Source organism: Carya illinoinensis, chromosome 2 (genome assembly GCF_018687715.1).
Source record: "Carya illinoinensis cultivar Pawnee chromosome 2, C.illinoinensisPawnee_v1, whole genome shotgun sequence".
NCBI classification, from domain to species: domain Eukaryota; kingdom Viridiplantae; phylum Streptophyta; class Magnoliopsida; order Fagales; family Juglandaceae; genus Carya; species Carya illinoinensis.
Genome location: NC_056753.1, coordinates 51264 through 123352, shown reverse-complemented (window position 1 = coordinate 123352; position 72089 = coordinate 51264). Strand labels below are relative to the sequence as shown.

General features: G+C 36.5%; 1 protein-coding gene and 1 pseudogene across 3 annotated transcripts; both read left to right on the top strand.

Moving 5' to 3' along the window:
• Positions 1–29133: 29133 nt before the first annotated feature.
• On the top strand, positions 29134–49187 carry LOC122295752 (transmembrane protein 184B). Of its 3 annotated transcripts, none has more exons than XM_043104935.1 (8): positions 29134–29348; positions 29473–29615; positions 29718–29904; positions 35737–35810; positions 46918–47067; positions 47485–47770; positions 48029–48262; positions 48538–49187. In XM_043104935.1, the coding sequence occupies exons 3-8, from the start codon at positions 29749–29751 to the stop codon at positions 48898–48900; spliced, it is 1263 nt and encodes a 420-aa protein (XP_042960869.1). In that variant the 5' UTR covers positions 29134–29348; positions 29473–29615; positions 29718–29748; the 3' UTR covers positions 48901–49187. The 3 variants fall into 3 exon arrangements, with proteins under 3 accessions (XP_042960869.1, XP_042960858.1, XP_042960848.1); XM_043104924.1 differs by having other exon boundaries at positions 29470–29615; XM_043104914.1 differs by having other exon boundaries at positions 29464–29615.
• Positions 49188–52260: 3073 nt separating this feature from the next.
• Positions 52261–61193, top strand: LOC122301576 (annotated as a pseudogene).
• The last annotated feature ends 10896 nt before the right edge of the window (positions 61194–72089 follow it).

Genomic DNA, 72089 nt, shown 5'->3' with positions numbered 1-72089 from the left:
TAGTGGTTCACTCACTATCTTCCTTTTGAATAGGTTGAGTTGAGTAGGGAGGGAGTCTTGACATGCTCTCCACAAAAACATCTTCTCACTTGGTGCAGTATGAAGCTGCCATATCTTTTTCCACACACCTTTGAAGCATTTATTGGTTGATGCTTGACCTTTGTCTGCCATTTCTTTTTCCTTCTCCATGTGGTATGCACTCCTCACTGAGAAAGATCCTCCCTTTGTACCATGCCAAATGAGTCTGTCTCTCGAGTTCATAGAGCTGATAGGTGTTTGAAGAATCACTTCAACTTCCCCTTCTTCAAAGATTTCTTTTACAAGTTCTGTTTTCCAACTCCTTGTTGTAGGGTCAATGAGTTCTGCCACTGTTGCCTTGCCATCGAGCACCTTAACTGGACTTATTACCTTTGTTGGTTTAGTTTTAGCTAACCATTTGTCTGTCCAAATGTGGATTTTGTCTCCTGAACCCACCCTCCAAAAGGACCCTGCCTCTATTGTGTTCCTTGCAGCCAATAGACTTATCCATACAAAAGAAGGCTTAGATCCCACCTTTGCTGATTGGAAGTTTGATTGAGGGAAATACTTGGCTTTTAGGACTTTGGCTGCGAGGGAGGAGGAATCTTGAATTATTCTCCAACATTGCTTGGACAACAAAGCTTTGTTGAAGATTTCAAGGTCCCTAAAACCCAAACCCCCATCAGCTTTTGATTGCCCCAGCCTTTTCCATGAAAGCCAATGTATTTTTTGCTCTTTTTCTTGCTGTCCCCACCAGTACTTTTGAATGACACTGTTTATAGCTTGTATGAGGGTTAGAGGGAGCTTGAACACACTCATTGTGAAAGTTGGAAGAGCTTGAATCACTGCCTTTAGATAAATTTCTTTTCCTGCCTGAGAGAGGGTCTTGATTCTTTGACTATTAAGCTTTAGATTGATATTGTCTAGCAGAGTCTTGAAAGTTTTGAATCTGTCCTTTCCAACCACTGGGGGTAATCCCAGGTATCTCTCATATGGCATGGTGGTCCTCATTCCTGCTATTGACAAGATGAAACTTTGAGTAATTCTGCTGGTATTTTTGCTGAAAACTACAGAAGTTTTCTCCACATTTAATCTTTGGCCCAAGTCCTTTTCATAATCTCTTAGTAGACTTACCATCCTGCCCCATTCTCTTAGTAATTGACTGTTTCAACACAGTGCATCACCAAGTCCACCCATTTTTTGCCAAAACCCAGCTTGATAAGAACAGCTCTCAGAAAACACCACTCCACTCGATCGTAGGCTTTACTCATGTCTAGTTTCAAAGCCATATAGCCTTCTCTACCTGCCATTCTACATTTCATAGTATGCAATGCCTCAAAGGCAACAATAATATTATCTGAAATAAGTCTGTTAGGTACAAAGGCTGATTAAGAAGCAGAAATTACACTAGGGAGCACTTTTTTCAATCTATTTGCTATAACTTTTGAGATAAGTTTATAGAGGACATTACATAGGGATATAGGTCTGAATTCTGTCACCTTTGTTGGTGCCCTCTTCTTTGGTATCAAAGCAATAAGAGTGTTGTTGATGCTCCCCATGCTCTCCTTCCCATTCAGCACATTCAGTACAGCTTCACACACTTTAGGACCCACTATGGACCAGTGTTTCTGGTAGAAAAAAGCTGGAAAACCATCTGGTCCTAGTGAGCTTAGCCCATTCATGCTGAATAGGGCTTCTTCCACTTCCTGAGTGCAGTAGGGTCTGTTAAGAGACTCATTTTGGGGCTCAGTCACTCGGGCCTCTAATGAAGAGATGCAATTGAAGGGTTGGGTAGGGTTTGAGGAAGTGAAAAGGTCAGTGAAGTAGCTTTGGAACATTTCAGAAATTCCCTTTTTCGAGGTTACAGTCTGGTCATTGCTATCCACCAGCTTCTTGATCATGTTTGATTTTCTTCTCTGTGATGCAGCTTGGTGGAAGAACTTAGTATTCCTATCTCCCTCCTTCAACCACCTCTGTTTGGCCCTTTGCTTCCACTTTATGTTATCAGACTCTAAGATTACACCCACCTCTCTTTGTACTTTCTTAATTTCATCAGTGAGATGGCCTGAGTTTCTGTCCTAAAGATAGGATAGATGTGCCAACTGATCTTGGATTCTTTTCTTAGAATTACCAAATTTTTGTTTGCTCCACTGAGTAAATTTTTGTTGGCAGTGTTGCAGGTTTTTTGAGGTGAGGTTTACTATGTTACCAGCCACGGGTAGGTCCTTCCATGCCTCTTCCACTATTTTGTAATAGTCTTCACTAAAGGTCCAGCTAGCTTCAAACCTGAAAGGCCTCCTACTTCTGTTGGGTGCAGCACTTAGTTGATCCATAGTGACCCAAATTGGGTTGTGATCTGAGCTTAATGAGGGGAGGGTAAGAACCTTAGGGTCTGTGTACAGCTCAAGCCACTTCCCATTGCAGAAAGCCCTATCTAATCTCTCTTTTGTGAAAGCCATCCCTTGCCTTCCATTTGTCCAGGTGAACTTATTTCCTGAATACCCCATATCAAGCAGGCCAGATTTTTCTATGGCCTCTCTAAATAGCTTCATTTGTTTAAAAGGTCTCAGGGGACCTCCACACTTCTCTCCATAGTGTAGGATTTCATTGAAATCTCCTACACATAGCCATCCAGAATTTGTGGTTGGCTTAAGGGCTTCAAGTAGTGACCAACTCTCGTGTCTTTTTTCTGTTTTTGGGTGGCCATAGAAGCTAGTGAGAGTCCAGGTTGTTCCCTCTATCATGCCAGTGATTGACAGAGAGATGTGGGACTGAGTATAGGACAAAACCTCAGCCTCAATTTCCTCCTTCCAGAAAAAAGCTAGACCTCCTCTAGTTCCAACTGGATTGACTATAAAGCCATGATCATAATTTAGCAACCTCTTTACTGATTCCACCTTGGTTCTCTTACTCTTTGTTTCCATTAAGAAAACAAAGGATGAGGACTTATTTTGCACCATAAGGAGCAAATTATTAACTGACCGAGGGTTCCCAAGCCCTCGGCAGTTCCAGCTTAAGCAACTCATCTCAAATGGTGGGGCTGGAAACCAGCCACCACCATGTCATCCTTGTTTAAAGACAAGGCATGTCTTTGCTCACTCTTTGCCTTCTTAAGGGACCTTGTTGTAACTGCACTGGTAATGTGAATCCCGTCTCTCTTAGAGCCACTGTGCCTATTCTCCTTGTCTTGTTCTATCTCTGTAAGCTGCCCATCACTACTCCTGTCTCTTGCTTTCCTCTTCCAGGTTGCTTGGCTCTTCATCTTCTGCAGGACTTGGACTTGGTTTGCAACAAAATGGGCCAGAGATGTGGTCTGGGCCTTCAGGTCACTGCTGATCTTGTGGCCTAATTTTGTGTTGTGGGCCTTTTCTTGGTTTGTGTTATTTGGTTTGCAACTAAGAGGTTCAGATACCTCAACACCTTGCATCAGACAATTTGCTGCAACCAGAAAAGGCTTCTCTGGTGTTTCCCAGAATAGATGTCCATCTGTTTCCTTAATTGGTGTTTGTTTACACTGTACTTTCTGGACATTAGAAAGTTCTGGTTTAGTTACCATTTTGGCAGCTGAGAGGTCCCCATCCTGCAGGCTAGCTTTCTGACCACCTGAGCTGGTCCCATCTTTCTTGAATGGAGAGTCATCCCTGACCTCTCTCTCCTCCTCCCACGACTGCTTCTCTGGTTCTTCAGGTGAGCCTTCTGAACCATACTTCTTTGTTAAGAAGTCACTCTCTCTAGCTGCTGGGGCTCGGAGCCAAGTCCCATATTGCAGCTTGTGACTGTCTGAGAGTATAGCAGAACAGCCCTTCTGTGCATGCTTAATCACTCCACATTTAAAGCAAAAGGAAGGCAAACGTTCATACTTGAGGGGGATCCAAGTTCTTTTACCTTCAACAGACAGAAAAAGGCCTCTTTGGAGAGCTTTGGAAATATCCAACTCAACCTTTATCCTCAAGAATTTGCCCCATCCAATACCCCTCTCATCTGCTTGGACCAATAAAACCTTTCCAATGGCATTACCAATCCTGGTTCCAACTTCCTCAGTCATGCTTGCTAATGGCATATTAAAAGCCTGCACCCAGAACTCCTCTGTGGAAAAAGGGACTTCATTAATGGAGCTATTCCCTTCATATAGATTCAGACATAGTAGCCACCTATCAAAGGACCATGGTCTTCCACGTATGACTTGTTGGAGATCCCTCTCAAGGTGGAACTCTACTAAGTATTTGTTTGTTCCCACTTCTGTAAACTGGATCCAGCTCTTGCATCTCCACACCTTTGACATTGTAGTTTTGAAAGCTTCTCTGTTCACTGGTCTTTCAGCAATGATCATAACCAGGACACAAAATTGGCTTTGTTTCTTGACTTTGTCTGCCAAGTTAGAAGACAGAACCACCTCTCCTTTTTCCTTCTCAGTTAGACTGAGACCTTCCCATTGTCTAGCTAAATCTTCCTCCATGTTTCCTCTTCAAACCAGCTGAAAACTAGTTTAAGAGACTAGGCTCTCCTAGAGAGAAAAACCTCCACCTTCAAGGAGAGGACCCTTTGCTTGACTGACTTCCTTTTGCGAGATTTGAATTCAGAAGGGAGGAGTTACCATACTTGGGCAAATATCTCGCTCTTTTCCTTACCTGGAGAAGTTTCCAACTACTCATGATGATGGTTACCATATTAATCTTACTGAGATGTGTGATTCCTTCGCAGCAGGTGCATACCATGCCCTTTGTCTTTCGACTTACTGGGCTTCTCATACGGGCCTTAACTGATAGACCTGTCTAGTAGGGATAGAAAAGCCTCTCCAAGGGATTTGATGGCTGCAGCGAACATGATGAGACAAAGAGGAGTTTGAAATGGTGAGAGAAATAATCACGCATCAGACAAATTTCTGGTTTGAAGAGGGATTTGGTGGATTGAGAGATGAGGGCGAGAAGCTCAATTGAGAGAGAGAGAGAGAGAGAGAGAGAGAGAGAGAGAGAGAGAGAGAGAGAGAGAGAGAGAGAGAGAGATTTTTTAGGGAAAGACCCAATGGCTACCCCCACTCCTGATTTTCATGCTAAACTATATATATATATATATAAAAAGAATTGTAACACGAATTAAGCATCTAACCACAAGCAAAAATCAAAATAAAGCAAGTGAAAAAAATCTTGATAGTTATCAAAATGTTTGTTGATGGATATGTACTTCCCATATATTCACACCTCGATCATACAGGTCCAACTTCCAACCCCAAATACATAGTTCAGCGTTCCCAACTACATCACATGTGGAATAATATAATTGGCTACTTCCTCAAACACACCTCTACCCCTTTAATTCCACCATAAGTGTTCAACCATAATATCATTACCAGTATCAAACAATAATAACCACTCGGACTGCTCCTTATTGTTCAGCTAAGTGACCTATAGATATGTTGCCCTTATTATTTAATGCAAATAATTTATGCAGGTCAAAAGTGTGTGAAATTTACGTAAGTCGTTTGATGATGGATATATACTTCCTATGTATTCACACCTCGATCATACAGGTCAAACTCCCAACCCCAAATACACAGTTCAGCGTTCCCAACTACATCACATGTGGAATAATATAATTGGCTGCTTCCTCAACACACCTCTACCCCTTGAATTCCACCATAAATGTTCAACCATAATATCATTACCAGTATCAAACAATAATAGCCACTCGGACTGCTCCTTATTGTTCAGCTAAATGACCTTTATATATGTTGCCCTTATTATTTAATGCAAATAATTTATGCAGGTCAAGAATTTAAATATAGGACCCATATAAAAATATAATGGAGATCTTTTTCAAAGAATTTAATAGTCTTGCATGTATATAGCACTACTCTTGTTGAAAAAATGAAACTGATAAATGATAATGAATTTTAATAAATGGGCATGAAATGTTCAATTAACTATTAAAAAAAAGCATCATATATATCACCAACTAATGTGCTTTCCAACCCACCCAACAAAACCCAGCTTGCTCCTCATTTCCTCACCCATTCATTCTTACTTCTATGGCAAAACCCACATGATCATTATTAAAAATAATAACATTAATAATATAAATAAATAGATTCATATATAAAATAAATTAAAGGATTGTTGGATAGTAACTCAAACCTCAATCTATCAATCATTTTCATGAAGTAAGCTCGCCGCACTGGTAGTTAATTCTACATTAAGATGTTAAAGTATAGGATATTAGTATCACAAAACATCAAAATCAATATATATATAACAACTAAACAAAATCTCTAAATACATTACTTGAGTCTAACTTATAATTTTTTCATCATCAATTGTATTTGAATAATTTTAGCTCATGCATATAGAAGTGGATTTCAACAAGTTTTGTGTGCACACAAGAGCCTCTATAGCTCTTGGAGCCAAAGAACTCCTAAATGGATCCAAGACACGGCCACTTGTACTAAATGTCGACTCAAATGCTACGGTGGTGATCAAAATGGCCAAGATTGCCATTAGAGCAAGAACCAGATATTTGGTGGAGTTGACCTTCCACCAAATTAAAATGTCAGAAACTCTCCATAGGAATCTAAATATTCTCCAACAAATACCGTTTTAGCTCCAACTTACTATCGATCAAGGATGCTGATTTTTGCTCTTTATGGAAATTTTTCAAAAAGTCCATGGGATCAATTGTACAGGTACTACTACTCTTTATTGATGCACTACCTTCACTACAAGGAGTTGACTTAGACCCAGTTACGCACCCACTACCAAACATAACATATTGTTCATACAAATATCCCATATCCCTCTTGAGGAGTGCAACAAATTCCTTACTTCTCTGATCGCCTAATGTTTTGTTGAATCGATATGCTTGAGTAACCAATTTGTATTGTGGATCAAGAATGGCACCAGTAAACAACAACCAGTTTATCTTTTGAAGATTACCCCAATATTTAGCATACTTATATCTTCATTCTAAAATCCATTGAACTCAAGCGTTGATTATTATCGTCACAAAAAGTATTCAAGTTTGCATGAATATTAATAACCTCTTGAAAATACAGATTTGATATGACATGTAGTGTACCAAAAATATGCAATGTGACATTATAAAATACATTAAGAAACTTCAGAAAGTTTCTTATGGTCTCCTAACTATTAGCTCCAGGAGCTTCTAGACCATTTTTCCCAGGCCCATCCTCAGACAAACAAACTCTTGAGTAAGGATCCTCATCAAGTAGAAGTTGGAAGGTTTTTTGATACTTCTCAATCACGTCCAACATAAGATAAGTCAAGTTCCATCTAGTAGGCACGTCAAGACCCAAGAAACTAGAAGATAAAACTTTTGACTTATCAATGCAAGACTTGAAAGTGGCAAGTCTTTGGGGAGAAGATTTCACATACTTGATCAAATTTCACACTCTTATGATTGAGTCATTAACATCTTTCAAACCTTCACTCAAAACAAGGTTTAAAATGTGTGTCGTACACATTCCCCACTTCCTATTTCCCTTGTTCTCAACTAATCAATAGCAGAATCGTTAGAGGTAGCATTGTCCACCACAATTGTGAGGATCTCGTCAATACCCGAGTCAACCATACACTCCTCCAACTCCCTCCCAATTGTTGCCCCCTTTTGGTCGTTAATCTAAAAAAATGAAATTATCCACTTATGCAACTTCCAACAACTATCAATAAAGTGAGCGATGACACATATATAATTAATATCTTGGATAAAAGTCTAAATGTCGATGGTCAGGCACACTATTTTTTTGGTGCTCAAAAATATTTTCTTCAAGCTATCATTCTCTCTCAAGGATAGTCTCATACAATCCCTCATTACGGTAAATCGAGAAGGAATAAGAAATCTAGAATCAAAGGATTTAGTGTATTCCCGAAACCCTTGGCCCTCAACAACCCTAAAGGGTAACTCATCTACTATCACCATCCTAGTAAGGGCAGCCCTAATTTTTTTCGCATTATACTTGGTCATCCCTAAACATTTCTACCCTTCCCCTTCTTCGCTTATTGCTTCCAGGACCAATAATTGTTTACACTTATCCAATTTACTCTTACGATTTTTTTAGCAAAGTTAGATGTGTGCTCTCAAGGCCGAAGTGCCTTGCCTTTTGGGATGACATTTCCATTGCCTCCTACAATGGTTACAAGTAGCTATAGGTTATTCAGGAACACAATCAAACACTCTTATGAAGTGGTCCCAACCTCAGACCTAATCTTGGGGTTTCTACTTCCAGGTGGAGGGTGAGGGTTAGAACGAAAGGTACTAAGAGTGACTATCGAAGAGTCTATTAGTCCTCTAGACTCTTCGACTATGGGAGTATTGATAGGCTATTTTAGGATTGCGATGCCAGGATAAGATGCAAATGTGGATGTAGGAGTACTTTGATTGTTTCAAGGAAGGGGGTGGCTGGGGAGAAGAGAGAGAGAGAGGACGTCACTGGACATTGGGATGGCAGCTTGTGAGGGTGGCTGGGAAGCCATGCGGTGGGCCACTATCCCTAGAGAGAAGTTTCGCAGTTGCAGAGTTGAAGGTTGAGATAGAGGACTCGGGGGGATGGAGGTTAAAAGTGACTTCAAAAACTGTATACTAATGTATACATTACTATTACATATTATTATAAATTTATACATTACTGTTTAGATAGACACTAGTGTATTACATGTTATTCTAAATTTAAATATTAGTGTTATTACACATTAGTATTACATGTTAAAATGCACTAGTGTTTATACATTAGTATTAAATGTTATTAATTATTATAAACTATAAACAAATAGTTAAGTATATTTTTTATTTTTACATATACTAAATTATTATTAGTATTGATTATAATTTTTTCCTAATTATTAGTATTGATTAATAACAATTATTATTTAAATCAACTTGTACTATATTATTTAATTACATGTTATTATATTAGTATCTAACTTATTTCTAACTTAACAATATACTAAACTTTAGTATTATATGTTATGACGCTAGTGTTATCATACATTAATATACATGTTAATATATTATTATACATTACTTATTATACATTATTATTACTGCTACAATTTGTCTATATATATTAGTACACTCAATACTATATTACAAGTTATTAACTTATTATATTAGTTTATTATAAATTAGTATGATATTTACATATGTCATATACCAAACTATTATTAGTCAATTTATTCTATTTGTAGTATAGTTTAAGTAGATTATTTTATAATAATTAGCTTATACTATTATTGAATTTAACTAATTATATAAATTAAGAAGAGAAGGGGAAAAATTAAAGTCTCATCTGACTTTTCTCTCTAAGGAAAGAAATGTAAGGTGGAGTGAAAGTCTCTTGCTCATGTGGGTAAGTAAAGGAAGGGATCATTACAGGACTTAGTGAAGTGATAGAGGAATTGGAGGAACAATGGGAACAATTATGGCTTTTGAAAGAAGAGAATCTGGAAATCAATCTGGTAACAGAACATATGGGTGAGGTGAAAAGAAAAGGGATAAAAGTGTTGTTGAAAGTTGTTGATCACATGATTGGGAAGGATAGGGAAATTTTGGAAAGTGGAAAAAACTTTCTTTTTCAAAGACATCAGTCCTAACCTGTTTATTATTATGTTTGAGAATCAATAGAAGCAGGGTGTTGTAGGGCAAATCATAGTTATTTGATAATTGCTTGTTTTTATTGAAACCATTTGATGGATTAACACCCTCAAAGAAGATGTGCTTAGACTATAAGACTTTCTAGATTCAACTATATAATTTGTTGTTGATGTGTATGAACCGTGCAACTGGGAACCGGATCACTGCATCTATTGGCTCTATTAAGAATATTGATGTTAGAGAAGATGGAATTGGCTAGGGAAATGTCCTCAGAGCTAAAGTAGAAATTGATATCAGAAAGCCACTAGCAAGAGGAAAAACTGTTAATTTGATGGAGAAAAGGATGTGGATTCTGATACAATATGAGAAACTGCCTAGAGTGTGTTTTACTCGTGGCAAGCTAGTCATGGGCCATCTAGGTGCAATGGAAAAGGCGAGCGACAATTACAAGATAGTAATGAGAAAAACCAATTTGGAGTTTGGCTCCAGACAAGCTCGAATTTAAAAAGAATGAATGTCGATAATCACCGTGAAGTAGACCATGGCAAATCAAGAGACATTGATCAAGGTAAACGTTATGAGAGTTGGAGATTGGAGAATGCCAAGGAGACTCCAATGCAGGTCGACGGCACAGCAAGCAGGGAGGAATTTGATGGAGGGGAGATGGAATCCAAAAATCAAGGAATTACAATTTTTGAAATTGATCATCTAAGATGTTAAGGGAAACTGGAAGAACAAAAGATCTTGATAAAGGAAATTTTAAAAGTTTGAAAGTGTTGAAAGATAAGGTTGTGGGTGCGGGAAACTTGGCGGTGGTAGTTGAAAGTGGGAATATGGATTCATGCCAGAAAAAGTATTATAATAACAAATAAGGTGGGCTTAAAGGATGGTGATGTGGATCTGTGGCCTAGAATGGGACAAATAGATATAGATGAAGCCCCTAACAGAAATAACGGTAATGAAAACTTGGATGTTATGCATGCTCACAATAACAAAAGGAACTCGGAAAAGGGAAAGTCTGATCAAAGAAGATGGAAGAGAAAAGCCTGTGTTGTAGGTAATACTTCTGTAAATAGTATGAATATTGGACGTAAAAAAATATTATTAGATGAAGAGGAAGAACATGTAGAGGTCGATGTATAAAAAAAAAGAAGATTTGATGAATTGGTAGAAGGCAACTCAACAACTCAATCAATGGTGATGGCTGTGAATTAGCCTCGCCAAGAATTATGAAAAAGGGCTTGGACCCCTAGACAGTTTCTGAACTTTGCCTTTTGGTGAAGGAAAAGAAGCCCCAAGTAGTTTTTTTGATCGAAACAAAACTACTTACTTATAAGTTGGAAAGTATCATAAATAAATTAAACTTTGATGGATGTTTTGTGGTAGAGCCAGTGGGAAGAAGAGGGGGGTTGGCAATTCTATGGTGTGTTGATGTGGATATTGAAATTATTAATTATTCCCAGTATCACATTCATTCCAAAGTAGCTTGCTTAGAGAAGAATACATTCTAGTTTTGTGCGGGTTTTTATGGTCATCCTAAGTTGAGTAAAAGGAAGGAAACTTGGGTGTTACTGTCACTGTTAAAACCACTTGAAAATAAGCCTTAGTATCTAATAAGAGATTTTAATGAGATACTTGCACAGTTTGAAAAGTCAGGAGGGAGGGAGAGACCATAAAAATAAATGGATTATTTTAGAAATGCCCTTGAAATTAATAATCTTTCTAACTTGGGATGGGTTGGTGACAAATTTACCTTGAGTAATAAAGATGTTGATGATTTCTTCACAAAGAAAAGATTTGATAGAGTAGTAGTTGATATTAAATGGTCAAACTTATTCAGTAATGGGTTGGTCAAGATTTTACCTGCTATTAGATCTGATCATAGACCAATTATGTTGGAACTGAATGGGAAAAATTTTGATGGGAGAAGGTGGAGAAGAATATTCAGATTTGAAGCTAAATGGGTATTGGAGGAGGAAAGTGCTACTATTATTCAAGAGGCTTGGATGAGTAGTGCAGATGATCAAGATCCTTTGCAAATAGTACAGAAGAAGTTAAAGTCATGTGAAGGGGCTCTGTTAAGATGGAGTTCTTTGAAAGGGCAAGAAGAAGGAAAGTGCATTAAGCAAAAAAGTGAATTGTCGAATAAGGAACAATCACATGAAGGACTTCATAGTGCAGCAACTATTAAGAATTTACAGGATAAGATTAGCAAGCTCTTGGAAAAAGAAAATGTGAAGTGGAGGCTAAAAGCAAAAATCAATTGGTATCAACTGGGTGATAAGAATATGAGTTATTTTCATGTGTGTGCTAGTCAAAGAAGAAGGAAAAACTGGATTAAACAAATCAAAGATGACTAGGGCAGACAGTTGAATGTTGTAGAAGATAATAAGGGTGGTTTTTATCATTATTTTCAGACTATTTTTTCTTCCTCAAATCCTTCTATGGAGACAGTATATGATTGTATCAGCAATATGGAACCAAGAGTAACTATTGTTATGAATGAAGATTTGCAAAAGAAGTTCACAAGGGAAGAAATTGAAGAGGCGTTGAAGCAGATGGGACCCCTCAAATCTCTAGGTTCAAATGGATTTGGAGCTCATTTTTATCAATCCTATTGGGATACCGGGGTGAGGAGGTATGTAAGGCTCTTTTAAACTTTCTAAATGGAGGGTCATTGGAGCACAATGTCAATTGTACAAATATTGCATTTATTCCTAAAGTGAAAAATCCCTAAATTGTTAGTGAATTTAGGCCCATTAGCCTATGTAATGTATTATATAAAATAGCATCCAAGGTGTTAGCCAACATGTTGAAGAAGGTGTTGGGATCAATCATCTCCAGCAATTAAAGTGCTTTCATTTTAGGGAAGCTTATTGCAGACAACATCATGATTGCTTATGAAACATTGCACACTATGAAGACAAGACAAAAAGGTGGTTTTGCAAGCATGACACTCAAGCTAGACATGGCAAAAGCATGTGATAGAATTGAGTGGAGGTACTTGGAAGCTATCATGAGAAAATTGGATTTGGAGCATGATGAATAGCCTTAATTATGGAATGTGTCACTTAAGTTACATATTTATTGATTGTAAATGGCCTACTAGAGAAAAGAATCATCCCACGAGAGGGTTAAGGCAAGGTGATCCATTAACTCCTTATATCTTTATCCTTTGTGCAGAAGGGCTGAGTTCCTTAATAAATTCAGCTAAGAATAATGGTGAAACAAGGGGAGTTGCAATATCAAGGGGTACTCTTGTGAATCATTTGTTGTTTGCTGATGTTTGTATCAGTTTTGGGAGGGCAAATCTTGTTGAATGGGCAAAGATATAGATGTTACTAAGCAGATATGAGAATGCCTCAAGTCAGTTTTTGAATAAGCAAAAGACAACAATATACTTCAGCTCAAATACTCTAGAAAGTGTGAGAAGACACATTATTCAGGCAGCATGACTAAAAGAATGTGGCAATTATAAAAAATAATTGGGTCTACCATCCATGGTAGGTAGATCCAAGTATAGCACTTTTCAACATTTGAAAGAAAAGGTATGGGGTAAGATCAATAGCTGGAAAAATAAGTTCTTGTCCCAAGCAGGAAAAAAAGTGTTGGTCAAAGTAGTACTACAGTCTATCCCTACATTTCCAATGAGTCTATTTAAGTTGCCAAAGAAGCAATGCAAGGAACTTACTTCACCCATGTTAAGTTTCTGGTGGGGTCACAAATGAGAATAGAGTACACTAGAAGAGTTGGGAAAAAAATGGGGGGAAGGAAAGAAAGAGGTGGATTAGGTTTCAAAAATATTAAAGATTTCAATTTAGTTATGCTAGCAAAGCAATGCTGGAGAATGCTAAAGCAACCTCAATCCCTAGTTGCAAAGGTTATAAAGAACAAGTATTTCAAAAATGGTGGTCTGCCATCGGCAAAGTTGGGAAATGAACTTTCACTAATATGTAGGAGTCTACTTTCCTCTATAGAATTAGTGAAGGCATGTTTGATATGGAAGGTGGGAAAGGGTGATCAGATCAAAATTTGGCAAGACAAGTGGTTGCCTATGCCAACTTTATACAAGGTACAATCCCTTCTCAAAATCTTAGATAAAGAGGCAATAGTCAGCGAACTAATCAAGCATGGGTTTGGTAAATGGAAGGAAGATCTTATTCATGAGACTTTTACAAGAGATGAGGCTGAAATGATAATCAGCATTCCATTAAGTAAGGTGGATACTGAAGATATTGTCACCTGGATTCATACTATAAATGGGAGGTTTTCTGTCAAAAGTGCATACCATTTAGACTATACTAGAAGCATGCAAATGACAGGTGATGAGACAAGTTGATAAAGGTGAAGGATGGAAGAAAATGTGGGATCTAAATGTGGAAGGGAAAATTAAGTAGTTCTTATAAAAGGGTGGATAAGAAATTCTACCAACAAGATTGAATCTCTCCAACAAAAGGACCATTGAAAATAGCCCATGTCCAATCTATGAAAGGGAGGGTGAGATAGTTGTACATGCTTTGTGGAGCTATCGTGTAGCTTTAGATGTATGGCCTGAGATGGTAGTCTAGTGCATAAGTGGTCATGTGACGACCACCAATTTAGCTAATCCTTGTAGTTATTTTAGTCCATTATTTTGGGCCAAGCAAGGAGGAGTAATCAGTTAGAGACTAGAACAGAATATAAGGCATCTAAGGTCTTGAGGAAGGCCCACACCCATGAGTGATTCGGCCCTTATAGTGGAATTAGGATTTTGAAGCCCATTAAAATTAGGGCACACGACTATCCTAGGGGATGAACTCCTTCTTGCCATGTGTCATACATGCAAGAAGACATGCTTGTAAGGTGGAAGTATTATGACACTTGTTACTATGGGAGAGAGATTCTAGAAGGAAGATGAATAGTTTATGGAAATTGGAGCCTAGGGGAAGCCAAAAAGGCATGCATAGCAACTATAAACAGGGAGGATTCGGTTTGACCAAGTGTCATGCACGCAAATGGAAGGTGAAGAGTTTTGTCTTGGGAAAGGGCAAAATCTTGCTTGGGAAGAGGACCTATATGCCTATGAGAATTCTAGAAGAAAGTTGTGAAGGGCACACTTAAGGTGGATAGCTAAGGCAAAGGGGATTTGTGCATTTTGCCTCTCACAATAACCAATCACACAATGTCCAAGACATTGATAGAAGAAAGATTTTCTTGGGAAGGAAATGAGCTTTTCGGCCACCACACTCTTCACACGCCACATGGCACAAATACACACTTGTAGAGGATTGAGAAAGATCCTAGTTAGAAGACGAACCATTTTGCCACAAGATTCAAAGAACAAAGACACAAAATGAAGGGTAAAAGGGGAAGTGGAGTTTCAATTTTGAGAGGGAGGTGCCACTTGTCCAAAAAGTTTCATTGTGTTTCCAACTGGTTCTCCAATTTTATTACCTCCCAAGTGCAAGAGGTGTTATGTTGATGTGTAGTGGATTTCCCAAGGTTGATTTCACAAGGATTAAGGTAACCTAAGTTTAGAATTTTGCCAATAGATGGGAGGTGATGTTTCTCTTTAAGGACACCTCTTTAGCCACTGAGTTGACTAAGATTCTATCTTCCCCTTTGTTTTTAAATAACAAAGGTTCAATCAATAGAGAGATGGATTGAGCCTTTCTTTCTTCCTCTGATTCTAAAATTTAATTAGAGTTTGGCAAATCAACACAAATTGCTAAGGGAAAAAAAAAAAAAAACTTATACTAGAAAAGACCAACACAGATTCAATGCTAATTAACAGAGTGAATAGCTGAACAAATGTAAATAAACCTAAGTCTTGGGCAACCTTCTTGCAGTGAGCAGTCTACGAATTCCCCTATCTTAGAATTTGCTTCAAATGTCATACCAGTCTAGGTTAGAACATTCGGATGATAATCTCATATACGTCCAACCAAGAAATTGAAAAAAAAAATAGATTCAGTAAGTTTTCTATCAACCCAGCTTTAACTAATAAATTCAGAGTACTAAAATTTTCCACACTTCAAGTATCTAATGTGCTGTTAATCTACAATAGATAAAAAAGAGTGAAACAAATCCAATAACTTCATTGAATACGGGGATGAAGAAAGTCAAAGAACAATGCAATTAAACATAGTCAGAAAATCAAAACCCTTGAAGAATAAACACTGCTCGACGGTTTCCTTCCACTTAGGGTTCAGAAAAACTACTCCCCCTTCATCTCAGGATTCCTCAATAAAAATAAAACAGAACAAAAAAAAACTTCACTACTGTAAAACAAAAGGAATAACTAGAAACAGCAAAAACCCTAGAATTTCTTTTTGCATTCTGTCCAAACCACCTCTTCTCGTGCCTTCTCTCCCTTTTATCCTTTCCCTTTCCATCCTTTGCTCTGCATCTAACCAACTCATCTCCAATTCCATCCGGTTCCTTCTAGAGGATAGGATCTGTAAACACAGAGTGAGGGGTCAGATTTCGAGTGTTAGAGGAAGTCGAAATGCCCTAAGTGTTAGTGTGGAGGTGTAGTGGGTGCATTAAGAGTAAAAAGTCTGATTTGCCCCCTTATTCTTTTCCTTGACCATAGAGTGTCCCTTGTACAAAAAATAATGATTAAATGAGTATTTGTAGAGAAACTTAGATAAAAAAAAAAAAAAAAAAAAAAAAAAAAAAAAAAAAAAAAAATCTTTAATTTAAATATTCATTGTCCACATTATTTTCACTTAATCACACACCCCCCAACTTAGCTAGCCTCTAGCAACAAAAATGATCATGAGAGTAAAATATATCTTCACCACACAATGTAATCCAAAAATTTATGCCCTCAATCAGATTCAAAGGTCTTTAGAGTCCTAGGGTTTATGCAAAATAGATATTGATTCTCCACAGAAGTTTATACATCAGTCAGTCAAACTTCCAAACGGAAACTAAAAGAACTGCATCCCCCTGAGTGTGCATTGTGATAAAATTTTCAAAGTTATCCACTAAAATCCATTTATTTAAGGTTCATCAGCAGCAGCTAATAAAGAAAAATCTCTAATCTTACTCTAACTCAAAGCCATCACAATGGTGGTTTTCACACTATTACGCTTTAAAAGGCCCCATTTTTTTTTTGGTGGCCCCGATAATAGTCAGCCTTTTCCACTGCACTTTACTTTTCTTGATCCCTAACTTGTCCCTTTTCTCATACCCTTTCTTTTTTTTAGAAATGAATGTCTAGAGGGAATCAAACTTATGGATGTGCGCCTATCCACACTTCCAAAAGTTTGCCCTTACCACTAGATTATTTCTTCCTAAGCCATTAGGATATGGTTCCTTAGAGTTCTTTTACAGCTGTAGTGATGAACACCCACTTATGGTACAAAAGTATTGCTAGGACAATCAAGTATATGTGACCCAGTGTTTAGCAGATTTCCCAAAGTTCACTACTGACTGAGACAACCCACCAATGGATAAACTTCTATTTTGAATTAACATCTCCAACTTCAAATGCCACTGTAGCTCATATTTCCAAGAAATATTTCCTTAGGCATGAGGTTTTGAACATATCAGAAACAAAATTTGATGAGTGAAGAGGAAAACATTTTGCTTTCAAATCTCAAAAGAAAATGTCATGCAGTGACTCATAATTGTGTCCTAAAAGTTCTGCTCCCACCCCCCAACTAAAATTAAACATTGTCCTCAATGTATAACAACTTGCAAGTGCAGGATAAAGACAGAAGCAGAAAGAGTACCTAGTCGTGCTGTATGTAAAAGGGAAAAGAAAAAACAACTGATAAAGAGAGAAAATATGAAAAACAACAAGATTAAATTGACATAAAACAAAATGAAAAATACTACTAAGCAATTGGGTAGATGGGTCCTGCAACTCAGTTGTTGCAATCTCAGGTGAAAAATTGGTCAGGAATGGTTTAAGCCTCTGACCATTTACTTTGAAAATGTTTCCATTTTGAGGGTTCATAATCGCAACAGCAACATGTGGCCAAATTTCCTTAACTATATAAGGTCCACTCTATCGAGATCTAAGTTTACCAGGGAACAAATGAAGTCTAGAATTATAAAGCAAAACTTGCTGATTGGGTTCAAAAGATTTTCTGAGAGTGTTTCTATCATGCGAAATTTTCATGCGCTCCTTAGTAAGCCTAGAATTCTCATAAGCATCTCCTCTTAATTCCTCTAGTTCAGAAAGTTGTAACTTCCTCTCAGATCCAGCCTTATCTATATCAAAATTTAATTTTTTTCACAGCCAAGTATACTTTGTGTTATGGCTCAACAGGAAGGTGGCATGCTCTACCGTATACTAATCTATAGGGAGACATGCCAAGAATTGTCTTATAAGCAATTCTATAAGCCCACAAAATATCAATTAACCTTAATGACCAATCTTTCCTGCTAGGATTCACTGTTTTTGCAAGGATCTATTTGATTTCCCTATTGGCTAACTCAACCTGACCATTTGTTTGTGGATGATAAGGTGTAGATACCTTATGATGAATTCTATATTTTTTTAGAAGGGCCTCCATGGGTCTGTTACAAAAGTGTGACCCATTGTCACTGATAACAGCTTTTGGCATACCAAACCTTGACACAATGTTATCTTTAAGAAACATGAGAATTACCTGATGATCATTCTTTTTGCAAGCAACAGCCTCTATCCACTTAGAGACATAGTCTACTACAACTAGAATGTAGATATTTCCAAAAGATAGGGGGAATGGTCCCATGAAATCCAAACCCCAACAGTCAAAAATTTCTAAGACTAAAACTGGCTGCAAGGGCATCATATTCCTTCTAGTGATTCCTCCCAATTTTTGACAGTTTGTGCACCTTTTACAAAATTCAAATGCATCCCTAAACATATGTGGCCAGTACAACCCAGATTGAAGTATTTTGGCAACTATTTTTTTAGCAGAAAAATGTTCACCACAGGGTTCAGTGTGATAGGAAGTGAGGACTGAGTGTATGTCATAGTTTGGGACACATTTGTGAATTATTTGGTCAAAACAATACTTGAATAGGTAGGGATCATCATAAAAAAAGTACGTGACCTCTGACTTAAACCTCTTCAAGTCGTGGGTGGTCCACTGTGTTAGTGTCATTCCTGTCACCAAAAAATTGACAATATCAGCATACCAAGGAATAGACTCAATTGACAAAATATTTTCATGGAGGAAAGAGTTAAAAATAGGTAAAGATGATGCAGCCTCTGTGAAGGAGAGTCTGGATAAATGGTCAGCCACCACATTTTCTACTCATTTCTTATCTTTAATTGCAATGTCAAACTCTTGGAGGAGCAGCACTCATCTGATCAGTCTTGGTTTGGTATCTTTTTTGGTCAACAGATATTTCAAAACTTCATGGTCAGTGTAAATGACTACAGGTAACCCAAGAATGTAAGCTGTAAACTTGTCTAAGGCAAAGACTACTGCAAGCAACTCCTTCTCTGTGGTTGAATAATTTTTCTGGGCCCCACTCAAGTTCTTACTCGCATAATAAATGACATAGGGTAGGTTATTTCTACGCTGACCAAGAACAGCCCCTATAGCATTTTTACTAGCATCACACATTATTTCAAAGGGGAGGGTCCAGTCTAAAGGTTGTATGATTGGGGCTTTGGTGAAAAAATCCTTGAGTTGCTCAAATGCTGATTGCTAGTCTGTAGTCCACTCAAACTCAGTGTCATGCATTAGCAATTTACACAAGGGTTTAGAGATGGAACTAAACCCTTTTATAAATCTCCTATAAAACCCTACATGCCCCAAGAATGACCTAATGTCTCTCACTGTTTTAGGTACGGGCAGTTTGGAAATTGTGTCAATTTTTTATTTATCCACCTCAATACCCTTAGAGGACACTATATGCCCTAGTACTATACCCTGCTGAGTCATAAAATGGCATTTTTCCCAGTTGAACAGTAAGTTCTTCTCCTCACATCTAGCCAAAACAGCTTACAAGTTAGTTAAACAGCGCTCAAAAGTGCTTCCATAAACAGATAAATCATCCATAAATACCTCTAAGCTATTTTCAATTAAGTTACTGAAAATACTAAGCATGTATCGTTGGAAGGTAGTTGGGGCATTACACAGTCCAAAGGGCATCCTTCTAAATGCAAAAGTCCCAAAAGGGCAGGTAAAAGTAGTTTTCTCTTAGTCCTCAGGAGCTATTTCAATCTGATAATAACCTGAAAAACTATCCAAAAAACAATAGAATGCATGGTCTGCAATTTTTTCTGAAACTTGGTCCAAAAAGGGCAAAGGGAAGTGGTCTTTCCTAGTGGATGCATTAAGCTTCCTATAGTCAATGCACATCCTCTATCCCATGGTCACCCTTGTAGATATTAATTCTTTTTCTTCATTTTTTACCATAGTCAATCTTGATTTTTTAGGAACCACATGAATGGGGCTGACCCATCTATTGTCAGAAATGGGGTAAATAATACCCACATCCAACAACTTAAGTACTTCATTTTTTACTACTTCCTTCATTGTGGGGTTAAGTCTCCTTTACATTTCCCTAGATGGTTTGGCATCTTCTTCCAAATAAATCTTATGGGTACAAACTAAGGGGTTAATACCCTTAATATTAGCCAAAGTCCACCCGATAGCCTTCTTGTGTTTAGTTAGGACCTCTAGTAATTTTCTCTCTTGACTATCAGTTAAGTGAGAAGATATTATCATTGGAAAAGTTTGGTGAGGACCCATAAATGCATATTTCAGTTGGGCTGGTAAAGGCTTGAGGTCCAAGGATAAGGTCTACTCTCTAGAAGGTTTAAGTGATTCTGGCACTGGCTAAATCTGTTCAAACTTTAGCTTCCATTGTACTTCAGCTAGGTTTCTTGCAATTGATACATAAAATAATTCGTTAGTCCCATCATTAGACCCACTGATATCTTCTAAATCAATTAGTGAATCACAAAGTTGATAGGATAAAGGGCAAATTTTTGAGATAATGCTGTCCAACATATTCACTTCTTGGACTTCTTCCACTTCTTGGGGCTGCCTGCATAGATTAAAAATATTCAGTTTCAATGTCATATTTCCAAAACTTAGTTTAAGCACACCACTTCTGTAATTTATCAGAGCATTGGAAGGGGCCAGAAATGGCCTTCCCAAAATTAATGGTGCTTGAAACAAGGAGTTTGTTGAAAGTTTCATGTTAAGAACAACAAAGTCTACTGGTAATAAAGCTTATCAACATGAACTAGAACATCTTCTACTACCCCTCTAGGTATTTTTATCGACCTGTCAGCTGGCTATAGGGTAATGGAAGTAGACTTTAACTCCCCTAGGCCAAGTTTTTCATAAACATAGTAGGGTAATAGATTTACACTAGACCCCAAATCAAGTAAAGTATGGCGTATTTTTTAATTTCCAATCATACAAGCAATAGTGGGTGAACCTGGGTCCTTATACTTGGGAGGAGTGTTGCTTTGTATGATTGCACTAACTTGTTTAGTGAGAAAGGCTTTCTTTCTTACATTCAATTTTCTCTTAACAGTGCACAAGTCTTTCAGAAATTTTGCATAAGTGGAAATTTATTGAATAGCATCTAACAAAGGTATATTGATTCTCACTTGTTTAAAAACTTCAAAAATTTCAGCATGATACTTATCTTTGTGCACAGGTGTTAACCTTGTAGGAAAATGTGCAGGTGCTTGAAAGTTGTTCACCTTAGTTTCAACATGTTCAGGGATAGAATCCTTCCCAATGGTGGCTGAGTCAGGAGTGGAATTTACCAAGATTTTCCCACTTCTCAAAGTCGTTACAGCTTTTACTAGTTTAGTGTTGGAAGTCTCCACTGCCTTTGACACTTGATGAATCTACCCCTACAGGTTAGGTTGTAGTTGAGCAGGAAATTTTCCCTTCTCTTGAGTGTGCAAGGTTGTGGTCAACCTTGTTAAGGATCCTCTAATCTCATTGATGGCCTGTGAAGTCTGGTTGTTGATGGTGGCTTACCCTTACATGAACTATTGAAGATTTGCTACCATTTGATGGACAGTGTCCTCAAAATTCCTCCTCTACCCATAAGGTGATCCAATAGGATATTGAGGTGATCCTGATGCTGCTGACTATTGATTTATTGTGTATTGAGAAGGGCCTGGTGCATGATTGGAGGGTTGAGTTGATTGCTTATTCCTCCAACTCAAATTTTGGTGGTTTTTCCAACTAGGGTTGTATGTGTTAGAAAATTGACCTGAAAAAGGTTTAGAAATCATGTTAACAGCTCCATATTGGTCTAGTAACACTTCTTTAAAAGATGGGATAGTGAGGCAATCATTAGTAGGGTGTCCTATGTCCTCACATATGTTGCATTTTTTTGACACTCTTTGAACAGCATGATCCTCACTTACTTTGTTTGTGTATATGGTTTCTAATTTCTTAGTAAGCATAGACACTCTAGCATGCAAGTCATCATTTCTTAGTAAGCATAGACACTCTAGCATGCAAGCCTCACTTCCCTCAAGTTGTATTTCCCCCCTCCAATTATCTTTAAAGGTTCAGTTCTATCATATTCATCTGAAACATCCCATGACTAAGCGTTTTCAAATAAATAATCAAAATATTCAAAGGCCTCCTCTGGTTCTTTATTAAAGAACTCTCCATTATACATTGTCTTCACAAATTGTCTCATCTATAAAAAAAACTTATTATCCTTCAGTTTTCATACACATGATGAGGACAAGTATTGAGTAAATCCTTGAACTTCTCCTAACTCTAATAAAAGGTTTCAGTTTCTTTTTTGGGAAAAGTTCATAATCTGTCTCTTCAGTGCATTAGTTCTGTGCATAGGAATTTTTATTTTAAAAAATCCAGTTTGCATTTCTTGCCATGTTCCTATTGATCTAGGCCTCAAAGAATTCAGCCAAGTCTTAGCTTTGTCTTTTAATGAGAAGGGGAATAACTTGAGTCTAATCACTTCTTTAGTACAAGTCCGATCCATAAAAGTTGAACAGACTTCCTCAAATTCTTTGATGTGCAAGTAAGGATTTTCTGATTCCATTCCATGAAAATGAGGTATCAAGGAAATCATCTCGAGATTAAAATTAAATTTATTTGCATTCAGTGGTTGAATGATACATGAGGGTGAACTAGCCTAAACAGGTTGCATAATCCTTGAGGGTTCTGTTTTGGTTTACCACTCTTCTCCCATCATGTTTTTATTCAGCCATAGTGCTAAAATTATCGGAGGATGACTCAAATGAGAGTGACTCACAATTAGAATATGTTACTGATTCAATTCGGACTAGTCTAGAGGAAAAATCACGACTCCAAAACGGACATACAAATCCCAATAGTAACACCGAAAACCCCCAAACAGATTTTTTTTTTTTTTAACTTAGGATTAACATGAGGCAAACAAAACAAAGGAGGACAGAAAATGAATGAATACACAATAAAAAGCATTAGGCATTAGAGATCACCAAAGTGTGAAGAGGTTCACACTTAACCACTCCTTATCTCTGTCAGTTCTGTAAATTGCCATTAATCCTAGCAACAGCGCCAAAAACTTGGTTTTCCAATATTATTAACTCCCAAGTGCAAGAGGTGTTATGTTGATGTGCAGTGGATTTCCCAAAGTCGATTTCACAAGGATTAAGGCAACTTAAGTTTAGAATTTTGCCAATAGATGGGAGGTGATTTTTCTCTTTAAGGACACCTCTTTAGCCACTAAGTTGAATAAGGGGTAGTTCATTGACTGAGATTCTATCTTCCCCTTTGTTTTTAAATAACAAAGGTTCAATCACTAGATAGACCAATTGAACCTTTCTTTCTTCCTCTGATTCTAAAATTTAATTAGAGTTTTGCAAATCAACACAAATTGCTAAGAGAAAAGAAACGTATACTAGAAAAGACCAACACAGATTCAATGCTGATTAACAGAGTGAATAGCTGAATAAAATGTAAATAAACCTAAGTCTTGGGCAACCTTCTTGCATTGAGTAGTCTACGAATTCCCCTATCTCAGAATTTGCTTCAAATGTCATACCAGTCTAGGTTAGAACATTTGGATGATAATCTCATATACGTCCAACCAAGAAATTGAAAAAAAATAGATTCAGTAAGTTTTCTATCAACCCAGCTTTAACTAATAAATTCAGAGTAATGAAATTTTCCACACTTCAAGTATATAATGTGTTGTTAATCTACAATAGATAAAAAAGAGTGAAACAAATCCAATAACTTCATTGAATACGGGGATGAAGAAACTCAAAGAACAATGCAATTAAACGTAGTCTGAAAATCGAAACCCTTGAAGAATAAACACTGCTCGATGGTTTCCTTCGACTTAGGGTTCAGAAAAACTACTCCCCTTTCATCCCAGGATTCCTCTATAAAAATAAAACAGAACAAAAAAAAAAAACTTCACTACTATAAAACGAAAGGAATAACCAGAAATAGCAAAAACCCTAGAATTTCTTTTTGCATTCCATCCAGACCACCTCTTCTCATGCTTTCTCTGTCTTTTATCCTTTCTCTTTCCATCCTTTGCTCTGCATCTAACCAACTCCTCTCCAATTCCATCCGATTCTTTCTAGAGGGTAGGATCTGTAAACGTAGAGTGAGAGGTCAGATTTTGACTGTTAGAGGAAGCCAAAATGCCCTAAGTGTTGGTGTGGAGGTTTAGTGGGTGCATTAAGAGTAAAAAGTCTGATTTGCCCCTTTATTCTTTTCCTTGACCATAGAGTGTCCCTTGTACAAAAAATAATGATTAAATGAATATTTATAGAGAAACTTAGATAAAAAATATTTAATTTAAATACTCATTGTCCACATTATTTTCGCTTAATCACCAACACAATCCAATGATGGAGAAGGGGAAGAGGCAAAAGGTTTAGGTACCAAATGGCATCCATGCAAGGGAGCTTTAGCTTGTTCAAGAAGCATCTTATGCCTATAAAAGGAGAGGAGCCGAAAACCCTAAGATCTTTTAGTCACTCGATGGATTTCTCTTGAGAGTTTTGGCCACTTCATTTTCTCTCTACTTTCTATCACTTTCTCTCCATCCAAACACCACCCACGCCACTATCACTTCATTCAAACACCATTCTATGTGCAAGCAAAGCTAAAGAATACCATCTAAGGAGGGAGTCATGTAAGTTAAGAAACTAAAACCTTCTTTTTTCTTACACCACACACATGCCCAAAGGGAGTAAGTTTCAAACTTGACAAAGTTCCCAATGAACACATGCTCAAACACACACACCCATGACTATAGTTTTCGATTTTGGTGAAGTTTCTCACATGAGCTTACACACACAAGCCCTCGGCTAGACTAGGGTTTCTTTTAAAGGAATGTAGACTCAAACCCCATTTGCTTTAAGCTCATGAGCATGATATTTAAAGGAAGGAGGGCCACATCTTTAGTACTTGCATGAACTAGGGTTTTGTTTTATGAAAGATTCGGATTGAGGAAGGGAAGTCCGAATATTGAAAGACTCTTTCATGTTTTGGAAATATGTTTCATGAGTCAAGAGCACAACACTCACCCACACACACATGGGTTAGGGTTTTTGGATGACCAATCCTAATGATTGTTAAACTATATTTTTAGCTTGCTCACTTATCAATTTTGGATTTTTGTAAGTAAATTTCTAACTTACACTTGGATATCTTATGTATATGTCGTGTGAACTCGTTTGTTATTCGATTGTATTTGAGATGATGATATTCTTCCATGTGATATAATCGATTTCTTGTATATTTGCTCACCATATTGTTGAAATGGTTTATTGTTGTTAGTTTATATCATGGAAATGAGATGAGATGCCACATCTAGGGTTCGGATTTGCATGTTCTTAACATGTTCAAGGATATTTATTGCATGACCGAATCTTTTAAAAGATTAAGCCCATGAAGTACTTGCTTTTCCATATGTATGTTCACTTGTATGATTTTGGCTACACATGTATGTTTATTGATAATGTTCCATTAAACACATTAGAAGTTTATAAGTTCATGAAAAGTTGGGATAATGTGTATTTCAAGGTTGTTATGTCTCAGCCATGACCATGGATAAAGGGTTATTATTATGTGATTGAAGATCTAAAGGCATAAAACAAATTCTCATGCATACTAGGATATGCTTCTACCTTGCATAGTACATATGAAGTTATGAATGTTTGTTTCTTGTTTGTTGTTCGAATTCCTTAGAATGAATTATTAAGAACATGGTCGTATGTTCTAGTATTTTCAAGCCTTAACGCGGAATGTATATGCTTGTGCATGATTTCTTGATGTATGGCTATGTTGAGTTTAATATGTGTCTCAGGAAAGAACAATGTTTCATAGTCCATGTCTCATGCATTGGGTTTGTAAAACTATTTCTAAAAAGAAAAAGAGTCGTTTAAAGTTTTATCACAACCCCAAATGCTAGAATGGGGGAATGCCCTAGTGGAACTCCTCTATCCACTCAGGAGTGATTAAAATGGAGTGGTAACTTCTGGGTCGATAAAGTATAATTGATGGGTCTCAAATGGTTTCTAAAAGAAAAGGATACCAGAGTGGAGTTACATCTAAAACTAGTGGGTGCCCTACGGTAAAGGCGAAAAGGAAAATTGCCGTATTAAGTATGATTAAGAGTAAAACGTAGTTATCTTGGTCAAAGTGGGCAAATGGTTGATTCAGTAATTAAAGCGGAACACATGGTGTATAGGGGAGTCGTGAGATATCCAACTATACATTAAAATCAAAGAATAAGGCATTGAGCTCTAAGACATATTATGCTTTGATATATGAACAAGAACTCAAGCTCATATGTATGTTTCAAATGCTCAAGAATGAACAAAATGATGAAAGATCGTTTATGAAAAAGTTATAAAAGTTTCGATACACGTTGTGTTTTCAAAATTCAAGTGCATAAGTACAAGTTCATGTTCATGCATTCATTTTAGTTTGCTTTGATATGCTTATGATATCTATTGCAAATTATTTGTTTATTTACTAAGGTTTCTCGAAATCTCACTGTGGTCATTTCCACTACTATTCCCTCACCCGAAATGGTAGAAATTGTGACAGAAACCCAAAAAGAAAGTCATGGGGAAGTGCAAGAAACCAGCTCTACAGATCCCTAAGGAGACTCCAAAGAGACATGAGGTCTTTCTAGAGCCATCTATTTTGAAGAGGCTAGAAGCCGCTGACTAATTTAGTACAGAAGTATTACAGCTCTTCAAGGAGTTAAGAACGGTTCTGAACTAGGATAATGCCAAGTAGGATTGGCCTTGCTAGAAGACATTTTGATATGGCCTCTTGAAGATGGAATGTTTGTTTTGATGACAGTCCTATGTTTTAGGAGTTCTTTGGAAACAATTATGTATTTTGAAAGATTTTATGAAAACTGCTATTTTGGGATTTTGTACTTTGGTACCATGATATTTATCTCATTTTATTTTACCTAAGTAGAATTTTCGCTGTAATATATTACATATTACTAGATCAATAGGTGCATTGCATCTTAATTATCATGTACAAGGAATATGTAACCTTGTGTTACATGTCCTGATGTTTCAGTTACCGTCTAATCCAAAGCGGGGGTTGGGGGCATAACATGTTGTGCTATGAGCATGGTTTTATAGATCTATGGGGGAAGATAAATGAAAAGCTGAGTGTGGAAGATATTAAGATGGTGGCATACACAATGAGGAGAATCTGGTTGAGACGAAACTCCCTTATTTTTTAAGAAAGATTTGAGCATCTAAGGTTGGTTTTGTTAAATGCAAAGTAATGTCTGATGGACTATGCTACTGCACAACATTAATCATCAAGGAGGAGGGCAACAAAGAAGCTTAGAGAGAGAGGCCAATAGAGCTATGGAAGAAGCCAACTGGAAATGTTTACAAGGTAAATTGGGATACTGTAGTGGATAAAATGGCAAATACAGTTGGAATTGAAATGGTGATTAGAGATAACGAGGGTGACCTACTTTTTGCTTTGTGTTCAAACATAAAGTATATACCAAAACCTGTAGTTACAAATGGCTTTGAGAAGAGCTATATATGGATTTTTGCATTGACCTGGGAATGTCAGGAGTAATTCTACAGGGAGACTATTGTTAATGATACGAATAGCTTGGAAGACATAGAAATAGAGAATGGTAATGGTTGTTGATACTAGAAGTATGCCAAGGAAAGACCAAGTTGGAGTGTATGCTTTACATATAGGGAGGCAAATAATGTAGGACACAAGTTGGCAAAACTTGCTTTGTTATGCTTGGAAGAGAAATTCTGCATTGAGGATGGCCCCGTGGAGATTTTGAATTTAGTTCAAAAGGACAAATTTGGTAATGGCTTATTTATATTTGATGAATGAAATTCTATGGTTTTTTTTTTTTTTTTAAAACTAACTATATAAGTTATAGTTTTTTTTTTTTTTTGACACGTTGGGAGAGGGGGGTCGAACCAGACTTGGGTGTTAAGCCTTCAGTTCACAGGCATTTTGCATATAAGTTATAGTAATGTAAAATATCCCTCATGAGCAAGAGGTTAAAAGGCTCCCCAGAGACCCCAATCTGGGCAAGGAAGGCATCGAAAGGAGACCCTATAGGTGGGTTACTTCAAGTTGATCTCTGGTCCTTGAGAACAAGGCATCGCGATGAAGGTGACAAATTTGCTGGTAGAGACATCTTTTACTTCGGAGATTAGTCGAGAACCAGAGCTTTATCTAGGGTAGTGAAAATTCTCGGATACCTCATAATAAAAAATGTTATGTAAAATATATATGATGAATGTATTGAAAAAGACACACACAAACATATATATATATTTATAACACAAGTACAATATTGAAATCGGAGTCGGAGTCAGATAGCAAAATTGGGGTCGGAGTCGGTCCAACTCTACCTCTCCAACATTTAGGAGAAAAAAAACTCCGATTCCAACTCTAACAAGAGCGGAGCTGGAGCGGAATCGATGTCAAAATTTAATTTTCAAATTTTTGTTCTGCCATATCTAATACAACCATTTTTTATGTTTAATCCAATTTCAGGTTTATGTTTTAAGATTTGAGTACAAATCCAGTGAGGCAAAGCTCATTTAGAAATCAATTGAGGCTAACGTGTAGGCCTTCCTTTGGGTGGTTTAAAACGTCATACTGTTCACTGCATTTTATTCGAAATGTAACAGTATTTGAAGTATAAATTAAAGTTAAATAGAAGTATGTTACATATAATCGTAAAGTGAACAAGTATCGTAGTAGTCGTTTTAAAAAATAATATGGTCTATTATTAAAAAATTAATTTTTTATATGAGTTTTGTAGTTATTTTTTTTTTTAAATGATTATGCGGTATTTATATACTCACAACTGTAATTATAATTTTGTATTAAATAGTAGATGTGATTTTTATTGTAAAAAAATATCAGATAAAAAAAAATTCTTTATTCTCATTTTGGATAAAGCGTATTTAATAAAATATTTTTATGATATAATTTAATTAAAAAATTTAATTTTAAAATTTAAATTTTGTAAAGCAAATCTTACCGGTAAATTTTGTGATGTACGTTAATTTAATTGAATTAAAAAAAATATCGTCTACAGGCTAAAATCTTAAGATTCGTTTTAGCATTTTCGCACCGTGTTTCGTTCCGAGTACCGACACCATGATCGCCGCCATTAGTGGCTGCCACTGAAGCCCTTATGCTTTTCTTTTCCGTTCTCATAGTGCATTTTCGCACGCCGTTGAGATCCACCATCTTCGTTTTCTGGCCTCTTTCTCCCTCGTTCCTATTGGAATTCCGATCTCCAATCCGGTAAAGTTCGTTCTATTACAATTGAAGTAATTATGCGCCAGTCATTTTATTATATGTTTATTATCCGAATAATCAAATTTACTCGAAGACTCTTAACTAGTTTTTTCGTTGTCAGCGGCAGCAGGCAATATATCCGGAGGTAAGGGATTGGTACTTTTTACAATTTCAGCGAAATCACTCCCTCACTTTGAGTCAGTTATTCAAATACGATTATTCTGACACCAACGAAGAGCATAGCATCTCGTCGCCCATAGACACCAAGATGAGGTTTGTATCAGGAACTTCTCTTTTCTAGCCGTGTCTGTATATATAATTTTTGAAAACCGCTTCTTGACCTTTTCTGGGTATTGCTGTTACTAATGGGCTTAGGAACTGACTTTTGTTGGAAGATCCGTCCACAATGGGGGAAGTGGTTCCAATCTATTTCAGCATTGTTGCTTTTATTTGCACGGTTGGAGCCATTGCTCTTGCTATTATGCATATCTACAGGCACCTTTTGAACTATACCGAACCCACTTACCAGCGATTCATTGTCCGCATCATCTTCATGGTTCTGGTGAGTGCTTTGACATGGTACCCTCGGATTTTTAATTAGCATAATGAATTTATTGTTAGATCCGCTTATTCTTCATAGCAAGTCAAATTCTGTATTGAGAAAGAAACTCGTACCTCCACTATGAGATAAACCTTCCATTTTGAGCTTATCAAAGTGAAGAAAACCTAGAACCTTCTCGTATGGAATAATAGGAAAAATGTTAAAATGTTCTGAATGAGTCCGAAAATAAAATACAAGTATTTATACTAAGGCTTAAAATACAACACAGCCTGAAGAAATAAAATATAAACAAATGAAAAAAAATACAATAATGGAAGATTACAATGAGTAGCACGTGTAAAGTATTTTCACATGTTAATATGCCCCTTCAAGATGGAGAGTAAATAGAATGCACTCCATCTTGGTGATAAGTTCTGAAATTGTTGAGATGCAAGGGACTTGGTAAGTACATCAGCAAGCTGGTGTTGGGAAGCAAGATGAAAAGTTTTGACGACTCTAGCTTGAATCTTGTCACGGATGAGATGGCAGTTCAACTCAATGTGCTTAGTCCTCTCATAAAAAACTAGGTTTGCAGCAATGTGTAATGTAGCTTGACTGTCACAAAAGAGCTGAACACTATGAGTATGAGATATATGAAAATCAGAGAGAAAGTTAAAATCCAAACAATTTCACGTGTTGGAGGCCATGGCTCGATATTCAGCCTCAGCTGAAGAACGAGAAACAGCCTGTTGTTTCTTGGTTTTCCCAGAAACCAAAGAGAAACCAAGGAAAACACAACCTAGTTGTGGATCTTCTGCTGTCAGGGCAATAAGCCCAATCTGAATCTGCAAAAGCCTTTAGTTTTAGTGAGGTAGCAGCTGGAAAAAACAATCCAAGACTAGGAGCATTTTTAACATATTGTAAGACTCAATATAGTCGATAAGCTGCATGTAGATGAGGTTGTCAAGGTCAATCCATATACTGACTAAGTCTCTGAACTAAATATGATAAATCTGGCATTGTAATGGTAAGGTAGAGAAGCCTACCAATCAACCTTCGAAATATTGTTGGATTTGGTAATAAACCCCCATCATCTTTACTAAGTTTCAGATTCTGCTCCATGGGAAATGAGACTGGTTTTGAAGCTAAAAAACCACCATCTTGTAAAATTTCAAGGGCATACTTGCGCTGATATAATGAAATACCAGCAGAAGATCTGGCTACCTTCAAGCCAAGAAAATATTTGAGAACTAAGATCTTTGAGTTTAAACTTGGCATCAAGTAAAATTTTCAAAGATTGACAGAATCTAAATCATTACTGGCTATCAATATGTCATCAACATAGACTAGGAGAGCAATAAAAGAATTAATAGTGGACTTGGTAAAAAGGGAATAATCAGCCCTTGACTGCACAAACCCCAGATCAAGAAGAGTATTAAAAAACTTAAGAGAACCACTACCGAGATGCTTGTTTGAGGCCATAAAGAGACTTGTTCAATTTACAAACTTGGGACTCCCTTTAATGTGAAAACCAAGAGGTAACTTCATGTATACCTCTTCTAAAAGATCCTCATGCAAAAATGCATTATTAACATCAAGTTGAATCATATGCCAATTCTGAACAACAGCAATAGCTAACATGCTTGAACAATAGTCATCTTGGCAACAGGTGAAAAAGTTTAAGAGTAATCCAAACCTTCTTTTTGGGTATAACCCTTAGCAACCAGTCTTGCTTTATGGTGTTCCACAGAACCATCAGCCCGATACTTGATCTTATATATCCATATACATCCAATGGGCTGTTTACTAGGAGGGAAATGGACAACAGTCCAGGTATTATTTTGTTGCTAAGCAGTAATCTCAGTAGTCATAGGATCTCTCCAATGAGAGTGCTTGACTGCTTGATGATAAAACTTAGGTTCAATATCAAAAGAAATAGCAAAAACAAATGATTTATGACCACAAGACAATTAATCATAAGACATGAAATTAGATATATCATATTTGACATTTGAAGGAAGGGAAGAAGAAATAGAACTTGCTGAAGAAACTGATTTGGAGTGTGCTGCAGAGGAATTACAAAAATAATTCTACAAGTAATCAGGAGCTCTTCGGATTCTGGTAGATCTTCTTGGGTTTAATGTGGGAATATCATTTGATTCAGAATTGGGAAGATCATATGGATCAGAATGTATGGAAGAACTATTATGAGAAAGTGCTGTTGAAGGCACATTTATTAAATCAAGTGTTGAAGATTGAAAAGGAACTGGAAGAGGAACTATAGAGTCATGGAATGAATCTGATTTGGAAGAAAGAAAAGGAAAGACATGTTCATGAAAAACAACATGTCTTGATACAAACACTGGTTTGTTTTCAGGTCATAGAGTTTGTAACATTTGATACCAAAAGGGTATCCAAGGAAAACACACATTTTGGCTCGAGAATCCAACTTGGTCCGAGACCTTTGAAAACTGGAAGCAAAATATAAGCAACCAAAGGTTCTTAAGTGATCATAGGAAGGAGTAACATGACACAACAACTCAAATGGAGACTTATTATTTAAGAGAGGAGTAGGCATTCTGTTGATTAGGTATGTAGTTGTTAAGACAGCATCACCCCAAAAATGAAGAGGTAAATGAGATTGGAACAACAAAGCACGAGCAATATTAAGAATATGTTGGTGTTTTCTCTCCACAATAGAGTTTGTTGTGGAGCTTCAACACAATTTTGTTGATGGATGACTCATTTAGAAGTGAGAAATGGAGATATAAAAAATTCAGCACCATAACCAGTACAAATTTTATTTTTTATTTATTTATTATTGTTTTGGTATTGAATTGAGTTTTCATCATCTTGAAGAATTTCTGGATTAAAAGAGGGACTTCAGATTTATATTTAAAAAGATAAATCCAAGTTGCCATAGTACAATTATCAACAATTGTTAAAAGAAACTTGTAACCTTCAACAATGGTTAGTGAAAAGGGTCCCCAAACATCTGTGTATAAGGTCGAAAGGCAAATCAGAAAGGTTATTATGATTAGGGAATGGTAACTTTTTTTGTTTGGTTAATGGACAAACAAGACAAGACCTATCAGACATAACCAAAATAGGTATAACATCATTCAAGAAAGACATTCTTGAAGTAGATGGATGTCCTAATCGATTATGCCATAAATGAAACAGAGAATATTTGAAAGAATTAAAGCAAGCATATGGCAACAAAGTATTATTCAAACCACAATATTTATTGTCAGATAACAATTGTAATTGGGAACAAAGAGAAGAGTCTGGTTGTTGCAGGGTATAGAGGCCTCATTGTTGTCTACCCACTCCAATCAGCTTCGAGGTGGTCAGGTCCTGAATGAAACATAGGTCAGAAGAAAAGAAAAAATAACAAGTGAGAGATTTGGTAAGTTTATTAATGGAAATTAATTTGAAACAAAGAACATCATGAAGAACAAGATGTTAAGATATAGAAATAGTGCCAATATGTGTGACAAAGACACTATGACCATTAGGTAATTTTATAGAGGCATTTACAATAGAAGTAACAAATGTAAAGAGATCAATAGAGGGGACCATATGGTCAATAGCCCCTGTATCAAGGATTCAATCTGAATTACATGGAACAAATGAATTATGCTTGGCAGAATAAAAAATAGAATGTTGAAAAGAAAATATACCAGACAATGGATAAGATGATGAAGCGGTTGTATTAACAGCATGATTGGAATCGTCAGTAGAAGGCTGAGAGCCAACATTGAGCATAGACAACAATCGTTGATATTGAGCCTCAATCAAAGAAAATGGAGATACTGCTGAGGTTGAATTATCACTAAGGATAACTTGATTGGCCATGGATTGTTACCGTGGCTTATGCTTGTAACCCGGTGGGAATCCATGCAATTTGTAACACTTATCAATGACATGACTAGTAATTCAATGCTTACAAACCGGTCTATCCTTCTTAGCAAAGGATTTCACAAATCGTGGAACATTAGAGTTAGCAACAAAAGCATGAGGATCAGTAGCAGGAAGAGGAGTAACAAAGATTGCTCTCTGCCGCTCTTCGTGAAGAACAAGCCAAAAAACCTTGTTAAGTGGAGGTAAAGGCTCCATCAATAGAATCTAAGCCCTAGCTGAAGCAAAAGATTCATTAAGGCCCATAAGAAATTGCAAAATATGTTCCTGTTGAACATATGAGTTCAAAACATTCACAGCACCACACGAACAAACAGGAATTGGCTTGTAAATGACCAGTTCATCCCATAGGGGTTTCAAGCAAGTGAAATAAGCACTCACTGAAAATTGACCTTGAGAGAGAGAGGATATAGATTTCTGGATCTGAAAGATTCAAGGCCCATTCTTTTGGGAGAATCTTTCCTTCAGATCAATCCAGATCTTAAAGGCAGTAGAGACATACAAAATACTAGCAGAAATTTCAGAAGAAATTGAGTTAAGGATCCAAGAAATCACCATATTATTGCAACGTAACCAAGAAGAAAAAAGAGGATGAGTGGAATCAGGCCTGAGAATCGAACCATCCACACACCCTAATTTGTTCTTGGCCAAGAGGGCCATCATCATCGCGCGAGACCAGGTATGATCGCTGTCTCCAAGTAGAGGTTGTGCTATGAGAGTAACGCTGGGGTTATCATTGGGATGAAGAAAGAAGGGATTCGTAGCGTCTTCAGAAGACGGCGCCATGGGAGGTGAGGAGGAAGAAACATCTAATACCATATCAAAGTGAAGAAAACCTAGAACCTTCTTGTATTGAATAATAGGAAAATGTTAAAATGTTCTGAATGAGTCTGAAAATAAAATACAAGTATTTATACTAAGGCTTAAAATACAACACAGCCTGAAGAAATAAAATATAAACAAATGAAAAAAATACAATAATGGAAGATTACAGTAGCACGTGCAGAGCACATGTAAAGTATTTTTACATGATAGAGCTTGATGTCTCCGTTTGATGCACTGCATTAGAATAAAAAGTGTTTTGTATGAGGAGAAATCTAGTACCTCTTCCCAGAATCTGATAATGGTAGTAATATAGTTTTAATGGGCCAACTGAATAAATTTTCTACCACCAAAAATGGGAATGACTATATATATAAATATATATAAATATATGCTTTGGTGGGTTTATTATTTGCTAGAGCAGCATTTTCTGGTCCTATAAGACCTGGATTGTATTCTTGTTCATTCACCAGATAATTTGGTCACATGTGGCCATCCACCTTAACATTATGCCTTATGTTATGTATTTCATTAGTTGACATGAATTGTAGAAAAGTTGTTGTCAAAAAAGGCAAGCAAATTTGTACAGTGCATCCTTAGTATAATCTTATTCCATGGCCTCAGAGTGTCTGCGTGTGTGGGACTGCATTCTCTGTTAAGGTCTGTCACTAATTAGCAGAGGAGAGACACTTAGGGTTTAAGATACTTGAATTTCAAGAGTCACAATAAAAAAAGGATTCATTTTCTTTCATTGTTGGCCATACATTAATTTATAAAATTTATTTTATTCATTTTAAAATTTTGGAATTCCTGAAATCTGTTTTACTTTATTGAACTTTGATTCTCTTCTTATTGGTTCAGAATGTCTGCTCATTCCAGGCCATGTTGGTCATTTAGAAGGGAATAATCATTTGTCTTCTCACTTATCACTATATATTGTATATCATTTATGTTATATTATGCTTTTGGCCTTATTCTTTATTTTTCCTATCATATTTTCCCATCCATTGACCTTAATATTTTCGGACAGCAATGCTTCACGATTGCTGATTTGTATTGCATTATGTTCTTTGCCACATTTCACTCATGGTGTCATCTTTCCCTTGACAGGTTTATGCCCTAATGTCTTTCCTGTCCCTGGTTTTGCCCAAGGGCTCAATCTATTTTAGTTCCATCCGGGAAGTGTAAGTTTTTGTCTGTGAGTATAATTTTGTTCTTCAGTTTTACTAGATATTTTTTATGGTTCACACTGATTTCTGTTCTCCAATATATATATTCTTTTCTCTTCCCTTGTTTAAGTCTAGAAAAACAAGCCAGTTTATTACAAATGTCAACCATTTTCATCCAGATTAGCACAGATAACACAGGAGATATATTGGTGATTGTGGGACCAAGAATGGAAAGTAACACTGGGGTATTAGGAAGAATAGCGGTTTGATAAAAAGCAGTGTCTAAACTATTTAAGTTGCGAACATTGAAATCTTCTCATAATCGAATTTTCTGTTGAATTCACATTTATGTTAGTCTTCTTGTTCGCCAAGGTACATTTTTTGAGGACTGGTGAAGGATTTTTGTATGATCAAAAGCATTTTGTTGAGCATTCACCAATGCAGAGTTTGCTTCAAATCATCTCTTAAAGAATTGTGTCGAAATAGTGGCAGAGTTTACGGTGACGGTAGGGTTATGGTGAAGGTGGTTGTGGTTGTGGTGTTTTTGGTGGAAATAATGATGGTTTTGTGCTACAACAGAGTCCCGCTGCCACTGGTGGCAATACAACCATGTGACGGTTCACACACAAAATATTCCAGAAGTAATTGTGAGGGGTAATATATGACACCACTTTTGGTTCTATTTTAGTAGCAACGTGAGTCCTCCAATTGCCTCCTCTATTCCCTTTAAGATTTGGAAGATTCCTATCAAACTTGAGATGAGAATTGATCTAGCATGCAAATCATATCTGAAACTGCAAATGTAGCGGAATAGACAAAACACAGACCTGCTTCATGAAAATGAAACAACTCTTCCATAAATCCTAAAGATCTTGCTCAGAGGGCCGGTTTGGATAATGAGTTGAGTTGAGATGAAAGTTAAAAGTTGAATAAAATATTATTAGAATATTATTTTCTAATATTATTATTATTTTAGGATTTGAAAAAGTTGAATTTTTTATTATATTTTGTGTTGGAAGTTGAAAAAATTGTAATGATTAAATGAGATGAGTTGAAGTAAGTTTGATAACCAAACGCAGCCTAGAGATAACGTGTGATGGGAAAAACTCAAAAAGTTTTTTTATTTATTTTTTATTTTTTATTTTTTTTTATCCCCAGTCAAATCTAAACAATAATAATCAACACACCCTTAAATCACTAAATTTGTTGTCCAACTATACAAGCACATGTGGAAAAGTTTTCAAATTTCTCTCCGTACATGTGTGAAAAAGTTAACTTTTGTTGTATGCCGTTGAGAATGGTGGTTAGTTAGTGTTCATTGGTTTCTAATTGGCGGCTTAAAATGGGTTTATCAAGGGTGATTGTGATTGAATCAAAGCTCTTTTCTATTGTGAGAGAAGGTGGTGTAATCCGTATCACTAAGAGAGGTCGGAGTTTCAAGCAAGAGTTACTGTTGGGGCTAGGCACAGCACAATGGCTCGGGAGAGCTTTGGGAGACTGTGCATAAGGTGAAAGCAGGGGCTTTTATACGTCAATGAGGGAGGGTTACCGTAGTTTCGTTGCTTAGAGATGTTTGAACAGTCGTGGTAGATTCTTGGAGGTAGCAGTTTATGGGGAGGGGGGCAGATGCAGTTTCATTATTATACCAGATCAAGAAGGGAAAGGGGTTGGAGGAGAATGAGGGAGGGTTGTGGGAAGCTGTGCAAGTGGAAAGAAATAGAGGGGTTTTGTATAAAGAAGTGCTGTCTATAGTCGGGGTTCATGGTGTGCTGAGAGCTGGGATTGGCGGGGGAGGGCCTATGATGGGGGTACACCTATGGTGATGTACATCGAGCCCCTCATGGTTCTTCTCAAGAGAGAGAGGTTGGCAGAGACGAACGGGAGGTATGCTGCATGCTGAGGGAGAGGCAGGTTCAATTGTGGAATTTATAGGGGGAGGTGGCTAAAGTACTGAGGTGTGTTGGGACAAATAAAGATAGGGGTCATACGGGGCGTTTTGGGGAAGGAGGGTTGTCTGCCTTTCAGAGGCCATCCAAGGCGTTAAGCAGAGGGAAGGGCCCTATAGATGGGCCAGGAAAGGCCCAAGCTCGGGAACTGATTTCCCGTGGAGTTGTTATTAACCAAAGGAAAATGGGCTAGGCTAATAGGCCTGGGGCTAGCCCAGACTTCAAACAAAGGCCAGGCAATTTTGGAAGGATCGGCCAGCCGGCCTTGATACGCAAGAGGAGGAAGGAGATCCCCTTCATTGGAGACCTCGACGTGACGCCATCAGAGGGTGGTGAACCTGCCGTCTGGCAAACAAACAAAGGTGGTGGAGCCATTGGCAGGAAGGCTGGTCACTTAGAAGATGCAGAAATGCTGATAGAGGCATTGGTAGATCTTCCACCACCACCGTGTGACATCCTCCTTCTGGGTGGTGGACAGAAACTGCCGATGGCGTGTGGGGGAGCAGATGCTGGTCTGACGAGCTCCCCAGTGCTACATAGTGACATCTTTTTGTTGGGTGATTGTGAAATATGTGCTCAGAGGACTCGGCTAGTGAAGATTGATTTCTTTCCAACGAGGAGAACTCGTAGAGGCTTCTTCAGGTGACAAGTGACCCAATAGGGGAAGTAGGATTTGTGCTTGGGAATGAGAACCTCGAGGAGCAGATGGATTTTAGAGTGCGGGATCCTACACCTTTGAATTTTTTGTTCCTAGATCAAACCAATGTTTTAGATTGGGTGTTTCACATGGTGAAGGATATTCAGCAAGTTGTGGGATTGAATTGTGAAGGATATGAGGAGAAGTTCTTGATGCTACTCACCGCTATTGAAGCCGGACACTGACAACAATGAAAAGCAGGTTCAAAGAAGTAGCGCGAACTCAGGAGGTTAACCTGGTCCATGAATTATGAAGGTAACTCCAGTAAGGACAGGTCTAAAGGGAAGGGATTGGCCTATCCCAAATGAAACAAAAAATTGTTTTGTGGAATGTTCGCGGACTAAATGAGGCCAAAAGCGTCTTCAGATAAGAAACTTGTTGCGTGGGTGGAAGGCAGACATCGTTTGTTTACAAGAGACAAAGTTGAAAGTAGTTACTACAAAAATTGTACGAAGTATATGGAGCTCCGTACATGTGGATTGGGTATATTTTGCAGCAAATGGGGCCTTAGGAGGTGTGTTGTTGATGTGGGACCAACGGGTGGTGGAGAAAAGGGAGGAGTTTATAGGGTTATTCATGATAGCATGCTCTTTTAGGAGTGTGACAGATGGCTACTTGTGGGCCTTTGCAGGTGTGTGTGGTCCTAACTCAGATAATGGCAAAAGATTATTGTGGGATGAACTAGCTGGAGTACACAGTTGGTGGGATCTACTAGGGTGCATTGGTGGAGATTTTAATGTTATAAGATTTCCAAATGAGTGCTTTGGAAATAGAAGAATGCAGCCAGCAATGTCAGAGCTTTCGGAGTGCATATTTGAGTTGAATCTAGTGGATTTACCACTGGCGGGGGGTACATGCACGTGGGCTAATAATCAGACGTGATCTCGAATAGATTTTAATTTCTCTGGAGTGGAAAATTCATTTTAGTGGGATGTTTGGCAAAAGAGATTGCCTCGGTTGTGCACGGATCATTGGCCCATCATGATGGATTACGGTGGGATTCAAAGAAAGTGTCGGTATTTTAAGTTCGAAAACATATGGCTGAAATTATAAGGTTTTGTGGATAAGATCAGACAGTGGTGGTCATCATACCAAATACAGGGTACTCCTAGTTACACTTTTGCGGGAAAATTGAAACCTCTAAAAATAGACTTAAAGCTTTGGAATGTGCAGACTTTTAGTGACATAGGGGAACACAAAGAAAGCAAGATAAGGGAGACCCAAGAGTTAGAAAGGCTACAAGAGTCTAGGACTTTATCCCAGGATGAAATAGCTCAAAAGCTAGTGCTGGTTGCAAATCTTGAAAGGATCATACTATTAGAAGAGACTTCGTGGCGAATGAAATTTAGAGCATTATGGTTAAAGGAAGGAGACAGAAGCACTAAGGCCTAGTTTGGTTACCAAACCCTCTCAACTCATTTCATCTCATCATTACACATTTTTCAAATCTCCACACGTTTTCAAATTTTTATATAAAATATAATAAAAAATTTAACTTTTTCAAATTTCAATACACTCATAATATTTAAAACTAATATTCTAATAATATTTTATTCAACTCAACTCAACCCAAACCCAACCTAAGCTTTTTCACAGGGTAGCTAATTCTCACAGGAGATCCAATAATATTGAGATGTTGAAGACTGACGGTGTTGATTGTAAGGATGAGCATGAGATTAATAATCATGTAGTTGGTTTTTTTGAACAGCTACTAACCGAGCAGGTGGGTTGGCGGCCAAAGCTTGATGGGCTGGTTTTTTACTCCATTGGGCCTATAGATGGTAGCCGTTTGGAGAGGCCTTTTGAGGAGGTGGAGTTTTTTGAAGTGGTGAGGAAAATGGTTAAAGACAAGGCTCTGGGTCCTGATGGGTTTTCTATGGGTTTCTTTCAAACATGTTGGGCTGTATTAAAGGATGATTTCATGAATGTGTTCCAAGAGTTTTATTCAGCTGGAAAATTTTAGAAAAGTCTAAATGCCACTTTTCTTGCATTGATACGAAAGAAGGTTGGAGTTGCGGAGATTAGGGAGTTCAGACCCATTAGTATAGTAAATGGGGTATACAAGATTATTTCCAATGTGCTTGCGAATCGCCTTAGTGAGGTGGTGGGGAAGACCATACGAAGCCCCAAAATGCTTTTGTAAAGGATAGACATATTTTAGGTGCGGTTCTCATTGCAAATGAACGCTTGGATAGTAGATTGAAAGTTGGCAATGTGGGGATTATGTGTAAGTTAGACATGGAGAAGGCATATGACCATGTTAACTGGGACTTTCTACTTGACCTTCTTGGGAGGTGTGGTTTTGGGGAGAGATGGAGATCATAGATCTGTTGGTGTGTATCTACGTTGAAATTCTCAGTTTTGATAAATGGAAGCTCAACTAGATTTTTCAATAGCACTCGAGGGCTAGGACAAGGAGATCTGGTATTCCCAATACTCTTTGTTATTGTGATGGAGGCATTGATCAGAATGACCTTAGCGCTGATTGCTAATGGCTTTGTGACTGGTTTCTCAATCGGATCCCCGAGTAGGGGACTAATTAATATTTCTCATTTGTTGTTTGCAGATGACACTCTTATCTTCTATGAGGTAGAACATAACCAAGTCCGAGCATTGAAGGCCCTCCTACTTTGTTTTGAAGCAGCTTCCATGTTGAAAGTGAACTTGGATAAATCGGAGATGGTACCTATTGGAGGTGTTCAGCATATAAGACAATTGGCTAGTATTCTGGGGTGTAAGATTGCAACGCTTCCTATGACATACCTTGGTCTTCCATTAGTGGCCGCCTCAAGAGTGGCTACATTATGGGACACAGTGATTGAGAAAGTAGTGTCGATTAGCAGGATGGAAGAGAATGTACCTGTCAAAAGGTGGTAGGATTACCATAGTAAAGAGTACATTATCAAACCTACCAACCTATTTTTATCCCTGTTCCCTATTCCAGCAAGTGTGGTGCTTCGTATTGAGAAAATTCAACTAGTCTTTTTGTGGGGTGGAATAGGTGAGGAGTTCAAATTTCACATATTCAGGTGGGCGAAGGTATGTAGTCCTCTCTTTAATGGTGGTTTGGGAATTAGAAATTTGAGAATTTTTAATCGGCTTTACTTGGGAAATGGTTGTGGAGATATCATAAAGAACCAAAAGCTCTATGGAAGTTGGTGATTGAGAACAAGTATGATGGCTTATAGGGAGGATGGTGTACTAATGAAATGAGAGGGGTATATGGAGTGGGGTTGTGGAAACTTATAAGAAGAGGATGGGAGGTCTTTTACTCGTCACAAGGCTTCGTCTAGGAGAGGGGGCCAGGATCAAATTCTAGTATGATACTTGGTGTGGTAACCGTGCTCTAAATGATTTATTTCCTTCACTCTTCAGGGTTGTAAGTGCCAAAGATATTTCAGTGGCGGAAGTCATGGTGATAGTGGGGGAACAAATTTAGTGGAACATCAATTTTAGTCGGGTGGCACAAATTGGGCAATGAACAATTTTGAAGCCTTTTTCAGCCTTTTGTACTAAATAAAACCGAGCAACTAGCATGATGATTTATTGTGGTGGATAGCTATGGGTAAAGGCTTGTTCTCGGTTCGCTCGTTTTACAAGTCTCTCACACAAGAGTCTCCTATTCAGTTTCCATGGAAAAGGCTTTGGAGACATAATGCGCCTCCCAAAGCAACGTTTTTCCTGTGGACCGCTTCCTTGGGTAATATCCTCACAACTGATAATTTGAGGAAATGGAGAATGATCATCGCAGATTGATGTTATATGTGTAAGAATGGGGGAGAATCTGTGGACCATCTTCTACTACACTGTGAGGTAGCTCAAGGGTTATGGAATGAGGTATTCAGTAGAATAGACTTGGGTTGGGTTATGCCTGAGATAATAGTGGCGGTATTGGCCAGTTGGACAGATCTAAGAGGTAATCAATCGATAAATGTTGTATAGAAGATGATTCCCATTTGCATCATGCAGTGTTTGTGGCAAGAGCGCAATGAACGGACGTTCAAGGACAAAGAGAGATCGATGGAGGAACTTAAAACTTTTTTTATTAGAACTATTTGTACTTGGGCTATTGCCATTAATTTTAATGGCATAGATCTTCATGATTTCCTTGTATCTATTGCTCCTACGTAGTTAGGGCATTCTTTGTATTGAAAGTGGCTTTGCCTATTCTTTGATTAATATAATTTGTTTGCTTAAAAAAAAAAAAATCAACACACCCTTAAAATGACTCTATACTTACCTTTTTATAGGCTCACAATTCAAGTCTAAAAAGTAAAATAAAACTCCAAAATTAGTCGTAATCAAACTCTAAAACGACTATTCCAGTAAATAACTTTTAATCCAATTAAGAAAATAATTAACAAAGCAACTTATAATAAAAAGCACAATCTCTAAATTTCAAAATTACGAAAAGGATCACGCTTTTTATTATAAGTTCCTGTATTAATTATTTTTCTTTTATTAGTTTAAGACTTATTTATTGGAATAGTGGTTTTAGAGCTGTTCAAGATTGGGAGGTGGGTGATATCTCAAATTTTTTCAGAATGTTGTATGCCTTGGACATAGATAGTGGCGGGTGGGATAGCTTGCTTTGGATTCATCCCGAGAACCAGAGATTTTTTGGTCAGATCCTTGCATAAGGCTATGTCGTGCCAATTCCCTTACACTTTTCCTTGGAAGTTCATTTGAAGGAGTAAGTTGCCTCTAAAGATTGCTTTTTTTGGTTGGCTAGCTTTTCTTGGAAAATTCTTGATAGCGGATAATTTTAGAAAGTGTGGCTTTATCATTATGGATTGGTGCTTTATGTGTAAAAGGAATGGAGTATCCGTGGATCACCTACTTTTCCATTGTGAAGTGGCAAAGGTTCTATGAGAATGAGATCTTTAATAGGATTTTTATTTCTTGGGTGATCCCTTGGAGGGTGGTGGATCTTCTGGCTTGTTGGAGAGGTATCTAGGGTTGTCATCAAATTGCTACCGTTTGGAAGATGGTTTCCCTATGTCTTATGTGGTGTATTTGGCTTGATAGTAATGATCGTAGTTTTGAAGATTGAGAATGCTTGTTGGGAGAGATTAGAGATTTTTTCTTCCATACATTATTACTTTGGGCATTTGCTATTGTACTTGATGGGGCTTGTTTTCATGATTTCATTGATTCTTTTTCTTGTTCCTAGAATCCTAGCTTGTGATTAGGTGTTCTCTCTTTTATACTCCTGGTGTATTTGGGTTATGCCTAATTACTTCGTTTAATAAATTTCTTTTTACCTATCCAAAAAAAGCACGATCTGAAATAGAATCAAATTAGGTGATATTCTAAAAGCCTAGACTCCTATAAAACAAAAGAAATAAAAGGCCACTTTTCTTAAACTCTTGTGGGCACTTAGTCTTCTATTGTCACACCCGAACCTGTGGGTGAAACATTTTAACCTGAAATCCACAAAATATTAAAGTTAGACATAATAATCCTCTCCCTCCTGAGCAAGAGGTTAAAAGGCTCCCCAGAGACCCCAATCTGGGCGATGAAGGCATTGAAAGGAGACCCTACAGGTCGGTTGCTCTTGACTAATCTCTGGTCCTTGCTAAAATTAAATACCTCAAAAATCCTTTGAAAGAAAGTAAACTTGACAATACTACATATTTATTTATTTTTGATGGGTAATCAATAAATTATATTCATAGTAATAGGCAATGTCCAGGTACACAAAAAGTATACATGAGAACACCTAGTTAGAGGTTACAATAGAATAGGTCATGGACATTTAGTCTGTTACAAACTATGGCCCCCGCCCATAGGAACAATGACTTAAAGAAGAAAAGTTTTAGTTCATCCATTGTTTTCTCTCAATCTTCGAAGCTTCTAGCATTTCTCTCCCTCCAAATACACCAACACATACATATAGGAACCATTCGCCAAATGGCCGCTACTTTTGAGTTATCATGAAGGCCTCTCCAACTAGCAAGGAAGTCTACCAATCTAAGAGGCATGACCCATGACAAACTGATTCTTGTGAAAAAATCATCCCACATGATCTTGGTACCTTACAATGTAAAAGCAGATGATCTACTGATTCCCCATTATTCTTACACATACAACACCAATCTAGCACAATTACCCTTTGTTTCCTCAAATTATTTGTAGTAAGGATCTTGTCCAAGGTTGCCGTCCAAACAAATAAAAAAACCTGCTTTTGAAGGAGCCCTCATCTGCCATATGCTCTTCCATGGGAACTTAGTCTTTCCAGAACTCGTTAGCATTTGGTAATATGATCTAACAGTGAAATTACTTCTCTTGGAGTGACTTAAGTGCATCTTATCTTCGGTGCCCCTTGACATACTTATGGAATACAATGCCCACAAAGAACTCAGTAATGGTCTCCAACTCCCAATCTTGGACTGCCCTAATGAAATCAATGTTCCATTAAGGGGAGCCATTTGAAGAGGCCAAAAGATTGGCAATCGCTGCATCCTTTTCTCTTTCGAGCTCAAAGATAGATGGGAAGGAGTCTCAGAGGCTATGGTTATCACACCATTTGTTATACCAAAAACTGACTCGAGTACCATCTCCCACTACAATATGTTCATGCCCTCGAAAGGACTCCCAATGTCTCCTAATATTTTTCTACAACCCCACTCCATGTGTGCGTCGTACCTAATTTGAGCACCATCCTCCCTAAGCTTTTCCAAATTTTGCATCTATAACAGACTTCCATAAGGCCTCCCCCTCGTGTTGGCACCTCCACATCCATTTACCCAAAATGGCTTGATTAAATTTCATCAAGTGGCGAATCTCCAATCCTCTCCTAGAGATTGGAGTACAGACCGTTGGCCAATTAACGAGATGAAATTTGAACTCTTCCCACATCCCATTTCTAAAAGCAATATTTTGCATTGGAAAATCTGGAAAAATAAAATCCTCAACTCCATGAAAATCAATGTAATCAGTTTTCTCAAAATCCAATGGAAATATCTCACACTTCAAATTTTCACCATCATTTTTTTAATTTTTATTTATTTATTTTTATCATTTTTATTTTTTAAATTTTCTATATTTTTGTTGCAACAATTACCTCCTCTACTAGGTTATCTTTGCTTGGATAGGTATCATAGGTTGGCATGGGGCTCCAATCTATGGAAGGGTCATCAAGCGTCTTCTTTGGGGTAGTCTTCATAGGTCAAGGTAGAATCCCATGAATGCTCCTCCGCACGGTCATATTCTTCAAAGTAGTCATCATAGGTCGAAGTAGAATCCCAAGTTTCCTCAACATGTTCTTCACTATAATCAATTAATCCTCCTGGTCTTGTGCCCAGTAAAGCGGATTCTGATATGTCAAAGCCATTGTGCCACCGCAAGAGTGTCCATCATATCAATATGAGCTTTTGTCTGCTATGCGAAGATCTCTTGCATGCGTTGTAGCAATTGGGCCTCTAGTCATTCATTCCATTGTGTAACATCATGTTCATACACTTCCTCTACCTGAGCGATTCGTCCACCGTGCCAACTTGATGCCAATTGATGCAGCATGTAGGCCAAACCTGATGCTGCAGAAGTATCAAAATATAAAAACCACAGATAACAGGTGATTGGGTAAAGCTCTCTCAAAGAGTATTTTCATACACAAATCTGAAAAATAATAATCAACCGCATATGACCATTGACTGCCTTTATATAGGCTCACAACTAAATTCTTTAAAATAAAATAAAACTCTCAAATTAATCCTAATCAAACTCTGGATAAAAACTAAACTATTCAAAAACCAAACTCTATTTTGTCCAGAGATGGCCTAGTTATCTCAACTACTGATTACAACTCAAACTGAATTAAAAGTGACTCAGCAATTTTCGCTTGACCGAGAGTTGAGCGAACATTCTGGTTGATTCTTGCTCGACCGAACTTTAAGTGAATGCCGATCAAACTCTCATGTTGGCCCTTTTCTGTGCGGGTTTTTTCATTTTTGAAGCCATCTTGTCCTCTAAGCCCTTTTATGTCCTTGGTAGCCATGCTCCCTCATCGAGAACCCTCAATTTGGACATCTTAATTCCCTTGCCACTCACATAATATTGTTCAGAAGACTTATACTAAATACCTTCAAAAGGCTCATGTTAGGCCCATCACATTCTTATTTGTGGGAAGCTAATATACTTTGTAAATTTTTTCCAGCTCTGGTTAGGAGATTATAGTTAATTAAAGAGTGGTATCTGGATTAAAGATTATTTCCCCCTTGATATCTGCATGTCTATTGCAAAAAAGTAGGTATCCGTCTATTTTTCTTTCCTGGTATATTGTTTGCTTTGTTTACAGGAGGGAACAAAAGTTTATTTTTACAATAGAAAAAGTAACCTGTTTATCTGTCCCTGGGTTTATAATAGCTGCTACTTTCTAAAAAAGCGGCAACTATAGGAAGCTACTTTTCTCTTAAAGTAATCAGTGTATGGAGGTTTTAAAATAATTGTTTATTGTTATGATCTTTTACTGTTTCAGCTATGAAGCCTGGATTATCTATAATTTTCTCTCATTGTGCCTTGCATGGGTTGGCGGCCCCGGAGCCGTCGTGCTTAGTTTAAGTGGTCGGGTGCTGAAGCCATCATTGTGTCTAATGACATGTTGCGTCCCTCCAATACCACTGGATGGGTAAATTTCGAAAGCTTCCTTTTTCAGTTACTCTTATAGGTACATGTGGAATAAGCGTTTTCTCCCCCTCCCTATTCCCCCATAAAAGAGCTCACATTTTTTTTTTTTTTAAATTCCCGTTGCTTTTATGTGATATCCTATATTGAGCGAGTATAAGTGGTGAATGAAATCTCACGTTGATTGGAAGGGAGAAGTTCTTTTTCCTTATAATTATTCTAAGGGTTCCCAATTGTATCATTGACTAGTCATTTTGGAGTACGGGCCTAGATGTGGCTTGAACCTTTTTTCGGTCATTACATTTTCTCTAATCTTTAAATCCTGGGGAATTTTTTCTTATTGTCAAAAAAGCCCTGCAATCTCAATATTGCATCATTGCGATTTGTTTGAGTAGTTCTCATCTCTGAACTGTTGCTGCAGGCGCTTTATACGTAGGTGCAAGCAGGGGTGTTTGCAGTTTGTGATTTTGAAGCCCATTTTAGTTGCTGTTACTCTCATACTTTATGCAAAAGGAAAATATAAAGACGGAAATTTCAGTCCAAATCAGTCGTACCTGTATCTCACTATCATCTATACCATCTCCTACACAATGGCTCTTTATGCTCTGGCATTGTTTTATATGGCATGCAAAGATCTACTTCAGCCATTTAATCCAGTCCCAAAGTTTATATTAATCAAATCTGTTGTTTTCCTGACCTATTGGCAGGTACAACTTTCAGACCTCCTTTGTTATCTTATGCTTGTGTCAAAAAGAAATTTTGTGGAAAAATCAATTTTGTGACCCACCAAGGTCACCCCTCTCCCCCCCTTCTCTCTCTCTCTTTCTCTCACACACACACACGCACGCACACGGACAGGTAACTGAGTGGAAGTTATATGACACTTTTCTTTAGAGATCTTATCTGTAATTCAAGTCTGTAGGCTTATCCACTATCCTTCTGAATATCTTATTTGTATTTCCTAGGGTGTTTTGGTTTTCCTTGCTGCAAAGTCTGGATTCATCAAGGATGCTGAGGAAGCTGCTCAGTTTCAAAACTTCATCGTATGTGTTGAGATGCTTATTGCTGCTGTAGGTCATCTCTACGCATTTCCATACAAAGAGTATGCTGGTGCAAATATCGGTGGCTCTCGTGGTTTGACAGGAAGTCTTGCGCATGCCTTAAAACTCAATGACGTTTACCATGATACAGTACATCAGGTGAGCTGCATGCTATCATTTCTGCCAATAGTGGAGGGCTTGCGCTTTTAATTTAAAATCTCTCTCTCTCTCTCTCTCTCTCTCTCTCTCTCATACTTCAAATACATTCAACATGCTTTTCCCTAAGGTTTGCCTAAATTTAGGCATTTGAAATATGTTGTTTTTTAGGGCCTCTTTTGGACAAGCATGCATTTTTCATTTTTCCATAATTTATCTTTTTGGGGGTTTTGCTCTACCACGGTGATGGTCGCATATACTGTTTTTTGTTTTTGCAGTTTGCACCAACTTACCATGAGTATGTTCTGTACAACCACAATGAGGGTGATGAGGGAAGGAGGACGTATCGGTCGCGTACCTTTGTACCTACTGGTCCTGAGATGGAGTCTGTAAGAAGAAACAAACATATAGTTGGAAACAAGTTGCATGACATACAGCTCTCCAGTCTCTCATCGTCTAGTGCAAGTACTCCTGAAAATCCCTTCTTTGCAACCGATTCTTCATCTGATGCAATGAAATCTTCCTTGCTGGTGGATACCTCAAGTTCTTTTTCTGTGCCCTATGAAATGTCACTTATTGACTTGGATATGTCCAATTACCCTCCAAAGGTTCCTCTGGCAAATGAAACTGTGACTAGGTAGTAAAACAAGATGAAACTTCGGCAGACAGGCAAGAGGAGTGTTGTCTTTAAGGAAAGAAGGGTGAAGAGAAATGTCAAAAGTTGTTTACGATACAGGAAAGCAGGATTAGCCTAACTGTGTTCTAATATTGGTTTCATGTACTTAAAAAAGTATCGAAGTTTGCATTTCTTTCTCTTTTTCTGTCTCACACGCAGCTGGTCTCTCGACTTTCTCCCTCCTCTTCTGGGATTGTGGAATGATATTCAGTATTGTCATACATAAAAAGGGAAGCAGCCATTAGAAAAGTACCACGAGAATCTGTTGTCTGTTTGCACATGGATTGGCCCACAAAGCTGTAAAAATCTAGAAGACGATGGTGTTGTCTTCGTAATACCGTTTACTAGTGGAAAATCCCAGGTAATGGCAGGCAACCTTGGCTCTAGGGCGTCTTCTCGCCCATGAAATATTTGGATCTTCAGCTAGGGGCCGTCTTTCAAGGCAAAAGCGGTGTTATGAATAAGGTGGAATGCCTCTTATTATCTGGGTGAAAGCGACTCTAGTTATCCTAAGGTGGACGAGTTGTCTAAACTCTCAAACCCATCAACATACTATTTATCCTTATTTCTTTATTCCTGTTGATGCAACTCAATGGCAATAGAATGTTCCACCGAGTCAAGTAGGATAAGATTTGCATACTAACTATTGGTGATGAATTCAACATTAGAAATTTGCTCTTGTTCAATGAAGGCATTTTAGCGCAATGATTATGTAGAATGCCACCGAGGGAGGCTTTGTGGTGATTGATTGTGAAAACCAAATATGGTAATATGTGGGGAGAGAGATATTCCAAAAAGGTTAGTATGCCTTGGGGCAAGTCTTGGAAAAACATAAGGAGTGAGTGGGGAGACTTCTCTTACCTTATTAATTTTAGGGGTGGCCCTCGCTGCCCTTGCCTCCACCCCTCCTAGGCAGTGCGGACAACCCTACTTGTACATGTAGGGGTGGGGGCCCTTGCCCCATAGGAAAAACAAGGGCAAGAGCATCCCAACCCCTTTCCCGCATTTCGACGCATGAAATGGGGGCTTCACCCTCAGTATATGGTGATAGATTTCGAAAGAAAACCATCGCATGTGGGGTGCGAGAAAGGGGCAATCTCGTCTCGTATAGTGCTGGTAGCACTTCTAATAAATTTTATAGTTCTAAAATTATATACAAGTATGATTTTTGTGGTGACCAATAGTTGACAACAATATACTTGGAGTTTTAGTTTATTATTGTAAGGAGCACAGTTTGAAAAAATGGTTTGATTCAATAGATCAAATTGGGTAAGTTAGAAATTGAACTGCGTTATTGAACTTATTGAATCATTAACTAAACTACTTTAATTAATTGATTTAGGTCAATCTTAACTAGTTTTAGATCGATTACAACTGATTCAAAACTATATTTCTTTTTAAGTTATCTAACAATTGAATTTTTTTTTTTTTTTGGGAATTTATTGTAAAAAAAAATATTATCAAACAAACATATATTAACTTTTTCATCATTGTATTCAATAAGAATTACAAAAAAAAATTGAAAGATTAAACATGTAGTGCTTTATTTTCTTTAGTTGAACAAAAAAAATTTAGAGTGTTTGTATTAAATTTGTGATTGTGTATAAGACACTACATTTGTCGTGTGCTTATAACTTAATGTGAACAATTGAGATTAATGCATAAATTAATATTTATTAAAACTATTTAGATTCATATAATATTTTTATTGAAACTGGTCAATGAATTTATATTTTATACATGATATTAAATGAATGAATTGTATTATACATGACTATAATATGCGAAATTAAATATGATCATATATAATGATGAACGACATGCTTACAGATATCATGATATGAGTGGTACACAAACATTGGTTTCCAAAGATTTGGTTGTAATAATAATCTAACTAGCTAATGCCCGCTAATCTTAATTTTATGGTTAAGCTACTTCTCTTGTAGCGCTAATTTCAAAATCTCACTTTGTGACTTGTCACTTGTACGAATTACTGTACATCACTAATTTTCTAGAAAGTACATCATAATATTCTATTTAATTAAACACATACTATATTACATAAAATAATTTGAGTTTCTTACTATTAACATAATTATTCAATTTTACATAAAATCTAATCAATACCAATATCATTTAAATACTCATAACATAATTAGACTTTATTTTGGAAATTTAAAAGCAAGTCCATAAAAAGTTAGCCCATGGTAAGGTAAGCCCAAATAATGCAACCCGGACACAAACAAGTTCAAAATAACCCTCCCTTGATTTATATACTAAGCATGGTAACGAAATTCCCTTAAATTTCTACCTATTTCGGCTTATGAGAATATTAGAAACATGGCATTTTTGCAATAACCTTGAATGGCATTTTCATAATAACCTTGATAACCTTGGTGGCCCAGGGAAGAAATTCAAATATATAAAGCACTTCTCACTGCAGTGATGTCAAAACAATTAATCTCACTCGCAATTGCATCGTCTGGTGTTGTTGCATTTATTTTACCAAGGAGTTGAACAACATATTCATAATTCAAGACTCCATAAGACCGACAAATATGGTACATGTAGTGTGAGGAAACAACCTATAGAAGTATTAGATAAAATGTTGAAAGATATAAATGATTCTAAATTACCATTTGGTAGCAAAGTTATTGTGTTTAGTGGGGTTTTCCGTCAAGTTTTGCATGTAATTCATAAAGGCACAAGACAAGAACATATTGATATTAGTTTAGCTTCCTCCTATTTATGTTCTATCCTATGTAAGATTAAGTTAATTGAGAACAAGCAAGATTAGATTCAAATTTCTCAAATTATTTGCTCCAACTCGTCAATGGAACAACACCAATCATTGTCAATGAAATGTTTATTCCTTATAGAAATGATGTTTATTCTATATATTCTTTCATGAATGTTGTCTTCCCAAGATATTCACAATTATCCAAAAAACTTGTTGTAAATGACGAATCAAACTATTTAACACTGAAAACTCATTCTGTCTATGAAATAAATGTCATGATCATTCAAAGAATTCTTGGTGAAATTAAGCAATATTATAGCTTTGATGGAACAATAAATACATCTGAACAAGACAATATGGGAGATTTTTTAAACATATTGACACCAAATGGACTTCCACCTGTGAGTTGTTGCTTAAGAAGAATTGCCCCATCATGTTGCTAGAAGGAGATTATTGATTATAGATATGAGAGTACGTGGGGAGGCTAATGCTCCAAGTAAGGGGGGAAACATGGTGTAAGCTTATGAAAATTTATTATGAGGGGTTGGTAGGGCTTCGAAAGTTACATAGGATTCGTGGTGGGAGATGGTTCTAGAATCAGGTTTTGGCATGATGTCTGGTGTGGAGAGTGCGCTTTATACAGGGCATTTCCAGCACTCTATAGTATCGCAGCTAACAGAGAGGCCTCTATTGCAAATATGTGGGTATTCTCCCATAGATCTTATCAGTGGAATATTCTTTTTAATAGAAATATTCATGATTGGGAATTGCAAGCTGTGTTTGATTTCTCCAGGTTGCCCTATTCCATGGGAAATAATGCTGCTCAAGAGGATAGGTTGCAATGGAGGGCTAATGGTAGTAAAAAATGTACAGTCAAGACCTACTTCAAGATTTTGTCAACCCAAGGCCATGTATCATTTCCATGGAAGAGGATTTGGAGACCACGGGAGCCTACTAGGGTAGCTTTTTTCATATGAACTGCCACTCTTGGAAGATCTTGACTATGAACAATTTGAGAAATAGGGGAATTATAGTGATGGATTGGTGCTTTTTGTGCAAAAACTAGGGAGAATTTGTAGATCACTTACTATTGCATTTTGAGGTCATGATGGGGTTATGGAATGAGATGTTTAGAAGAATGGATATTGCTTGGGTAAGCCTCCGTGGGTGGCGGATTTATGGCTTGTTGGAAGGAACTTCAAGGTTGTCCTCAAGTGGCGGCAGTATGGAAGATGATCACATTGTGTATCACATGGTGCACATAGTCGGAGAGGAATGAGAGATGCTTTGAAGATAGGGAATCCACAATGGCGAAGCTTCAGAATCTTTTTATGCACACTTTAATGCTGTGGTTTTCAACCATTGTACTTGATGGAAACAATGTCTATGACTTTCTTTCCTTAGCTAGAATGTAATTAGGTGTTCTTTTGTATACTCCCTGTGTACACGGACTATGCCTATTTTATTTGTATTAATAAAATCTTCTTATTACTTAAAATAAAAAATAAAAAAAATAAAAACACCCTCTCTATGAGTGGTTCGCATAGGGGCCAAATCTGGATGGATTGGCATTTAAGACCACAGACCAACAAGAAGTCTCGTGGCTTGAGAGGCCTTTGAAGCGATGAAGGTTTCCTGAGTGATAAGAAGTGTGGCTTAGTGATGCAACAACATTCTTGGATGATTTACTCTGGTGTTCTTTCAATCTTGTTGGGATGTGTTAAAAGAAGATATCATGAAAGTATTTCCAGAGTTTTTTTTTTTTTTCAAACTATGCTTTTGAGAAAAAACTAAAGTGCCACTTTTATAGCACTCATTCCTAAAACAATCGGGGATATGGATGTTAAAGGTTATCGTCCTATCAAAGTTGTTGCTAATCTGCTGAGTGCAGTATTGAAGAAGATTATGTCAAAGCTCTAGAATGCGTATGTTAGAGGTAGACAAATACTAGAGTTGTTCTGTTAAAATCCCTAGAAAAGCGGCCTCGGGACAAGCCTCGACACTGCTCTTGGGAGGTGAGGATGGCACCATGGCTAGCCTACATGCATGCCTTGGCCCGCGCGTTGACACGCACGAGGCGCCCAGCATGCAGGCCAGCGAGGTTGGAAGCCGCACGCGGTCTAACCCATGCACGCCCATGCGCATGCGCAAGCCCTTGCGCGTGCGCCCCCTCGCGTGCACCTTTGCGTGCGCCCCACACCGCACGCTAACCAGGTTAGTGGCATGCCTTTGCAAGCATGTCATCTAGCATGTCATCCAGCCCATGCCTTGCAAGCTAGGCTAGTGACATGTCCACCCGGCATGCCATCCAGCGCATGGCTCCAGCCCATGCCTTGCAGGCTAGGCCAGTGGCATATCCACCTGGCATGCCATCCAGCGCATGGCTCCAGCCCATGCCTTGCAGGCTAGGCCAGCGGCATATCCACCTGGCATGCCATCCAGCGCATGGCTCCAGCCCATGCCTTGCAGCTTCAATGCCTAGGCCACCAGCCTGGGCCATGCAGTACGCACACATGGCTCACCACCAGCAGGCCTTGCATGGCATCATGCTATGTCCATCAGCAAGCCATGTTCTGCCACCTAGCCATGGACCAGACCGAAGATCACCATGCACCATCCTAGCCCACCATAGGCTCATACATGCTTGGGCCAACTTGGCCCGCTACTATGTTATTTCTTTTTATTTATTTTCTTTTTATTTATTTATTTCCAATGGGCCTTTTGGGAGTTTCCAAGTTGTAACTCTTATAAATAGGACCCTTAGTCCTTTCTTTCATATCTTTTGACAATTTGCTTTGGACGGCTTTGTTCTTGAGATCATCCATTTCGGTGCTTAGCACTTAGGCTCTTTGGGGTGCAATTCGTGAATTCCTAAGGAGAGAATCACATTTTGCAATTCGTGAATTAGTGTAATTCAATCTATCAATCTTATAAGTATTATTCATTCACTCTCTTGTCTTCCATTTACTTTCCATTGATATTGTTAGTTTGTGTGCATTGTTCTTGAATTGTTCTTGAGTTGTTCTTGAGAATTCATTGTGTTCTTCGGATGTTCATTGTCACATTTCACCATTTGCCTCATTTGATCCATCCAAGCACTTAGTGCCACCCACTATAGTATTTGCCATAGTCCACCCCCAATGCTCCATAAGGAAACTCATTCCTTATAGGAGCCTTGACTTCCTCCCAATCCAATCCCATAATTTAAGGAATTGATAATCCTCTTCAATTTCTTAAATCCCTCATCCCTTGATTTAAGGAATTGACAATCATCTTCAATTCCTTAAATCTCTCCTCCTTTAATTCTCTCAAGTCAACATTGACTTACTTAACTAGCCCACCAAATCCTCAAGGATTCCTACCACTTAGGAATCCTTCCACAATCATAGCCTCCATCCACTTAGGCACCACCCTAAGTCCCCTTGGATAATTTCGGCCACCTTTGTTGCTCCAAACCACAAACCCTAGCCTCACTCACTCACATCAACCTTAGCCCAATCTACTTGGCACTACACTCAAGGAACAAGCCAAACCGTCCATAGAGAATTGTGAACCCTAAACACTTAGCCTACCCATTTCCATCACTCCATATACTCATCTTTGCCTAAACACCTAACCACACCATACCCAAGTGGTCAACTTGGCCACCATTGTTCGAGAACCAAGCAAGAGAGGAACAAGGATCCGGTCATCACAAGACCACCATTGGCGTGGAGAACTTATTGCCTAGGGACTTGACCAGGGTCCCTAACACATTCCTTATTGTCAATGAAATAAAAATATTTTATATATCAAAACGAGTAACCAAGTACACTGAACGTATACAAGAAAACATCTAGCCCATAATAAAGTGCCCCTAATGACCCAAAAACAACCCACAATACTAATCCCAAAACTACCCATATTCGTGCTATTTTTTAAAACAAGAAACACGTTTTGGCTGATGTTCCATTAGCAAACAATCTATATCTATCTTAATCGCTAAAGACTATACTGTAATAGTGGTGGCCTAAGCTGTATTAGTTGGAAGTCAACCTTATGTATAACGTTGAACTCACTCAATTGATAAATGGCGAATTTTAGATCATAAACTAAAAGCTTATGGTTTTAAATGCAGTGTTATTTATTCGAACTTGAAAAATATGGAAGTTTCCCGCTTCCACTGGTAACTTGACTAAGTTAAGTTTGAATAGATAATGTTATCCTTTTTGTGCTTCTAACCATGGTAAGAAGTAACTGCCATAAATATTCAAGAATGGATAGAAAAGATAGAAAAAGAAGAAGAGGGAAAAAGGAGCCTCGAAGGACATCACACATACATCAAATAGCGTTGGCAGAAAAATAAAGGAATTGAAGTCTGGCTATATTTCTCCATTTCAGTTTATACACCAGAACAGTTGGCGAAGAAATACAGCAACATTACATTCCTTCTTTACTGTCTGATTTTGATCGTCATTGTTGCCTTACATCACTCCATCTACCGGTGAGCACTTGAGAGCCAACTGCTCCACTGTGTTTATGTATCTTTATTGATTTACTTGATCCAAATGTCACCAAGCATCTACCCTTTTTATGATCAACACGGTGAATACAGGAGAGGAGAGCTTATGCTTACTGTTTCTGGGCATGACCTTAGACCATTTTGGCATATGCTGCTTCCTTTTTCCTATGTTATAGTTTCAGGTGCTGTAGGATCATGCTCAGTATTATTTGCAAAATCTCTGTAAGTCAGTTGCCTTGGACATAATTGCCCTTCTGAGACGACTAATAAAATTGTGCAGTTCCTTTTTTTGTAACTTGAATTCTTTCTCTTTTCAGCTCTAATCTGTTACGATTGGCGATGTATAGTGGTTATCGATTACACGGCTGGTTCACGTACTCCATGCTTCTTTTATTTTTTTAGTACAGCTGGATTCTGGGTAAAAACTATAACAGAACTCCTTTTTTCCCTCTGTTTTCAAATTTTTTTTAGTGGGTCAAATTTATTTAGACGTTTGTTGCATCCAACTTCTAGATGAATTCACACTCTGTGTTTCTCCAACTAATGCAGATGACAAGGTTAAATGAAGGATTGTCTCTATTCGATGCAATTCTTATTGTTCCCATGCTTCAGATTGCTTGGACTTTCTTCTCCATTTGTACAGGATTCATATACTTTCAAGAATATCAGGTTCTCTCTGTCTCTGTCTCTCTCTAAATTAGCTTATGTGCTTGAACAATGAGCCATGCTCAACTTGTGTGTGTGTGTGTGTGTGTGTTTGTGAGCGAAAGTGAGATATTTATGTGTTGTTGATGTTTTTAAAACTTAACATTCTGATTGGTGGTATTCTTGGGAGTGCTCACTATGCCTCATCTTCCCCTCTCCATGAATTGAATTTCGCCTCATCTTCCCCTCCCCATGAATTGAATTTCATCCAGAGACATCTCTGAAATGACTCCATAGGAAACCTGTTTCCTTGCTTATGTATCTTTCATTTGAGAAATTCTAATACCTATTTTTGAATGGCATACTTCATGCATCCTAAATCAGCTTCCATCAGTTTGACTGTGGAGAATGCCCCATTAGATGAGTGATCCGTATAGACATAAAGTATCGGCAATTGATGCTTTTGATGTGTCAATTCTTTTGTATGGGCTTTTTTTTTTACTTGTCAAAAATAAAAGTTGTGATTAAAGATTTATTGCATTCTTTATCATCTGTTCCCCAAAACAGGTATTTGATGCACTAAGGACAACAATGGTCATACTTAGAATGATGTCTGTCTTCATAGGCATTTCTTTGCTGGCAACTGATGAATCAAAAGGTTATATGGTCGTGGTAGTTGTTGATTTTAATCTAGAAAAGTAAAGATGGGGGGGACTTATTCTGAAAATTTCCAGGTAGTGCGGCAAAGATAATTCATCTTTAGTTTCTGTGGTGTCTTCAAGCATTTCAACAGAAGTGGATGGGTACGATGCTTTATTTGACCTGCAGAAACATTCTGTAAATTGATGGAAACCTTTGGTTTTCCAACGATCTATATTCGTTATGGGTTTGAAATAGAAGAAAATGAGAACATAATGACATATAGAACTGATCTTACCTAATTCAAGGTTGTCAACTATCATTAAGATACTTTTGCTTTCTTGCATCCATGTTGCAAAAACGTAAAATAGGAACAGTTTGTCTTAAATAAGAGTACAACTAGAGCCACCGCTAGGCAAAACAAAAAAAAAAAACAATTTTTTTTAAATCATTTTTTAATACTTTTAAATATTTTAAAAAAATATAAAAAAATTTATAATAATATTACACAATTTTTTCTTAATCACTAAGAAAAGAAAAAAGAAAAAAGAAATAAAAAAAAGCCAGCGGTGGCCCCCAGCCACCAGCGGTGGCCAAAGTATTACTCAAATAATAACACTGAAAACGTAAAATAATAATTAACAGGGTGAGGGTCATTGACAGAGAGGGAGAGAGAAGAATGGTTGATGGGAAAAGGATGGAAAAAGTTATTTGAAATGAAATATCAATCATGCTACAGTAATCTGAATGTTAGTTGGAGTGTTGTGCTTGAGTATTGTTTAATGTCTTTGGGGGTTGAAAACATTTTAACCATACGAACCCACCTCAGATCTCTCAGGTATCTTTGTTACCCAAACCGGCACTTAACAGTATATGATTCTGTACTCTACTGGTTATCAAAAAATAAATAAAAAATCTGTACTCTAGTATTTCAATTGTTTCTGTTGTAGTAATGTTTCAATATTGTAACTTATCAAAACGTAGTGTTTCGTTATTCTAGGATATCCGTTCATTTATTGTGCAAATTTTGTTGGAAATTTGGACCTCCAAATTCACCCCCCTTAGGATCTACCCTTTGCAGGAATAACAAGAAAAATAGAGAAATAATAGCAACACAAGAAATTTACGTGGAAACTCCAAAACAGGAGAAAAACCACCAGACCCAGAGAAGAAAATTCACTATGTGAAAAATTGTTACAATCACACAATTTTTCTCCTCACCACACCCACAAAGCTATCTCACTATTAAATCTTTAACTCTACGCCTCTTCCCCTTTTATAAAAGGTTAATAGAGGAATTTAACTAAAGTCAAAAGTTACTAGATAAGCTTTCAACTGGTGCACTTAAACTAAGAGGCTAAGCCTCTTATTTATAACCTCAAAAATCTGCCCCTTTATTATTTCCCACCGGTGTGGGACTAAAAGGAGTAAAAAACAACAATCTGCACCTTGCGACTTTGACTGGTCCCACAGCCAAGCTTCATCTCAATGAAGATCTTCATAACTTCCGCTATTATGCTTCACCATAAAAGCATATCCACTTAGAATAAACCAATTCCAAGCATTTCACTTCGGCCCATGTCGAAAAACAACCTTGCTGAAAATTATGGTGTAACTTCCACGTTTGGCTTTCCTGGAAGTTCATCAGCCATTGACATGAATTTCCACCACACACCCTGCATCAATGCCAAACCAATGCATGTGTGCAAACTTGTGGACTCGCTAACATTAACACATCCTCTATCATGGCAACTTTGGGAATTAGCGACATGCCATGAGGATGTACATGTCTCTTTTTAAAGAGCAAAATCTTCCATGGAGAGAGACACAATATTAGCATCATTTCCAGTATCTCCATTTACTGACTTGGAGCCACTTGCCGAACCTACTCCATCTCTTGGACAATTTTTCTTGACGTGCCCAGATTGTCCACACCCCCAGCAGACTACTTTCCTCTTTATGGAGTTCTTCATCTTCCCATTTCCAGCTGCTACCATCACTAAGTTCTCAAGTGGAACATTACTTCCACTACTTAGTCTTCTCTCTTCAGAAAAGATTTTACTGGTAACCTTTGAAAAAATTATTTTCTCCTTCCCATGTATCAAAATAGGTTTCATGTGCTCATAGGAAGGTGGAAGAGACCAGATGAGTCTCAAGACTTGATCCTCATCATCTATTTTAACTCCAATAGCTTCTAGCTCAGCGACAATGCCATTGAGAATGCTTAAATGATCTGAAATAGTTGTACCTTCACTCATCCGCAGTGTATGAAACTGCTCCTTCAGGTACACACGATTTGAGACGCCTTTCGTCTGATACAACTCTTCAAGTTTTTCCCAGAGTTCCTTTGCCGTAGATATTCCATGCACATTTGCAAGAACATTTTTGGCCAGGCACAGACGTATCGCACTTGCTGTTCTCAAATCCAGATCCTCCCAATCTTCATCGCTCATTTTAAATCTGCTCATTTCACCAGTCACACTAGTACCAGTGCTGACTTCATGTGTTGGTCTGCCCTTCAATACCTTGTGTAATCCTGATTGAATCAAGACATCCTTGACTTGTACTTGCCACAAGCCAAAATTGATTCTCCCATCAAATTTCTCTACCTCAAATTTGACAAGATTTGAAGGCCTACTTCCTGACATTGCTTTGATGAATTTACTGTAGAAATGAATAGTACCTCACTAAGTCAGTTCCCAGGAAAGATTGGAGGGTCACAATGGACACACTTAAAATTTCCAATCTCCTAGACAGAACCTCCTTAGACTGTACGTATCCACACTACCACACCAAAGCTCCACCCCACAAAAAGAACCTAGTGGCTCTGATACCAATTGTTGGGAATTTGGACCTCCAAATTCACCCCCCCTAGGATCTACCCTTTACAGGAATAACAAGAAAAATAGAGAAATAATAACAACACAAGAAATTTACGTGGAAACTCCAAAACAGGAGAAAAACCACCAGACCCAGAGAAGAAAATTTACTATGTGAAAAATTGTTACAATCACACAATTTTTCTCCTCACCACACCCACAAAGCTATCCCACTAGTAAATCTTTAACTCTACACCTCTTTTCCTTTTATAAAAGGTTAATAGAGGAACTTAACTAAAGTCAAAAGTTACTAGATAAGCTTTCAACTGGTGTACTTAAACTAAGAGGCTAAGCCTCTTATTTATAACCTCAAAAATCTGCCCCTTTATTATTTCCCACCGGTGTGGGACTAAAAGGAGCAAAAAACAACAAATTTTAGATGTTTTCAACCGTGTTTTTCACTAATGTATGACGTGTATTTCTCTGGTTTTAGGCTGGTTAAGCCATCTGAAGATGCACATAGTAAAGACACGAGATCATTTGTGCAAGTAGTGCTGATGAAGATTACAGATATAATAGCCAAGGCAAAGGTGCTGCTAATTGGCATGATGCATCTTTTTGAATGATTACTATGACTTGAGAATTAGCTATTTGACTTTTTATCTCGTGCTCTTGCAGAGTGCTTGTGCATTTTCACTAGGTATTGGGGAAGATTCAATCAATGCATCCGCAGTTCTTGTGATGCCCATGGTGTCATCAAAGATAACAGGCTTTAGAGGAAGTAGGTTTGACCGGGCCAAGATTATGTCCTTAAGAAATTCCGGTTGGACTATATCTCGCTGGATGAAGAAGCTGCAAAAATGACCGACAAAAGCACAGGGTTCTCAGATAACCTGTAATAGGAGAGTATCAACAAGCCTTGATCTCCGCCAGAAGTTTATTTTTTTTTTACTCTTAATTTGTTTAGGGTCCATTATTATACCACTTATCCAGAATTCCTTGTCTCAAAATTGTGATATGTTGTAGTATTGTATATACTTGTCACATAATTGAAAGAGGACAGTATTTTTTGTTGGGACGTTTTATCAAAATTAAATTTCTAACCGAAATATCCATTTGTCTACATTAGCAATCTATAATTCACATGCCGTTTGACTTTTATTGTGAGCTGAATGTTAAATGAAATATATTTACGAAGTTTAATTCTAATGCAGGATCGTCATCCTGTTGTTTGGAGTTGGGTAAGCCCCCAACCCTGTTATTTTTCCTTATTTCGCAGAAATAAGATAAGGGGTCTTATGGGTATAAGATATTGGCTCCAAGAACGTCGGGTTGTTAAGTAATATTCATGGACAACCTATTTACATTTTATTTACAACTTATCAATAAAATAGTATTTTTTTAAAAAAAAAATTCAAACACAACAAATCAAAATCAAAACTAAAATAAATATTTCAAAACATATTATTTTATTTGAAGATTTAGAAAAATTTTAAAGAAGTTGTAACTTTTATCATTTCTCTTCATACTATATATAAGCTGGAAATACAGCTACGGTCTGGTCTAAAATAATTGGTCTGGTAAAAAAAAATGGCACTCTAAGACTGATCAATAAGACTATCGGTTTAGTCCGATTAGATTTTCGGTCCAGACCAACAGTCTTACACCCTTAAGTTACCTATTTGTCATTAGTTGAGAATGGAAAATGATAAAACACAGTCTTCATGGGTCCCTTGAAGAAATTTGTCCTTTTATTTATTTATTTTCCCTTTTGTATGAAAATTGGGGTCTTCAGAAGAAAAATTCAACTCATCATTTTCATACTATACACTATATATAATTTTTTAATTTTTAATTTTTTTTCTCTTACTAAATAGGTAGTGTATAGATGATGAGTAGAATAATTCAATTATTTTTAAGAAGAATAAAATCAAAAGAAATAAAAATAAATGTGATGTGTAGTGTGTGTAAATGATGAGTAGCAAAGCTCTATTTCAAATCCAATCAACTTTTGAGCTTTGTTACTTATCTCATACACCATATTTATTTTTATTTATTTATTATTTTATTTTTTCTAAGCTTATTGGTATTTTTAACTCATCATTCATAAATCATACATTTAGCAAGAAAAAAAAAATCAAAAGAATTATATGTGGTGTGTCATGCGAAGATTATGAGGAGAATTTTTCTAACTTTTCTATCTTGGCTCACCAATATTAGAGCTTTTGCGCAGCATTGATGTATTTGGACCAAATTAGAGTATTGACAATGGTTTAGCGAAATGTCAATACATGTCCAAACTTTAGCTAAATGTGAGAAAAAAATATCTATATTGGATTAGCCAAAAATTTAAAGCTCAATAATTGCTACAGTAAATTAAGGGAGCTCTTTATTATTGGAGAGTTATTGTTCACCCTTAATCCAATTATTTTATTCTTTTCATCAACCTTCCTCTCTCTCTTTATCACATTGAAATAAATTACCACATTGAAATAAATTATATAAGTGCTACATTGAAATAAATTATCATATTTTATTTTTTAATAAAATTATTAATTAATATATGAAGTGTATTTGTAAATATAAAAAAAATTAATCAAATATTATTAAAATATATAGGACTTGCAATGGTTGATGCTCTTATATCGAGTTTTTCTATCCATATATATATACTAGTCAAGGTGCAACGTGCGATGCACATTTGCTTCGTTGGGTTGTTTGATTAATTTACATAAATGTGTCAGCAAAAATATTACACAAATCTAAACAACAAAATAAGTTATAAATTTGTTTTCTTCTTCTACTGTCATTCTAGCTCAGGGTCATATTGGACAGGACCGATTGAAATAACATTGAAGTTTTTGTGTCTTTGTTAGTTGAATATTTTTGGGTCTGCAGCAAGTTGAATCATTCATTGTTTTTCTGAAACTTCTGATGCCATTTTTTCTATGAATGGTAAATGCTCCTGTGTGTTAAATATTTAGTGGGATTAGATGATCAATAAATGTATAAATAATTTATATAGAATTTTTTTTAAGAATATTATTTGTTATTGTGATATATAGTTGAATTATTTTAGATATAATATAACATATACTTTAAAGCAGAATTAATTATTTTTTGTTGAAAATGAAAATATAGTAAAAATGAAGAAAATTACCTCTCCAGTATGATTCATGAAATCAATGGCTGAATGACCCAATGTTTCTTCTGCAAGTTCACCAAACATAACAGCTGCTAATTTTCCTGTCCATCGTCAACCTTAACGTATGCTCGACAACTATAAATAATGAGAGTATTGTTTTTTGTAAGTATTGATAAAACTAATATCTGAGAAATTTTTTAAATGAATTGTAAATTATTGAAATGTAAAGATTAATGTGTATCGTGGTTTAGCAACACTTTGATGTTTGCAGTGATAACAGAGAAAGCATTCATTTTGGTCATGTCCAATTCCTTTGTTACAATTGGTGCATGACATATAGAAGAAGATTTGGCGCAAATGTATGATATTTATCTTTGCCTTAATCTAGAATTTTGTTTTCTATATTATATTAAAAACAATATTTTATATGATAAGAATGGACATAAATTTAAACATGACGTTAAGAAAAGTAATTTACCTCCATTGGTTGCAAACTTTTTAGCAATGCAGCAACATCATAATTTTTTGTTATTTCTCGAATACCAACCGACGATAAAGATGTAGATGGATTTTTTACCAATTTTGCAATTATACTTTCAAGTCTTGAATCATTAATTGCAACCCTTAAAAAAGAAAAAAATAAATCATGATTGGAACGTTTATAATAGACATGTATTAATGAAAAATTTTGTAGTTAATATGAATTATCATCTTTGCAGTGGTTTTGCCTTAAGAATAAGAGGATTGATTGTAAATGCACTTGTTGGTCAAGACGAAAGAGATACTCCTGTTTCATTAATATAGATAATTATTAATTAAAAAATATAATATCTAAAATAAGAATTAAGAATTTGAATTATTAAAATTACCATTGTAAGAACGAACTCTTAGCTTTGTTGCAAGTATAATTGGTTTCATTTTGATTATTTCTGAAATTTTCTGGCATTCATCTTGAACAAAACGACCCCACGTAGTCAACGAGATAGGATTTAAGCTATAACATATAAAGGAAGAGAATTGATAAAAAAAAATTTATAAAATAAAAATTATAAAGTAATTTTAAAAGATTAAAGACGAGAAATATTTTTTACCTTTGATCTATAACATAGATTTCTTGAAGAGTAGCTGGTCCATTTGTCAATGTTATCTCTTTAGGGGGTTTGATATGAAGGGCAACTGCTAAGAGGTTTGATTAAAAACATTGAAATTATTAGTTATTTAAAAAAATATATTTTAAGATAAAATAATAAATTACCTATTTCTACAATTGAATTCTTATAAGCGTCTAACTCGTCAATGGGAATGAGGTTGTACTTTGGCATTTCTACTTGTTCTTCATTTTCTGGTACTTCTTCAATGATTGTTTTTTAATTTATAACACATTGGTATTAATGTGACTCTATTCTATATTTAGGATCCAGTAGCTTGACATATGCATTTATAATATAGTAGGAGCAAAAGATATGTAGAGTCTTCTCTTGAATCAACATCATTTTTAAACATTGTTGCTTGCAGACGATTTCCCTGTATCATATAAGAAAGTGTAGGTTATTAGTTTTTATAACAAGCAAGAATTTTTTTTTTAAAAAAAGTAAAAAAAAAATTACAATGAAACATAATTACATAGAAGGTATAAGAAATGTCATATAGAATATATGTGTGTGTGTGTGTGTGTATTTGTAGAGTAAATGGTAACTACATAAAAAAATATTGTACATCTTCATCAACCAATATTAAATTTTGGTATTTTACTGATGAGTGTTGCCCAATTCATTTGGGAGATTTTTCAAGCACGAGTATTTTGATTTTCCAATCCCTTGTCTTTAAAGTAATATCTTTAATTGATGTATAAGTGGTCCGCATTTTGAAAATTGATAAGTCATAAACAAATGAAGTCTATAAGTATAGAAGATAAGAAATGGAATTAATTAAAGCATGAAATAAAAACTAAAAGAAAAATGATATCTATTAATTACTTAATAACAATAAATTAGCAAAATATTGAAAATATAAAAATAAAATTGTAAGAAATATGTAATTTATTTATAGCAGTTAAAATTAAATTTTAAAATTTTATTTTGTTACCTATATAACATCAATCAGAGGAGGCCAATGTTAATAATTCTATATAGACAAAATTTTTTGTGCAGTTTTTTTCTAGTTCATCAGTTGAGACTAGTCGTATCAAAATCTTGATTGCAGAAATAGTCTTAGCTCTCGATAAAGTTATATATAATTGTCCATGTGAGAAAACTGGATGAGGCAAGTATATTTCAACAAAATCCAATGTCTATCCTTATGATTTGTTTATACTCATTGCAAAGCTTAATTTAATAGGGAATTGAGTTTGCTTAAATGGGAAACCATTGTTTTCATTAGGATTTGGTAAAAATGAGATTCTTGGAATAAAAAGTTTTTTGCCACTATGATGACCAACTGCAATTTCTGCGTGAATAACATTACGATCAAAATTGTGACAGATCAGTCGAATTCCATTTCATAGTCCTTCTGAAAGATTAATGTTTCTCAGTAACATGATTGGACAATTTTGTTTCAACAATAACTCATGTGGAGGAAGTCCATTTGGCGTTAAAGTGTGTAAGAAATCTTCCATGATTGCCTGTTCAGATGCATCAATTGATTCATCAAAACTATAATATTGTTTTAACTCCCTAGGAAATTTCTGAATCAGCAAAGTATTTATTTTCTTCAACATAACTATTTTTTGGTATCAATATAGCTCGATTCATCATGTTTGAAATATTCGTTGAATAATCAGAAATATTATGAAAAACAGCATCTACCAAATGATCCAAAGAAGCAGCATCAATTTCATATGGAATTAACATGGCTACAGGAATTCTGACATGTTCATTAATTGTGATTGGTGGCAGCCCATTCCCTAAATCTAATATGTATCTTGAAAAGTTTGGATCTAATTTTACACGCATATATTTCAGTCAAATGAATTTTTGTTAATTTAGGTCATAGGTAGGAAGAAACCAAGATGGCATCAATCTATTATTGTCTTATTCCTTTTGGGACCACAGGTAAAATTTGACAAAAATCTCCACCAAATACAATAACATCTCCACCAAACACAATAACTTTTCCACCAAAAGATAATTATGAAACATTAATGTCTTTTAGCATTTTATATAATGCTTCTATGGATTCTTTTATTGACATAGGAATTTCATCCCATATGATCAACTTTACTCTTTGTAGAAGTCTTGCAAGTTCACTTTGTCTACTGACACTGCACGTGAGATTTTTGTTGGCATCTAATAGAATCTTAAACCGTAAATGTGCAGTTCGACCCCTAGGTAAAATTGATGCAGCAATTCCAGATGAAACAGTTGCAAGAGCAATTAATTGTTTTGCTCTTATTGTAGCAAGGAGTGCCTTGTATAAAAATGTTTTCCCTGTTCCGCCAGGACTATCAATAAAAAATGTGGCAGCTTGATTTGATAAAACTTTTTGTAAGATAAAATTATAAGCATTTTGTTGTTCACTGTTAAGCAGTGTTGACGCATGAAAATCTTCTTTTGGGATTGGAATAGCTAATTCATCATCAATTTCTCTAGACAAAAATTCATCTTTATCAAAATCAATATTTTGGTCAATAAAATGGAATGAATTGATGTCTCTACTCATGGATTCAAGTATTGTGGCGATAGAGTGTAAAGTTTCAGTTCTAACATATCTTGTTCAAAGTGTTCCCAAAGATTGTTGCCAATAGTCTCCTTAAATCGAAAGGCATTTGATAAAGAGAGGCTTCATATAAGCATTCTTCTAAACTGTTATCTCTCTGTAGTAAACCATGCATGGTTGCTGCTTCACGAAATGTGAGAGCCAAGATACCATTTACAGTTTTGAAACGATCAAATAATAGAGGACCTCTTAAATAATTTAATAATATCCACAGATAATACATTTCTCATTCAAAAGGATTTGCTGTAACAATTCGACCTATCACAATTTTTTTCTTTCGAATAGTCTACATTTTGTATTGCTGGCTCCAAACATAGAACTCAGGGAATTCTCTATACAACAATTTTCTAGCATTCTGATCAACTTGATTTGTTGCTAAGAATTCTGTTAATATTAATTTTGCTGAAAGATCAGAGTTTATCACATTTGTTAAGTTTTCATGTGCACAGAAAGTCATTTGGTGTTGATTTTCAAGATGTAAATATAAACTATAAACTGCAAGATAAACCTCATTGACAATAAATCCAAATATTCTCCACATAGTCTCTGGTGGAGCAATCCATCGAGTTGATTGAAATCGCTCAATTTCATCAATTTGTTAAATGCTTTGTTCAGAAACCAGATTGAAGGCAACACGATCATGACCTTTATAAATGAGATACTTGACAACTTTTATTGTAGAACATATCTCAACATTAATATAACAGTCAAACATTGCAAGTAAACAAGGGTTATATGGAATAACCCAACGATTATCCAAATCATGCCCTCTAATTTTGGTTTGTTGGAGCACCTGCATATTGGGAAGCAATCATTTCCAACAATAGTGTTTGGCACAAAGTGTTTTTGGTAATTATTTTTGCAACAACCACTTTTTTTCATGCATATATTTGTTAGATTTAGAACTCCGCACGGTTCATGCATCATATGCTTAATAACAGCTATATAGAGATGTAAGTTATTTTCTTTGTCAGGTAATTCAGCAGATACGATCTCATCAAAAGATTCTGGTGCATATAATTTCTAATCTTGATGCAATATAATCATAAAATGGGCATGTGGAAGTCCTCTTTTTTGGTGCTCAATAACATAAACATATGCTGAGATTTTTTCAAATATTTCTCGCTTGAATAGTTGAGACTTCAGTCCTCTAATTTTGCTCTAAAGATTCAAGCAATTAAGTCAGGTTGATTTTGGGTTTCTTCATGTGGTAGCAATTCATTTCAGATCTCTTTCCAGTTTGGATTTCATGTCATTGTCAAAAAAATATCTGATTTATCATATCGTTGAACTAAAATCATTGCTTCCATATATCTTTTTTGCATGTCTCTTGGGTCTCTAATAAAAGATGAGGGCAGAATTATACGCTTGCCAATTCTTGAAGTATTTGTCTCTCCAAGATTGATGCTATCAACAATACCTTGATATCATTCAGATCAAATGTGTTGTTGATTGTAATGAAAATAATCTAACCTTGAAGTCTCTATCTTGACATACATATTAATAACAAATTGTTGAAGAAGTCAACCAGAAATTAGAAGAATAGATTTTAGATTTTCTTTGATTTGTAAGTTGTAACAATAATATTCACGGCAAGAAATAATTGGATCTTTCTTTTTCTCTTTAAAACTACAAAAGTGATCAGAAATTATTTAGAAAATCACATACCAAATATGTCAATAATAAGCTGTCACACAAAAAAGATAGTGTAAAAAATTTAACCTTGTTGTTCTCTTCTGAGTAATTGTTCAGCTGATGTTAATTGATGAGGATCAATTAATTGAGCTGTACAATTATTGGTAGATACAGATGTACCTCTTTTGTTAATTCTTTGTATGCCTTGGTGCCATCCGATATCACCAAAAGGAAACAGTGTTGAACTAAATAATATTGAACTACATGAGTTCAAAATAATATTGAACTAAATGAGCCCCGCCAACATGGTTATATAAAAAAATATCACGATGTTTTAAATATTCTGAATCATCATTCTCAACCCAAATTGCTGCAACTTCTGATGATTTTGGGGCGTTAAATACCCGTTGATCCAAACCAGGATCTGATTTTATACAGATTTTTTGATACTCTAAATTTGATAAATCACCAACAGATCGGAAAAATATAGAATATGGATTTACACGAAAGATATCCATAAGTTGGGCAATAATAAAAGGATCCATTCTGATTGAGTCAACAATGCGATTCTCGAATTCATGTTCAGTGTCATAGAAATATAGCTACAAGTTAGAAGGTCGACCATCTGAAGGGATCAAATCAAAGAGATAGTGATAAATCTGGCCTTGAGCTTGAAATGTATAAATTCCTCTATTTCTTTGGCATAAATTTCTGTTAAATTTAACTCCAAAAGATGTGAAAGTAAATTTATTGTTGCACTTTTGAACGTATGTTTGAAATTGTATAGATTTAGCAGTATTTGAAACAAACAGATTATAAAATTGATCTGGAACATTATTTGTAACCAAAGAAATTATTTATTTTCAGCATAAACTATTTGTTTCATGAAAGAATCTCTGTGCTTTGCAATGTTTACAATGTGGCACATTTGGTAAATGATTAGCTTCAACCGGAACATTTTGTAATATTTGTCTGTGCACAACATTATGACGATGTAATGTGCCTATTAAGTTGGGGAAAAGCCAAAAACAAAATATAGTAAATTTCATTAGAAATAATTTAATTATTTCTTTTGAATCAATACTTTAAATATAGATAAGAATAGAATGTAATATTATTAAGAAGTTGATTCTATTTTCACTTCTTACAAAAAATACATGTTGGTCGAACTCCTCGAGAACTTGACTGTAATTAATCAACAGGAAGAGCCTATTTTGCAGAAAAAGTGATTATTTAATGAAAGTAATAAAATAAAATATATGAGGGAAAAGAAGTAAAGTTAGTAAACCTGTTGGACCATAAGTTGTTCAGAAAGTTAAATTGTCTCTATTGGTGCATTTGTTGATTTTTTTTTTCAACAAATCTATAGAGCAGTTCAATGCATCAGAAGAATTGAATGAAATATTTAATTGTGTACATTCTTTTGGATTTTCACCAAAGATATTAACATTTGGACATATGCTAGCATCTTGGGCTGAGGTCATTCCAAGAATGTCAAAATTATGGCGGGAAATTCTTGATCTTTTTCCATGAAATTGTTGAATATTAGAATTTTGAATATCGCTAATAAATTGGAGATGATCATCTGATGTATCATCAATTAATATAATCATTTGATCAATATCAGATGGCATTGAATCTTGTAGGTCAATGATATTTCTTTTAGAAGCTTGTTTCTGATCATATCTTTCTTTTGTTCTTTACTGCAAGTTAGCATTTTTGTCTTCTGGAAAATCCTTAGACGAAATTTTTTTTGTTGATTTTTTCTGAGGCAGAATTTTATTTAATTATTTGCTTAAATAAACATTTTTTAATTAATTAATAAAATTTTATCATTTATTATGTAAACAAAGTAAATCATAAATCGGAAATTTTATATTGCTATAAAATAGAAAGTAAACTAACTAATAATTACAATTTAATATAAAATATTTAAAGAGTGATGTAATTTAAATTTTCTTAAATATTTATTGAATGAAACATAAAAGAATATATAATAAATATGTTTATGTATATATACTTTATATTAAGAATTATTATGTGAATTAAGAAATAGTTGCAAAATAAAGATATAGTTTTAAGTATGAATTAAACAAAAGGAAGAATTTGTAATATGCATAACAAAAAAATACTTATGTGATGACCCGCTTTTAAGTGTATTTTCGCTGAAATAATTGTTTTTATTTTAATTAATATATCAGATATTTTATTTTATTTTAATTGCGTTTTTGAAGTCGGTTTTTAATTTATTTTAATTTATTTGAGGTTGTGTTTTATTTCTTTTAGTTGTTTTTGTGGTTTTAATCTTTTTGGCGGTTTGTTTCTTTTTCCCGGAGTGAGGACTGGACCTCATTTCTTTTCACATCTTTTTTTTTCTTTTTCTCTTTTTCCTTTTTTCTTTTTCCCTTCTTTTCTTTTTTCTTCTTTTTCTTTTTTCTCTTTCTTTTCTCTCTCCTCTCTCCCGCTCGACTCGGACCCCCCCCCGTGCTCTCTCTCTCTTCTCTCTCTCTCCCTACGCCGGCGTCACCTTCCCTAAGCCCTACCGCCGCCGTCCGGCCACCGTTCGGCCTCCCACCGGTCCCATTCTCTTCCTCTCCTTCCGGTCTACCTTCCCTCCAAAACCCACCCCCAACCGGCCGGCCATTTGGCCGGAAAAAGCTTCCAAAGGGCGCACGGATTTTGCTCCGATCCGCCGCCGTCGCTCCACCTCCGGCCACCATTTCTTCACCACTTCATCACCGACTCCTTGCCGTCCTAACCCACCTATTTCCGGCCTCCAACGACCACCGGAACAGCTCCTACGAGCTTAGTTTCCGTTTTGGGTAATCCGGCCATTTCCGGCCATTCCGCCGCCACCCACGGCCGTCCGTCACTTCCAATAGCTTCACAACCACCTCTAGACCATTCCCTATCAATCCCGTGTCCTAGTTTGTCCCCGTTCAAAAGTGGGTTTTTCGGACCCACGGCCACAGTGAAATTTCACTGTGACGTTGCTGTTTTTCCGCCGTTTGCAACGCCTCGTGTTTTCTAAAATTGCCGTATAGCGCTGTAAGTATTTTCCAAACCCTATTTTCAGATTTAAATATATATTGCTCATTCAATTTATTTATTATCTGTTGTTGGTTGTTGATTCCGGACTGAGTCCGAGGAGTTTCGGGGGTCGGATGGATGGAGGACGGAGTTGCTTGTTTATTTGATTTATGATTGTTGGATTATTTTATTGTGCATTGTTATGGCATTACATGGTGCATGCACGTGTGTTGTGGGTTTATGAGAAAAGCCTGTGTTTTGGCGTGAGTGTGTTGCGGGTGCGTGG

Excerpts from the sequence above, each read along its gene's own strand:
- LOC122295752 (XM_043104935.1), top strand. The coding sequence starts at position 29,749 with ATGGGGGAAGTGGTTCCAATCTATTTCAGCATTGTTGCTTTTATTTGC. Across the intron at positions 47,068-47,484 it reads CCTCCAATACCACTGGATGG|GCGCTTTATACGTAGGTGCA; the intron begins GTAAATTTCGAA and ends CTGTTGCTGCAG. Across the intron at positions 47,771-48,028 it reads TTTTCCTGACCTATTGGCAG|GGTGTTTTGGTTTTCCTTGC; the intron begins GTACAACTTTCA and ends TGTATTTCCTAG.